The 72,089-nt window shown below is 34.3% G+C and overlaps 1 protein-coding gene and 1 long non-coding RNA gene across 2 annotated transcripts; one reads left to right on the plus strand and one right to left on the minus strand.

The window, feature by feature from the left end:
* Positions 1-7,559: 7,559 nt before the first annotated feature.
* LOC133186016 (uncharacterized) lies at positions 7,560-14,498 on the plus strand. Its single transcript, XR_009720990.1, has 4 exons — positions 7,560-7,638; positions 9,558-9,619; positions 13,572-13,706; positions 13,919-14,498. It is a non-coding gene; the product is annotated as an uncharacterized LOC133186016 (long non-coding RNA).
* Positions 14,499-42,088: 27,590 nt separating this feature from the next.
* LOC133185069 (uncharacterized protein F54H12.2-like) lies at positions 42,089-43,510 on the minus strand. Its single transcript, XM_061320128.1, has one exon. The coding sequence runs from the start codon at positions 43,508-43,510 to the stop codon at positions 42,089-42,091; it is 1,422 nt and encodes a 473-aa protein (XP_061176112.1).
* Between the last annotated feature and the right edge of the window lie 28,579 nt (positions 43,511-72,089).

Here is a 72,089-nt window from a genome sequence, read left to right on the forward strand (position 1 = left end):
AAAAGATGGATGTTTTTGTTTTGCAATACGGTGTATAAACTGCATCAATGTCATTTTTGAGAGAAAAATTACGCTGAAGATTTTTGCCATCTTCAGGATGTTTGCGAATCATGAATACTGTATTAGTGATTTTCTTTGAGGGGAAATTTACCCCGTAAAGTCTTGCTATTATCAAGATGGTTGCTTTTGCTTTCAAACACTGTATATAAACTGAATCAAGGTCATTTTTGAGAGGAAATTTACCCTGTAGAGTTCTGCGATTTTCAAAGTGAAATGTTTGCTTTTTTTTATGAGTAGTGAATACTGTATCATTGATATTCTTTGGGGGGAAATTTACCCCGTAAAATCTTGCTATCTAAAAGATGGTTGCTTTTGCTCTGAAATACTGTGTATAAACTGTATTAATGTCATTTTTGAGAGATAAATTACCCTGTAGACTGTTGCCATATTCACGATGTTTGCGAATCAAAAATACTGTATTAGTGATTTTCTTTGGGGGGAAATTTACCCCGTAAAGTCTTGCTATCATCAAGATGGCTGCTTTTTTTGCTTTCAAACACTGTATATAAATTGAATCAAGGTCATTTTTGAGAGGAAATTTACCCTGTAGAGTTCTGCGATTTTCGAAGTGTAATGTTATCTTTTATGAGAGTAGTGAATACTGTATCATTGATATTCTTTGGGGGGAAATTTACCCCGTAAATTCTTGCTATCTACAATATTGGTGTTTTTGCTTTGAAATACTGTGTATAAAATGTATTAATATATTTTTTGAGAGAAAAAGTACTCTGTAGATTGTTGCCATCTTAACGATGTTAGCAAATCATAAATACTGTTTAGTGATTTCTTTGGGGGGAAATTTACCCCGTAAAGTCTTGCTATTATCAAGATGGTTGCTTTTGCTTTCAAACACTGTATATAAACTGAATGTAATTTTTGAGAGGAAATTTACCCTGTAGAGTTCTGCGATTTTCGAAGTGTAATGTTCGCTTTATGAGAGTAGTGAATACTGTATCATTGATATTCTTTGGGGGGAAATTTACCCCGTAAAATCTTGCTATCTAGAATATTGGTGTTTTTGCTTTAAAATACTGTGTATATACTGTATTAATGTCATTTTTGAGAGATAAATTACCCTGTAGATTGTTGCCATCTTCACGATGTTTGCGAATCATAAATACTGTATTAGTGATTTTCTTTGGGGGGAAATTTACCCCGTAAAGTCTTGCTATCATGAAGATGGTTGCTTTTGCTTTGAAATACTGTAGGTAAACTGTATCAATGTCTTTTTGGGAGGAAATTTACCCTGTAGATTTTTGCTATCTTTAAGATGTGAATCAGTGATTTTCTTTTGGGGGAAATTTACCCCGTAAAATCTTGCTAAATTGTCAATATTTCCTCTATATATTTACATTTCAATTTGTTTGTGACACTAGATAGTAATTCTATTAGAAAAATGCTGATTTTTCACAATCTTATCAATAAATATCTTATAAAACTGTGTTTTTTGTTAGATTTTGTCAATACCTAAAGGCAAAATGCCTAAAACAGAAAATAAGATTTCCTGTTTTGATTTTGGAATGCGTTATACGTATTTTACATGAGGACCTATACGAAAAGAATGAAACTACTATTGAAGTGCAGAAAGATTTTGTGTTTTAATGACAAAAAATGGGATATCATGTTCTCTCAAAATGTTAAAAAGTATCCAGACAGGAACTAAATGTATATCGAATCAATGAAGCAAAGAAACTTTTCTGAACCTAATTCATACTTTAATCAATATTAATATTGACAAAATGTGTGCATTTCTTGCGTCAAACGCCTAAAATATCAAAAGGTCTTGGCTCATGAGTGAAAAAAAATTCCATATCCGACTACGTACATTGAGTTTTCCGTTTATTACATTTTATTAACATGGGTACTGTACTAATTGTGTCCATGCCAGCAAACTTTTTTTATATGCTTATGAAGCAGAATTTATTTTAAAACTTCCACATCAAAAGACAAAAAACAATTTCTCTAGCTTTTGTTCAATCAGACATTTTGATATATTGACGACATTCTATCAATTAATAAAATTCATTTTCATTCCTACGTTAGATATATCCTTAACTCGAAATAAAAGACACCAGAGAGTCTGATACATCTGCTTTATTTTTAGATTTATTTTACTACAGGAAGACATTGATGGCAAACTAACTTCATTATAAATGTCATGACTTCAATTTTTTCTCCTCATCTTCCCTTATTTATGTAGCAGTATACCATAATTACCTGCAAATTGACATTATGTCTCCCAGTTGATTCGGTACATACGAGCTTGTTCTACGTTCGAACAGTTTCTGAAACGAGAAAAGTTATTGTCAAACATGTTTTTGATACAAGGATATTAAAAAAAATATCTTTAGATTTCTCTGGTAGATGCCTTTCTTCGCAAATGCAGTCTGTCGTTGGGTAGAATGTTGAGTGACATTTTTCTTATAAATTGTTAGGCAATTCTTTCTCATTGAATCATCTACAGGTTTTTCCCGTCTTCCTGATATAAAAAGGAGCACACTGTAGGTGTAAATGGTAAACAGTGGTGCATGGCACCTGATCCAATCTCAACCGTATTTTCACTGACATATTTCTAACCAATTGTTAATTCTTTGTTTTTAAACTTAATTTGACTACGGATTATTCCGTCTACCTGATCAATATATAGGACTCAATTCCGGTGCAATCGGTTGACAGAGGATGTTTATCCTTCCTTGGCATCTGATCCCACCTCTTGAAATGCCAAAAGACCGTCTTTCCCCCCTGTTCATAGATTGTCATTGTTTTAGGTTTTTTGAGATCGATCACTTTTCGACATCTTCACCTATTTCTTTCTTATATAAGGGTCTTAAATTTCATCTTGTGTAATGAAGGTTTAACTCGTATTTAATTCATCACAATGCCAAATATTGCGCTGTATACTGTTAGAGAAATATCTTGTATTTATATCATCTCTGTTATGCAAAATTGCGATTAAAAAAACATCAAACAAACAACAAAGCAGGTGTTAAGGTTCGATCATTTACCGGATTGCATCAAACGTTTTTCCATAAATTATTGAGACAGGCCTCTGCAATTACAGGCGGGAAGAAACAAGGGCTAAATATTCAATTATCCTGTCTGAGGAAAAAAATAAGATGTGTACGTCAAGTGGATATTTCAAATAAAAGAGGTTTTCCCTAAATATGTCCGTATTTGTACTTGTGATAAAATATTGATAACAGTTTGCATGTGTTAAACAAGAGAGATGTTACGTACACCTGTTCGTGTTATCTGGATTCCTTTCTTTGTATTCTGCTTTAATCCCATATATAACTTTAAATTCTATTTTGCGAACATAAGCATATCATTCGGACATGTTTACATAGTAATATGTAGTCAGTATATTAAAGGTGCCTGGACACGATTTGAAGTTAATATTTTCTCAAATGTTCTGTATAATATAATGACCTATTAGTCGATATAACAAAGCGTAGCATAGAATATAGAGACAGCAAGACCAACTCTCCACTATTGTCCAGTGATGTGTACAGAGTTTAACAAATTGAACACACCCGGTGAAACGTAAACATTAACAATAACAGAGCTCGTGTCCTCTTTAAAAAACAGTTTACGTTTCACCGAATATGTTCAATTTGTTAAATTCTTCACACATCACTGAGCACGGACTGACAATATTGGTGAGTTGGTTTTGCTTTCTCACATTTTTACCTTGAAGGAGATGGGTGAACATGACGAGCGATAAGCCTATAGTGTGACAAACATGAAGATGAAAAATTAAATTTCAATTATATCAAAATTTTCCTTGATATTTCGTCTAACATTAAAATATACTTTATGTAAAATCTCTACAATTTGCAAAATCCCTCAAAGAGTAAAATTATTTGCCTGTGAAATATTAGACACACACCAAAGCGAGCAAAAAGAGTCATTTTCTCATACTATAACACTATTTTTCGATATGAATGGGTCTTCGCTCCACCTTTTTGAAAGTTAATCCTCAAAGTTTGCATAAAAATATACATTTTTTGGTTACCAAAAATATGGAGCAATGACCCACTATACCTTAAAAATTTACTTTTATGACAAAACATTCGTATCTTTTCGAAAAATACTTGAAGTCCATTAAGTCAAGGGTCATATCACAAACATGATTTAAATGCCACTCTTCATCAGGACTTGTGTAGTCTAGTGGTTAGCGTGCTAGTCTCGAAAGAAAATGATACTCAGGGTTTTTATTGCTAGGGTTCGAACCCCACGAATATCGCATTAATTTTTTTTAATAAAAGAATAGATTTTGCCGAGAAAATTGTCCTCAGAAAAGTTTTGTTTCTCATAATTTCTTGAATTTCAATAATGAGACGGTAATAATTGTCAAAATTCACAAACTGAACATGATTTATATATATCTGAAGCTATAGGCTTTCTGCACGCTATGTTCGCCCATCTCCTTTGCTGGATTATAGTTTTAATATTTTTCATTAATACACAACAAAATTTCTACTTTTCTTAAGTGTTCAGGATAAAGTTTACTTTGTGAAAGTGCAAGGACGTGTCAATAGAGTGCGTCCCAAAATTCGAAGTCTCAATAATTTCCAGATAAAATAAGTTTTTAAATTATATTTCTATCTATTATATTGCTATCTAGGCAAATAAAAAACGTGCTGTTGGTGCCAATGGAATTCTCACAGCGGCGCCCGACACTACATTGATAATGGAAGTGAAATGAATTTATCTATATATTAGTTTTATTTTATTTGTCAATGCATGTTGAAGTGAAACTAACATTATTTTGAAGCGCATTTAATTTACAATAACTTTTAAACTTGCACATAGCTACCAAAAATGAAGATATATTAATTTAAAAAGTACAGAGAAATTCACTTTTATATAAATACTCACTCCTGTCCTAACACGGGATTGAACTGTCAACCTGCAGTATCTGTCTCTTAGCAGGCATAAATGACCATTATTAGGATATAAACGACACATGGAACAATCTGGCCCACCTCTAATGTTTTAGTGATCCGTTCCTGCTATGTATTGCTTGAATGGAATGAGCTTGAATAATGTTCGTTATCTCCATATTTCATAAATGATAATCATTGAAAAAAAATCATTGTCATTACTTGAACGAACAATAGAAAAGAAAGAGACATATGCCAAAATCTGCATAAAATGAAAAACTATTCGAAAAGAAAAGAATCTGGCCTTTAACACAATACATCAAACAGTAATTAAATAGGCAATGTGGAAAAGATGAAGATAATGAACAGTGATCGATCTCAAAAACAATGCAGATCTGTAAACATAAAAATCCACGGACATCAGGAAATTCCAGAGATTGGATAAGGTGCCTAGGAGGAGTAAGAATCCCCTGCCGAATGGTCATACAGGCCGTAAGCCCTATATATTTATCACGTAGTCAGAATTTTCCGTAGTCAAATTTAGTATGAAAGCAAAGGCTAACATTTGGTGTGAAATATTTCTGTTAAAGAACGACCAAATGATAGGTTAGATGTGCTAACAAAGACATCATAACTACCATAGAATTTTCGAAATTCCGAATTTAAACGGGGTTGTTGAAATCCTTGTAACATCAATTTATCTGTCTAGCTGTCCTCGGTTTATAGAATTAATCGTACTCAGAGTATGATCTTGAGTATCAAATGAACACCATATGCAGCTGAAAGCGGAATATTACTACACAAATAAGGAAATTTCACAAGGAAAAGCTAACGTCATCGTGTTTGTCATACAATTTAGTTGTCAGTTGGCGCTAATATCGTCTTTATTCAGTCAAACAGAGGTGACAAACGCAGGGCTTCTTCAATTTCGAGTTCTTTGGATATATCTATCTGACATATTAATGGAAGTAACTGTTGTTAACTGTGAAACATCGTCGTGTATCTGAATATCTAGTTGAAGGCCACAGCAAATGTTTCCTTCTCCTACTGTACAAGTTTTTGAATAAATACAGCTTATAGAAATATAAAAACAAGTCGGCTAATAAAGGAACACAATTAGAGCTCTTCGGATTTCCAGTAGTTTTTGGAAGACCTGCTCTCAAAGACATACATTAATGTTGTCAATGAGGATTTCCAATCCTTTTGATATCAATTTCAGAGTACTTGCTTGTGTCTAGAAACAGAGTGATTTTAACAATGAAATTTTGTTCTGACCAACTAAAAAATGTTGAAAATTCCATGTTCCATGTCTATTGAAGAAGCAGTTGTCTATGATATCAAAAGCATAGTTTTTTTTTTAATTTCTCGTGGGGAATAGTTGTATACAGTGTAGAAAGTCATGTTTTGAAGATACTGACGTTAAAAAGATGTTTGGTTTAAAAATATTCTAAAAGACCTTTGGAGAATCTATGTTTAATTTCCATCACTTCTCGAATATGCTTTAGCAAAGAATGTCTGAAATTTCTCATTAACAACAATTAATATTTTTATGAGGCAAAAAGACAGAGCATTTGCTAAACCCAATGTATCTTTCTTTGTGAGGATGTTTATGAAATTTAAGAATGTTTGAGAATGGTTGACTGACATGTTTTTGTTTGTTTGTTTGTATGATGTTAAACGTCACCACTTGCCGGTGGAGAGCTACAAATTTTAACCTATACCCGGACCTTAGGGCCATTAAGCAGTGAGAGATCTTTTTCGTGCCAACACCTACTGCGACACGGGACCTCGGTTTATACGGTCTCATTCGAAGGACCGGTCTCCACGTCCCACAGTGGGATTCGAACCCGCGACGTAAGGATCAACTCCTTACTTCGCGACTCTAGAGCTGACGCTCTAACCACTGCGTGATGTTGAAGAATTTTATCCTTAGAAAGTGAATTGTGAGTTTAAGTTGGATTTTTCGATGTAGAATTAAAACCAAACTCTTCTAGATCGAAAACACATATATAAAAATGAGACTTAAAAACAAAGATGGTGTTGTTGCACGCAGTGTCTGCTGGAACCATGACATATAGTCTTTCTATATATATATCTTCCTATATATAATTTATTTAATAATAATTAAATATAGTCTTTCTAACGTTAACGAACAGTAAGTAATACTAACATATACAATTTTATTTAATCGAACTGGAGTTATTTCTTGATTTTTAGTTATCACGAACACTCTAAAAATATTACACTCACTTGGATCAATTTTTAGGTACGTTATGGTTCCACAAATTTGTTTAGAAAAAGTGTAAAAACTGTTCCAACACAGTTTATAAATATGCATATATATGTATATATAGATTTATATTTAATTTATACTTAATTTATATATTATAAATTAAGGTGCTATTAATTTCATTTATTGACTGGATTCGAGGGCAACATGCGTTTTGTTGGACCCAAGAACCAAACTGTTTGCCTGAGGCCGTTAGGCCAAAGGCAAACAGTTTGGTTCGAGGGGTCGACAAAACACATTTTGCCCGAAAACACAGTCAATAAATGTTTTGTTATGCCTTTTATTCATTTATTTATTTTATTATTATTTTTTGACAGATATGTATGTGGAACACCAATGCAAATGAGATTTCGCTGACCCCGCCCACTGTGTAACGTAAGCGGTCCAACATCTCATCTGCAGGTCCAGTATCTTACTCCGCGGTTAAACATCGATTTTTTTATGCCCGCTCAGTAAAACATTGAAAATGTTAGACTTTTATTAGTATTGATTTATATAGGAAAATTTTTTTAAAGGTATAACAAATATATATATATATATATATATATATATATATATATATATATATATATATATATATATATATATATATATATATATATATATATATATATATATATATATATATATATATATATACGTTTTTCAGTGAACTTGTCATTATGAACAACATTTATTCTGCATGCAAATTACATGACGCCCGTTAGGGCAGAACTAAAATTGTTCATAACACCATGTTGTTTATAACTTACATTTGCATTTTATGATATTGTCAACTAAGAATGTCAGAGGAAAGTCTGTTCCTGATAAATGCACGGCTGCTTGTCATACTGGAAAAAAAACTCATGAAAATGAAATAAGCAGACCTGATAGCAGACACTTACCTCTTGAATGTCAAAAATATGCTGAATATCGACACTATGAACTTTTTTTTGAAAAACAGGTCAAAGGCAAGATTAAATGTCACGAGGTCACTAGGTCGGTAACCATGGTAATTTACAAAAGCCATAGTGCCAAGGGAAAAACACCTATATAACCATATACATGGGCGCAGACATAGTGGACACTTAAAGTTGTGCGGAGAGAAAAAAATGCTATAGGGCCCATGAGTAGACATTATGAGAAAAGACTTGTATTTTACAAGTGAAATAAAGGTGAATCTCGAACTTTCATTGCAAGAAAGTCAATTGCCCAAAATTCAATTTATGAATCAGTGACAGGGTTTCAACATTGTATGGAAGTCTATGGGAAAACATTTGGTGGTGTTTGTCCTATAGAGTAGGTATGTATTGCATAGATAAACATTGACTACAGCCAAACAAATCATTACTTCCTATATTTTTTGCATTTGAATTATACTTCAGTTAGTTTTTACTGTCTGTATGAAAATCAGAGGGTTTGGGTAAACTGAGGCTCCCAACGGAGACTCCACATGGTGCAAAAATGTTTTGCGCCAATTAGCTATCATATTTGCAATGAATGTATATGTACATATTTTTTAATGAATATTTGTGCTGAAATTTATTAGAAAATTCATGTATAATTCAAAGAAAAATATACAAAAAATACTAAACATATATTCTAAATGTTTTATTTATCCAAATTGTTTTAGAAGAAATGTACACCAGCATAAATAGACATTAAAATGTAGCACACAGTTCCTTTAATTATTGGAACTCTTCAACTCCAGCGAAAAAGACAATAAAGTTCAAACTACTTTGCGTATGTCCTTAAATGAATGTGTTTTATGAGTGCAGACATTGATATAGATTGACTAATCATCTTTCAAAATTGTATTTATCAGAATTAATGGAACGATGACTGTTTCGTTAACTAGAAAGATTACTTTGCTTTTAAATAAGGGGCCTAATCCAACTGCAAACCAGATTTCAGTCGGAAATTCCCGAAAAATTGGCCCTGCAAATGCAAGTGATCCCAACATAATTAAAATTTTTCATATATGTAAAGTGCAAGCATTTTCCTTCTTCCTTGGTTATTTACTCTTATAAGTATATCACATACTTGGTATCATATTTTTAGATTAAACTCAAGCAGTCCAGGTGAAACATTTTTCGGATAGGAACAGGAAACGGATTACCAAAATTCTATTTCAAAGCTCAGTTTAATAAAGAGAGATGAAAAATTCTGTTTCCTTTTTATGTATTGCATTTTCTTTATGGTTGACTACAGATAGTTTTATAACGTAAGTAGAAACTTCAATTTCTTTGAAACAGGTAAATACTGTTCAGCAGAAATTGTTCTGTGTCGAAATGAAATTAATGTAGCAGTGCAGAATGTTCCAGATTTTTTTTCTTTGACAGCCTGTCGTCAAAACCCTGTTCCCAGGATAAAATATGGGATGACAAGAAAAATATTTGTAAAGGTCAGTATTTCAGTTTCATTTTTAATACTTTTACTAAAATATTATGATTTAAAAATATAGAAAATTACCTAGATACTTTACAAAAATACAAGAAGGCTGAGAATAGAGTGAATAACAGTCTGACGTTTTGTTACCTCAAGTTAAGGATTGAAGATTAACTTAATTTTTAACTTATAAAATATACATGACTACATAATACAGTAATCTCGAATGGTTTACTCATTAAAAAATCGTTAAAAGAAAATTATATTTTAAATAAGCCAAAGTTGTATTCTTTAATACTTTTATTATGCTGTTTGTATTCTGTATGTTAGTGGAGTGAAAATAAAATTTAAAAAAAAATTAATGATTACCTAAGAAAATAGATTAAATGAATTTTTAAAATATGTACTAGTATATGTAAGCATATAATTTTAATGATTGGATTTCTACATTATTTTTTTATATAAAACTACGGGTATATATTTCATTAACAAAAGTATATGGCAGAAATCTTCCTCGCTTTGAAATAGACCATTTAGAATTAGTGACTCAATAATTTAAATCTGAAAATGACAAGTCAGAATCCATGGCTTACAAGAATTTCATAGTTTTTATAATGTAATTATTTGTACCGCATCATAATTATTAACGAGGTTCGCTCCTGAGCTTTTGAGCAGATTTATATCTTAACCTATATTTCAAAAATTCTGCATAAAGTTTTAATTCTTACAATAAATTTGGATTCTACAATGCCAATTAAACAATATTAAGTTAAAACTCCATGATTAAATTCCATACCAAAGGCATTAAGCGAGGAACTATATTTTGTGGCGGAAGGTTTTTTCGAAGAAAATGATCATTATTTCTTTTTCGAAGTATTTAAAGTATGTTAAGTTTGGATTCCTATTTTTCCATGTAGCCTGCACACAGAGTTATTTTGTGCAGTGAACTGTTTTATACTGGTCCTAAATTATACATCAAATAAACTGTCATGGATTCTATCATCATATTTGATAAATATAGCAAATATATTGTGAAAAATCAAGAAAAAATAGCTCTAATTTAAGCTTAAAATTGGCACTTTTTTAGTAATATCTAAAAATTAACATCACAGACCCCCACTTTTTATTTTCTTTTCTGAATATATAAGATACTTTTAACCATTCTTCTTAAATTCAGTAAAATGTCATTACTTTCAAATTATTTTTTTGCTTGTTAAATTTTTAATGCCAGAAAAATGAAATTTTTTGAGTGCAAAAAGGTCAAGTAATTGAACATGCGGAGTAATTTGAAATTTTTTTCATTGTCACAAATTTTAATGTGTCTAATCAAGATGAAATAAGGCTGTGTTTGTTCCCATAATTATTTGAATAAAAAAATATTGGAGGAAAAACTTTATAAATTGATTTATGTGTAAGACGTATTTACAGTGCAAAAAGGTCAAACTAAATGCTCTGTAGCGCCAAAAGAAGCGCATTGACCCCCATTTTTTGTTTTGATTTTTAATTAAGCTATGTGTATAAATTCTATAAATATACTTGATAAAAAATTCTCATTACTTTTGAAGGCAGGATCCAACCTCCTTAACTAAAATTGTGGATAACAGATACACTTTTTTTTGAGTAGTGTAGTGTAAGATGTTGGGGCTATATTATGAATTCGTTGTTTTCCTGTCGTAACCGATTCCTTAGGAGTCCACAAGTTTGACATCACATTTTGCCATTTAGTACCTTCAAAGTGTACACTGTACACTGTACCACTCTATAAAATACAAAGCGTGAACATGTGTTCTAATGACTTTGATAAAAAATCATCATACTTGGTATGAGAAAAGGAAATATGAAATGGAAACACATATATATGTACTGAACAAAGGAAATTATAAACAAATTTCAAATAACCACTTTAAACTAATAGTGAACTTATTTTAATTAATTAAAAATGGATTGTATTTTACATGTAAGTTAAGTAAAAGCGGTTTGTGCTCTTATTTCCTTTGGAGCAAAATATATTACTTCCTTAGATTTTAAATTTGATGAATACCAAAGCAAAATATTTACTTTTAGAAATATTCTTTGTTTATTTTGATGGTAACATTCTTATTTATTGAAACAATAATTGTATATTGAAAAGTTTGGGCATTGAAAGAGGTTAAACGTCACTTATGTGACAAGGAGACCACTCACGTTCAGACGAATACAATGAAAATCTTAGAATACCTTCTAGAGAATAATGTGTGTAGTGGTTATCTCAATAAATCCTTTCATCGCATATTTAAACTTAAAATTCTTTTCTTTCATTCTCCTTTAATTAAGGAGCTCATTGTCCCAAATTTCAGTAAAATCTTTTCTTTTCTCAACTCTAGACTCTATTTTGAAGTTTGACATAAAAGAGCAAAACACTCTATACATAAACGATTGCTTAAAACTTTTTTGGGAAAGAGAAAGGGAGGAAATTAAAATGTATCTAGCAACAAAGCTTTATGATAAACGTGATGACTTTAACTTTTTAATCGTCAACTTCCCTTACTTGTGCAGCAATATACCCTTATCACCTGTATACGGGGTTTATATCTCTCAGTTGATTCGATACGCTAGAGCATGCTCTACGTATGAACAATTTATAAAACGAGATAAATTATTGACAAACAAGTTGATGAAACAGGAATATCAGCAGTCTCGTTTAAAGTCATCATTTCGTAAGTTCTATGGTCGATACAATGACCTTGTCAGCAAATACAATCTTTCATTAAGTCAAATGCTGTCTGAATTTTTTCATACTAATTACAGTGCAGGAAACTAATTTTGTTACAGCATCGATGCTGATTTGAATGCTTGCTTTGCTTGCTGATTTGAATGCTTCCTTTGCTTGCTGATTTAATACTAGTAATCTTTATCCTGATGCTGTTTTATAAATAGGTTAATGCTACCGGAAGCAGCATCATGCTACCGGAAGTAGATAATGAATTTCAGCATTGCCGTTTAAAGCAATAAAAGTGCCTTTCACACTTATTTGATCATAATATCTCACTATGTATCAATAATGTGAATACTTTAACCAATATTCTTTCTTTCTTTTTTAATTTTTTCCTGAATTAAAACTCATTGATTTTCTGATGCTAGTAGGATAACGCTGGTTTTATGTAGGTCAATGCCGGTTTTATCCTATGCTTGCTGATGCTGATCCTGGTAATGCTGTTTTTTAAATGCTGATCCTGATGCTAGCTCTATCCTGATGCTACTAATGCTTATGCTGATGCTGGTTTATGTTACAAAATTAGTTCCCTGCACTGTATTAGGCCACCATTTAAACACTGACTTGTCGACGAATTTTTCCGTTATTTCCCGATTATGACAAGGAGCACACGGCGGGTGTGACCGGTGAGCAGGGGATGCTCACTCCTCCATGGCACCTTATCCCACCTCTGATGTCTTAGAGGTCCGTGTTTGCTCTGCTCCTATTTTTTTAATGTTTAATGGACTTTTGAGCTTGAAGACTTTGTTATCTCCACATATTTCATTGATTCAATAAGGATACTGCATTAAAAATGTGAATTGGAAAGACAGGCAAAAATAAGAAATCCATGTTCTGAAGAACGTAGCGATTCCTAAAACCTCATACATAGGTAGTATATATATATATATATATATATATATATATATATATATATATATATATATATATATATATATATATATATATATATATATATATATATATATATATATATATATATATATATATATATATATATATAACTGTGATATAATTCATAGAGTAGGTGAAAACGGTAAAGATAATGACTAGTGATCAATCATTGAAAAAATCAAACAATACAAATCTGTGAACAGAGCACAAAACACGGAATTCGGGAATTCCAGAGGTAGGATCAGGTGCACAGGAGGAATAAGAATCCCCTGTCGACTAGTCACACCCGAAATGGTACCAATGTTTCATTTTATTTTGAAAGATTGTGTGTCCGGTTACTTTGGTGTCAATTGTTCTCGCACTTGTCGATTCCCAAGTTTTGGAGATGACTGTCAGCAAAAATGCTATTGTACCCCACAGTATTGTCATCCGTCAAAAGGATGCATATTTAACAATGGTAAGATTGTTAACTGACTATGAATGATCAATACATATTTTATTTATTCTTTAAAAAAACTTGCTGGTTTTATCATGTATCAAGAAATATAATACAGATATGTCCAAAATTATAGGCAAAGAATTTTAGATCAGTTGAAAAATAAAATTTCTTCTCAGAAAAAGAAAAAAATGCAACTCAGCAATAATTTCTTCCTCTTTCTATTTTTACAGAAAAAGAAATGGACAACAGTGTGACACATATGAATTCATCCAACATCTTTCTCGGAATCATAGTCTTTCTTTTGACATTGCTTGCCATTTTGCAAGTCCTAAACATCAGATTGAAAATACTTTGTAGACGGCCCATGCATCAAAGAGATAGTAAACCGGTTTCAATTCGATATCATAGATATGAACTACCACCGTCTATTCTTGTTGATGATTCGACGTCTTATCTAGATGATGTAAGGGTCCCGGTTTTAGAGACCAACAGAAACCATGAAATGATCACTTAGTTGGAAGACATCGATGTAATGAGTTGGGATGATGAATTTAGTAAAAAGATAGGGTTCTTGATGAGGTTAAAAATATACTGACTTTGAAAAAAAGGCACTAATTTTTTTTGTCGGAAATTATGTTTACGTAAACGGTCAGCCATACAAGAAAATCGTTATTTTTTATTTATTTTTTTTTTCTTAAACGAAAAATGATTAGAAACTACGTTGTTTATATATTATAAAAACTTCTTTATGTCATAAAAGTTACAGTCATTTATTGATTAACTTTTATAAAATAAAAACCAAACTTAAAAGTGTGCTATTTCAACTTTGTAATGTTTATGAACATTCCATTTATATGTATATTTATTTCCTAAATTATTTATTTCAGAGCAGGAGTTATCTTTCTTAATCAAAAAGTTCTCTTTCATAGTATTTAGAGTCATCTTTTGTTTGTATCTGTAGAGTTACTTTTCTTAATATATACATCACTTCCTGTTGACTCCTGTTTTACTCCTTTGTGTGACCCACACAAGGATACCCATGCCAATAGTTCATTTTTTTCTGATTTATGGTGCCTCACACTGTAATTAAACTTGTGTTATTTTTATTTATTACGTAGGTATTTATCATGGTTAAACTGTTTTTGTATGAAATGTGTGTAATTTGTATATTAGGAATATCTATTGTTATCTCTTAAAAGTATGGAACACTGTTATTGTCCTATTCTTTGAGCATAAAATAACATTATTCTGTAGAAACCCACTTGTGTCATATTTTGGATTTAATGATGAATCTTTATTTCTATTTATCTTTTGAATATTTTTATGTACAACGTATTACACAGTTTTTCCTATATCTATACTAAAATATAGATACTATTTATCAAGCAATCGATAAGTAATTTTTTTGTTTTGTTTCATGCAGTTCTTTATCATTAACACAATAAATTGATGCACTGAATATTGTGTTGTTATATTATCTGCAATATATAGGCAGAATAAAATCTTAAAATTGATCGATTGATTATTTGATTGTAGGTTGTTTGACGTTCCGTTCGAGTATTTTTCACTCACATAGAGATATCACCGAATGCCAGTGAGAGGTTCAAATTTAGACCTATATTTGGCACTAAGGGCCATTGAGCAGTGAAGGTTCTTTATCGTGCCAACGCCTACCGTGACACGGTTCCTCGGTTTGTAAGGTCTTATTCGAAAGACTCCTGACATTTTTGAAGGAACAGTCACTACAAATGTTTACGTCTTAGGTTTGACGCAGCGCAGCGAACGAGAATCGGACGCGGTCTCCCAATTTCGAAGCGAATGCCCTACAACTAGGTTACTAAGACTGGTCAAATTTTATGAGGAAGTGTGGCTGTAAAATTTGTTAGCGGTACAATATGTACCGACCTTCACTGCACATATTTTCCATCGGTACAGATTGACTCCTGTGAAATCATACTTTTTCCCTTGCAACAAAATGTTTCGTACATATCGGCATATATTGCCGTCGGAGATGCTTTGTATTGCAAAGATTTGCACATTTCATCTCCATTTACATTGCTTTTTAGAATACTTTTTTCGGATCGTAGCGAGAGAGAGAGAGAGAGAGATATTTTGATTTTAGTTCATCAGGCTATTTGTACCACTCATCCTTTTCGCAGTGTCAATTACATGAAATATAGACTTTCATCGCAGCTGCTGCATCGGAGTTTAGTTTAAAGTGACAATTGTGTTTACTGAATAGAATTGACTTGTCTTTAAATAAACATGCACATCTCATGAAAACTGAAGATATGATTTTTATGTGGCCTGCAGAGCAGAGCGGCACTAAGGGATCACTTTATCAGGCGTCTGTCTGTCTGTCTGTGTCTGTCTGTCCGTCTGTCTAACCCTATATCTCAAGAACTGTAAGAGGTATGGATTTGATATTTTGCACATATATTGCTTGACACAGTGTTTTTTGAAAATTATCATGGTTATCAAACTCTTGACCTTTGGCCTACCTTTCAAAATAGCTCATATTGCCGATATACAGCATATTTTTGATATTTAAGAGGTAAGTCTATGCTATTTAGCATGCACACTATTTGTCATAAGATAATATCAAAAATGCTAGCATTACAATCCACTTGACAGTGACCTTTGACCTAATTTGCAAAAGATACCTTGGGCAGTTTAATTAAAAATATGACTTTTGGATTTTAAAAGGCAGGGTTTAGATAATTAGCATTTTCACATGTTTATGAGCTCGTTATAGTGTACTTTGAAACCGTATGATATGCAGTTACCAAAGTAATATTTTTCAATACTATGAAAATACATCGGGATCGTATTCCACAATGGATCGCGTAGACTGAGAATTTTAGTAAAGACAGACTGAACTCTCTCTTGAATGATTGATTTATTGAAAACGTGTTTAGCTCATGAAAAGTACTTTGAAATTGTTTGATATTCAGTTACCGCACAAACTTATATTTTAATACCAAAAAAATACACCGGGATCGGTATTCAACGATGGATAGTGAAGTAAAGACAGACTGAAATCTCTTTTGGAGGATTGTTGGAAACAAGTATTAATGAAATGATAAATAGTTATTTCTATTAATTTGAATTTAATTATTCATTTGAGGGTTATGGAACCATACTCTATTTGATTGTCAGTTCTATCACAGTCACACTATCCATGGATGCCATTTTTTATATGCGGGTATATGTATGAACTATCAGTCTATCATGCTTTTAGTAAATAAAAAGCTGACCACCCTTAGATTTATTTACACCTTAAATGAAGCGACCAAGCAGGCGTTCTTGGGAACACTCTAGTTTATATTATCGTCATCATCATCCATATTTCTGGAAGCCCTAACCGTGGAGCGATATTATGATCATTGAGGGTAAGGAGAGTAGGCACATATTGTAGCCGGTGATATGTGCAATGAGGTAAGTCGCTGACAACAATATGTATAAAATAACAATTAAACCTTCAAAAGGAAGCTTTTTTTCATAAGATTTTGTTAAGAATATTAGTTCCCTTATATAAGTATTATTTTCATAGATGCTTTTTGTTTCATTTTGGGAGACACAAATAAGGAAAAGGCCTTCAGAGCAGAGAGGGCACATTCTGATAATAAAGGTGTACAATTAGTACTAAAGTTAATTCCAACATATTGTTAGAAGACATGGTCTTTAAAGATTTAATAGGTATTGTCAATAAGGAATTCCAGTATCTTTTTAATATCAACTTCAGAATATTTGTGTTTACGTTCAAAATAATTTTTAATGAAATAAAGTTGTAGATTACTAAAAGCAACATCTTCTTATTTCTTTTTAAAGAAAGAAGCGGGTATCTTTAATGTCAATTTGCCTTGTCTTTATACGTTGTGAAGTCATACGTTTTAAAGGTATTGATTTTGGCCATTTTTTTCTTATATCAATTAAAAAATTAATTTTTGATATCCGCATTTGATTAATACCACTTCCAGAAGTTTTTCCACGGTACTGCTGATGTTCTCCTTCAGTGTTTTTAATATTTCTTCAGATGTCAAGAAAGAGTCTTGGTAGAACAATACTTGTGACTCAATCCCCTGTGTATCTTTGCTTGAAAGTGTTTTTATAAAGTTTGGGAATTCAATATAGGTAGGATATTTCATTTTCGATATAATGTGAGGAATAAAACCCACTTATGAATTTTAAGATCCTCTCCCATTGAAAAAGAACATGCTTTATAAATTGGATTTTCACCGCTAATTTAAAAATTTAAAGTTTAGCAAATTGAACACTTCGGCCGATAAAACATAAACTGTTTTGTAAGCAGGTCTGTTATTGATAATGTTTGCGTTTCACATGCAGGGTGTGTTCAATTTGTTAAACTCTGCACACATCACTAAGCACAATACTGATGAGTTGGTTTTGCTTTCTCACATTTCTAATCTGAATATTCTGGATTATAGTTTTAATATTTTTCATTAATACATAACAAAATTTCTACTTTTCCTAAGTATTAAGGATAAATTTAACTTGTGAAAGCGCAAGGATGTGTCAGTCAAACGCGTCCTGGAATTTGTAGTTTCAATAATTTCCAGATAAAATAAGTTTTTTTATTATATTTCCGTGTGAAATGCTATAGCAACATATAAGTCATGATATTATACAGATAGAAAATTTGAGAATATATTAACTTCAACTCTGTGTCCAGGCACCTTTATAACAAGTTCCTCGAAAATCCAATTTCGATAAAGAGCTTCACAAACAAACAATTGTTGTTACATATTTTGTCAGATTGAACAAATAAATATTGATCATATATATTTCTTTTGTCGCTTCTAAACTACTGAAGACAGGAAGATAGATTGTATACAATTTGCCACTCAACCGTATGATGCGATATTTCAATACCAATCTTATACTCTTCTTCCATTCTGAAAAAAAGTGATATTGTTTTCTTTTTATATTCAAGATATCGTGAAGCTTAATTTTTTACAGAATTCACAATACACATGTATTAATATTGTCGCCATTGAAAAGACTGCATTCCCAGTTTTGAACCATTTAAAACGACTGATTTAAGATCTCAATGTTTATCAGTCCACCTCTGTTTGTCTGTGTTGGCTCTGCTCATAATTTGTTTTGTTTAAATGGACTTTTGAGAATGACCGCTATCCGTTATCTTTACATTTCACATATAAAGGCAAATATAGTCATTGAGAATGATACTTATTACTTTGTCATTTGAAATGCTTGAATATTCTGCTGTGTAAGTTATTTTCCAGCATTTTAGTCACATTATGATAACTGTAAAGTTAGTTATTCATAGGCATTATGATAATGCGCTCAGCTTTTTCAATTTCCACTTTGTTCAAGGCAGACGAAATACCCTCCCATTTCTCCCTTAGATATTGGTTTAAAAATATTTGGTTAAATACTGGTTTGAGAATTAATCTATGGAATAAATTTTTCTTGTAGCCTTTTTCTGCTACGAGTTTTCATTGAATTTCAGAAATTCGAGGCTCACGCACTGATGAAGAATACTATGGACTTTACTTCGTTAATGTGACGATTCTGACTGTCGAACTGCAATTTTTACAGATAATCATTTGCTGAGGGATACTGTTTTCTCCAGGTCTCCGAGCTCTGAAATGGTTTGTTGCTATGATACCCAAACTTTACAGGTGGTAAAATCGGGGCATAGGACATGAACAAGCTAGAGGTATGTTAACTGTGAATGTCATATCTGTTGCAAACTGACGTCCACAAAACATATCAGTTATGGCACAACATGCAGAAAATACCTGAAACCCTCATTTACAATACAATCGGGAACTATCAAAGGAAAATTCCATCTCATCAATGTAAGCCACTAGATATTTTTTATTATAATTCGTGAACAACTTTTATTCGCAATTCATCAGTTTGAAACCCATTGACGAACATTAATATTAGCGTCTGAGGAAACACAAATAAAATAATAAGTTTGCTAATAAAAGGAAATCGCAAAACTCGTGATTATTTCTCGCATGCGAAAAAATCGTTCTACAGTGTAGTTTACCCTAACGTTAATTTAAGTATATCAATACAACTTTTGTGTGATAGTCTGAAATTAAACCCTTTTGGAAAGAATCAATCACATAGCAGATAACCTTACATGTATAGGCCGTAGGAACAGGGTGTAAGGGGGGGGGGGCGCCCCTATAATTTTGCCTTTATATAGAATACTATAGAACGCATATCTACTATATGCTTGTGCCCCCTCAATAATAAAGTCTGATGACCTTTTTTTTTTTTTTTTGTCAAGGAATTTGGGAAATTGATAGTGTCCCGTCCTGAGAATATATGGTTGTGCCCCCCCCCCCCTCCCCCGTCAACTGAAATTGCTTCCTACTTTGTATTATTGATCATAATGAAATGGTTTTGTCACAAGGACACGGGGGTGTCAAAAATAAATGTGTGAACATTAATAGCTTATTTCCTGCTCAAAAAATTTAAAAAGTACCCTAAATGTGCATATCAAGTGGATATTATAAATAATAAGGAACTTCCATGAATATGGGTACATCTACACTTGTTCAATGAAAAGCTTTTAGGAGTTGAAAAGGAGAGATGTTTCCTAAAACTATATGTTTCATATTCTTTATCTTCTTTTTTGCAGACAGACAGACAGACAGACAGACAGATAGATAGATAGATAGATAGATAGATAGATAGATAGATAGATAGATAGATAGATAGATAGATAGATTGTTCTCAATGTCATAAGTATTGAATAAAAATAAAATAAAAATTCTTGTATTTTTATCATACAGAATACAAGAACAAAAGTTATTAATAAAATTGAGAAAACACTTTATAACAATATTAAAATTACAAATTAATTCAAAAAATCAAAAGTAAAACAACGTTTTCAGTTTTCAAAAGTCTGTGTTTGCTCTTCTCATAATTTTCACTCTTTAAATGGACTTCTAAGAATGACCCCTATCCGTTATCTTTACGTTTCATGAAATTGTTTGATTGATTTTTTTTTACTGAGCTGATATTATATAAATTGATCTATGCATAATGTATATAATAATTATCAACAGGTGTTTTCAATTACATTACAATCAGGAAGCACGGATTTTACAAGTTTGACAGATGTTCGCAGAAAAATTAAAAAAAAAAATTGATTGTGAGAGGAATGCAGTGTTACAGTATTTTTATAGGCTTTAGTTAGTAAATAACTAAAAAGAATACCAAGAACACGGCTGAATATCATTTAGTTAAAGTCAAAAAAAAAAATTTCCTGAAGGATTTTCATTGTGTTGGAATATTTCAAATATTTCGCCTCCTTCAATGAGATACGAAAAACTGTCATTTGAATATGTCCAATTTCGTTCGGATATTTTTAACATATTCCTGGTTCCTTATCATAAAGTAGTTCGCCTTTCATTATCGTGGGATTTACATAACCAATTGTTTAATTGTTTGTATTAAAAAAGGAGAGAGAACAGATATATATCATAAATTGTCAAAGATTCGTTCTGCTGTAAATTTCATTTTCTGGTGTGCAAGCATATCAATAGTTTCATATTAGTTGGTGAATTCCTTTGTTTGATGTGTTCGCATGTCAATAGTTTCATATTTGTTTGCATATGCTAACATGTAAATTCCATTTTCTGTAGGTTGAAAATCTTCTGCACAGCATTGCTTGTCATAATATATATCAGGGCTGTAAAGATTACTCGAATATTCCTTAGTAACTGATCCAATTTGCCGATTATTGCTTCTGCGCCTCCTTGAGAACCTTTTGATGGAAATATAAATAACGACGAGGAAACCGATGATAAGAAACATTGCAAACACTGAAAGCCCCATGATGACAATCTTTTTGCTTTGATTGAGGTCCTCTTTTTAAAGAAATAAGATTAATATGTGATTATTGTTGAAAGAACTCATAAAATATTGACTGACAGAACTTTTTTCATAGCTAATTTGTACATTGAGAGTTAAACATGTAAAATACATTTTATTTAAAGTGACACTGTGACGGACGAACGGGAAAATTGACAACAGTAGCATTTTTGCATGATACATGCAAATTTTGTTCAGTTCTTGAAGATATTAGGTTTCAGAAAATTACAGGTTTCAGAACCTAAAAAATCTAATTTAATGGAGAAAATTAAAAGTAAAAAAATCTTTGTGTAACCCATCGCAAAAATATTGCTTCACTTCTTCCTCTTTATTGTACGCATGCGCTGAAAAGTTGAAGAATTTACCATGGTTTCAATTTCATAGATATAAATGTCGGATGACTGAGAATTTTGATACAATCTTCAAAAAAGATGATCATAACTTATTCCTTACTTCTGCTTGCCCCAATTCAATGTTGTTTACAACTTCCACGCTAAAAATAAAGGACGCGTGACCTTGTTCACATTGACGATAAAAACAAAGCGATAGATACAACATTTGTTTTTCCGGCACTTATATTTTGCAGTTTTTTTCTTGCTTTACAGTGCAGTTGAGTTGTCAAAACTTCGCTATATTTATATTTCACAGAAATCTTTGTGATACAATTTTCTTAAAAGAAACAGATGGTTTTGACTCATTATGCAACTTTATATTCCGAAGAAGGAATGTTATATAAAAAAACTGTTATGGAGCACTAATGCTCATTGGTGTAATTACACCAAGGACTCATAAATGTTATCATTAAATGTATAAGATAAGCACTGAATATTTTTAAACATCAATGCTCTCTCTCTCTCTCTCTCTCTCTCTCTCTCTCTTACCGTTTCTGCATCCTAGAACATTATTACACGATTCCTTGTCGCAGTTACATTTCAGCATACACTGGTCACCGTAAAAAGGATAAACACAGACTGAAGAACAATTCGTGCCATTATTCCCAGACTCACATTCTATTAAAACAATAACAACAGCAATGCGGAATGATCCATCTCCAAGCCGTGCATATTTAATGGTGGATATGTTAATAATTAGATGAGACCAAACACAAGTAAAAAAGATTTTTTTTTAAAGGGAAAAAAGTATTAAACAAATAAGGAGTATTTTGTCTTCCTCGCTTACCTTTTGTACATCCGAGTATATGATTACAAAATCGTTCCTTACATTCGCAATTACTCTGACAGGAATCCCCATAACCCGGATATCGACAGGACAAGGAGCAGTTTGGACCATGATATCCTGTTTTACATCCTAAAGAAAAATAAAAAAAAATAATGATAATAATAATTTAACTTTTCTTCACACACACACCCAATCCCATCAACCCCACTACTCCTACCACAAAAACAATTTCAATGACGAGGTCAAAGGAAACAAAATATAATATTTAAATCATGTAAAATTAGGTTGCTACTCAGTCTTTTCTACACAAACACTCATGTATTATAGTGATAGAAACGTACCAAGACATTCTCTACGGTTAATATTCATGCTTCTGTTGTAAGAACACATCTTCTGACCGCCTCTAAACGTAAAAAACATTTATATGAAATATTGTTTTTTTTTCATAATGAGATTGATTAAATTCAATTATACAATGTTTTTAAAACCATTAGTTAATACTTACGTTAAGAAGCATACACACAGCAAAAACTGCACCTTATAAAAAGCTATCATTATATCAAAAATCATTAGAAACTGGTAATATTTCATATCAATCACAGTAATTGATACATATCTATTAAGCAGATCTTAAAATAAACGTTTTTTGAAACAAAGTTCTTCGTTAATTAAATTTTGAATTTCCACGGACACTCTTAAAATAATTAAGGTCACTTAAAGCAAATCGATAAGTACTTTATCATACAGTTTGTTTATATATTTTTTAAAAAATGTGTTCCTGATAGAATTTTGTTTAGATAATACTTACGTGAATATAATGATAGTTTAAGGACATTTTTATGTACACCATTTCATTATATTGTTTAAAAAAGAAAAAATATTCAACACTATAAAATACTTCAACTCAACATTATATCACATATTCGTTCTCAGAAGAGCAAAAATAATGAGATTTAATCAAATATTCACTGCAATTTAAGTTTCATATGATAGACTCGAGAAATTTTGCCCATACAGAGTTGGCCGAGAAATACCAGTGGTCGGAATTACCAGTGGTAAATACCGGTATTTCCCGTCCTGGGAAATACTACAAATTTTCTCTAATCTGGGAAATATTGGGAAATACTGGGAAATACAACATTGTTAAACTTTTTTTCTTTAATTCATTCAATTTTATACAAAATTCAGAAATAAAATAAATATAAAAACACATGATGAATATTATAAATACTGAATATGTCTCAAACTGCAATTAAACATAATTATTCAGAATCCAGGTCCCCCACCCATAAGCATTCTGAAGCTGTACACATTTAATTGGCTGTACATTGTATAGTAAAAAAACCAAACTTTACAGAAGTTTTCAAGTTCAAGTTTCTTTTCAGTTCTGTAAAATTATTAAGTTTATTAATTATAAATCCAAGAACAAAACACATTTGTTTTAATCCTTCTATAAACACTGCACTCTCTACCAGCGGCTCATACATTCACCTCTGTCTTTGACTCGCATATATTCACAATGTTAAGCACAAGAAACAGTGCGTTTGTTTTAATTCATTACAGATAATTCCCTGCGCTAATGATTGTTTTTTAAGGTAGATATTTCCTAAATAGATAGAGAACTATTAGTATAATTTGAAATAATCCTTGGAATATCATGTTTTCTACTTTATGTCAAAAATTTTGACGCGAACCCATTGCAGAGGTGTCTGAGAGAGGAACGAATGACAACTCTGCATAGGAGATTGTAAACAATGTAGTTATTATAATCAATGATTATCATGTTGTTTTAACAAATTGCTCTGGACAGTTTTTTTAAATCAGAAACAGTGATACCAGGTAGATATCTTAGCCAATTAGATGTACTACATGTCAATATACCCCCCCCCCCAAATATAATTAAAAATATGAAATATGTAACTATTTCTTATTTCCCAGTATTTCCCGGGAAATACCAGTAATTCCCGGTAATTACCAGTATTTCCCACCGTCATGGGAAATATGAGTATTTCCCGGTTTTTTGCCAATTGAAGTTTCCATTTGGAATTAGTACGACTTTGCATTTACAAGTAGTTATTTTTTCAGTAATTTAATACGACCTTTAAAACAACCCGTCGTCATAAAGCAAACGTTCCCCCATAGTAAAATATCCCTCAGGACAACAATTATAAAGTTTATTAAGTACATCTTCCACAATGAATGATTGATATTTTTTTTACATCCAATTCGAGAATTTTTCACTCATAAAGAGACCTGACCATATACCAGTGAAGGGCTTCAAATTTAGACATTTACTCGGTTCTCAGGGCCATTGAGAAGTGAGGGTTCTTTATTGTGCCAACGTCTGGTGTGACACTGGGTCTTGGTTTTTTAAGGTCTCATCCGAAAGACCTGCAACTTTCACTTCAAAGTGCCGAGCGCTTGGCGAAAGAACAGTTGCTCCTATTTTTATCGACTTAGGTCAGTCGCGGCCGAGGATCGAACCCACGACCTTCCGATCACGGAACGAGCTCTCTACTGACTGAGCTACCGTGATGGTTCTTCCATAAAGTGAAAAGTTTAATATATACTATTTCATCGGCATAGTAAAATGTCCCACCTAAGGATAAATGGTTTGGATTTATATAACTCTGAATATATTTATATAAAAGTGTTTTGTTTTATATGCACTATGCATAAATAGTAGTCAGAATATGACTATGGTGTAAAATTTAGGTATAATACATGCAACAGTCAACACGGTCCCTATTACATTGCTGACTGTTGCATATATGCGACAATCTTATAAAACTATCCGTCTCAACCCATTTTGCAAGTTAAATCTCGATGAAAGTTTTCTTGAATATCAAATATCTTGCATATCAAACAGCATTTTAAATGACTCTTAGTTATAAGTTCATGTAAGGTTATATTTATCAATCTGAACATTTGTTAGGGAATTTTTCTTAAAGATCTTTGTTGGTTACCCACGTGTGCGTTACATCGATTCTAAGTTTGAGGAAGTTTGTGGTTTAGGACAATATCCTTGTCAGTGATCTCAATCTTTTGGAGATGATATTTGTTTATTTATTCGTGTTTTGTGTTTTGAGCAAATGTATGAAACCGCGTTTACTCAAAGTGAAAAACACATAGGTATTAAAACGATTTCTGTGGCTAATCGGTAACATGTTCGCCTGATGTTCAAGTGGTCTTGGTTTTCATATATAGCTAAGAAATATATTGTAGAAATCTTTCTGTGCATTTTCTCGAAATGGTATACATGTAGACGTTTTATACAGCTCCTGTATTCTTCGTGAAAAAATACTTCTGTATTGGGTAAAGAGACAAACTTGCAGGAGGCATGATAATCTTCATCATTATGTATACGTGTTTAAAAATATTCATGGAGTTTCGTCTCTGTGATATGATTAATGATTAGATATAGATTTGGCTGTCTGAAATTAATTCTGCTTTTAACTTCACATACAATTCCCAACGTACTAATGAGGGAGCAGGAAGTTAAACAGACATGTTCAAGAACAAAAACAAAAAAATCAAGAAAAATTTTATGAATTCAAATTTTGAAAATAATTCAGTATCCAGTAAAGCCTCTCTGTTAAATGTTTGTGTTTCCTTTCATATATTTAATATTTGATTAATATTATTATCCCCATATAGTACGATTGAAATATGGAGATAACGAACAGTATTCAAGTCTAAGCCTATTTAAACAAGATAAATCAGGAGCAGAGAAAACACAGTCCCCAAAAAACAGATGAGACGGAATCAGGTGCCATTTAGAAATAAGCACCCCCTGTCGACCTGTCACACCCGCCTTGTGCTCCCTGCCATGATCGGGCAAACGGAAAAATCCTCAGACAACTCAGCGTGTAAAAAATAGCATAACAATAAGTATGAAAACCGTCAGTCAGTATTTGACTCAATGATAGGTTATATTTGAAGATAAGATCATTGTTTCGACCATAGAACTTACGAAATGATGACTTCAAACGAGACTGTTGATATCCCTGTTTCATCAACAGATTCTTAAAGAATTTCTGTTCATTCAGTATGTTCATTCGCAAACAAGACATAAAATTCTACAAATTAAGCAATTGATTTTATTAAGTGTTTAATCAACAAACGATATATGCAAACGACAACATTCACACCACATTCGTACCAAAACTAGCAATAGAATTAATGTTAATTAATAAAAATAATTAAAACAGACTAGAAAAACATCCAGAAGATCTAGCGTATATATTTCATAAGTACTTGTAACTAATATCAATAAACACAAGCCTCAATTACTTATAACTTAAAGCTTTACTGTATTTAAAGAGTTTGCTCGTTTAGCTCCTGAATACTTTATTATCACAAAAAACGTATTAATTTATAACGTTGCAATGTAAACCTAACAAAAAGTTTTACTGTATATGTCTTTTAAAGATGATTTCTTTTCAACGAAGCAAAACATTAAGTCACAATTTCACATATGATATGATGTAACAATTCTTATTTTTACTGTGTAAATTTTTTTTTTTTTTTTTTTTTTTTTTTTTTTTTTTTTTTTTTTTGGTATTGCGCCATTCCATAGAAATATGACTACAGACATTATTTGGGTGTATACGTTAATTATTAAAATGTTTACCTTATGTCTACCAAAGTTGGATATGATATGATGTTTTATACAACCTTCATAGAATACTACATACTGAAATACATACTGAAATACATATCACATGTCAAATCAGCCTATGTATTATTATGCATTTTTGACGTTGTTCCTTTTAACATCATGTAAGATTATGAGCTATCCTTCGTTCTATTCGATCATTTTCGTTCATTGACCCTCTTCATGGCTGCTGATTTGTAGAAAAACAAACAACATGTAAATAACAAAGGGTAAATATATATTATGCAGGGGATTTGATAAACCACAAAAGAATAAAATGCAGTGGTCGGAGCCGATAACTGCACTTCTTCTCTTCGTCTCTTTATAGCCCATTATCAAAAATCAAAAAAATAGGTTTCAACAATCTTCAGCGCCAAATAATGACAAGACACGCTCCTACCAAAAAGAAGTACATTTAGTTGTTGATGGTAACTTTTAATTGCTGCAGCTTACAGGAAGAAATAAGATTTTTCAGTTAAAACTGAAAAGCAGCTTTCAGTGAGTTTTCAGTAGCCATTCAGTCACTGAAATGCGGGCATATTTCAATGAGCTTTTAGTTACTGTCAGCCACGATTCAGGCCCATTTCAGTCCCAATTCAGAGAACATTTTTAGTAATCTTTCAGTTATTTATCAATCATTACGCAAGAAATTTTCATCGGCTTTTCGTCGGTATTTAAGTAACCATTACTTAAAATTTTGATAAAATTATTTACATCATTCTTTAAATATATTTCTCTTATTCGTATTGTGGTAATAATATTCAGGTAGAAATTTATCCGTTGAAATCGTAATGGTTAGATATTCAAGTATATTTAAATTGTTTTACTTAAATTTTAAACTGTGATTAAAATCCAGAAAATAATTATATGATTAAACATATACTGTATATACAAATAGTATATAGATCCCTGATGTAAAGGACTGTAAATGTGAAGTTTCATTTGAATAGATAGTACACAGATTAAAATCTATTTTCTATATGTATTTGTGTTTCTGTGCTTGTTTGATATAACTCCCCCCATCAACCAACCAGCTTTGAAAAAGATTGGCTGATAAGCGAGGGCATTGCTGAACGCCGATTGGGATATAGAGCAGAAAAGAATCAGATTATTGGAATAAGTCCTTTTAGATTTACATGTATCAGACCAAACACAAAAAAGAAAGGATAATGCTCAATAATTTTTTTTGTGGAAAAAAGATAATGATTATGATAGTAGGGAGTATTTTGTCTTGTTTTCCTACCATTAATACATCCTACTATATGATTACATAACCTTTCCTCACATCCGCATTCACTTTTGCAGCAATCACCATATCCAGGGTGTCGACAAGACAAGGAGCAACATGGACCATAAAACCCTGCCTCACATCCTAAAACAAATTTCTTAGATTCTTTTTTTTAACTTTTCTCTTACCTACCCCCAGGAAAATAAAAAAGGACTGTCATATTAGACAAAAAATATTTCAGCTAAACTTTTGCAACATGTAAATTCAGGTAAAGTTGCATATTTTTTCATTAACAAATTTGTGTTTATTTTAGTAATAAATAAATACTTATCAAAGCAATCTCTACGATTGTAATTCGTAGTTCCATTATCAGGACAAGTTTTCAGTCCGTTTCTAAACATAAGTCATTTAAATGATATATTGTTCCTAATGAAATAAGTCATTGACATTTTTAATCATTACTAAATACTTACATTAAAAAGGAACAACCAAACACCATAATCTGTATCTTATAACAACTTATCATTCTAACCGACATAAAAGCGTATCTTCAGCACTCACAGTAAATGACAACAAACTATAAAGCAATTCAAAATCTGATTTTGGATCAAATTGGATTTTTGTTTTGGTTGTTGATTGAATTCTTAGTTTTCACGTTTGAAGTCCGTTGTTTTGTTTATTTTTGAAAATGTGTCCTGCTAAAAAAATTCTAATAATATAATATTAATCAACCATAGTAAGGAGACAGTTGTTCATATATGTACAAAACTAATTATAATGTAAACCTTTTTACAATATATCCTCAAGTTACATGTAATTGTCACCAGGACACAAATAATGAAAAGAATTTAAAGATCATCTCAAAATGTGCTTGTGCATTATTTTTCAAGTTTGACATTCGGTTTTTTGAGGACCTTTAATCGTAATACTGGTATTTCAACTACATGTACAAATATATAGGAAAAAAATCAATGTTTCAATTGAATATGGAATTTATTTCACTAATGCAACAGGATTTATGTTAAAAAAAATTCATATTTTCATGAGTGCGTAGCATTCGTGAAAATATCTAAAATCCTGTGTCTGACGAGTGAAATAAATTCCTTGAAATATAACAGTATTCAAGCTCAAAAGTCCATTAAACATTACAAAATAGGTGCAGAGCAAACAGGGACCTCCAAAACATCAGAGGTGGGATCAGGTGCCATGGAAGAGTGAGCATCCCCTTCCGACTGGTCTTGCGTATCGAATCAACTGAGAGATATAAACCCTGTATGCAGGTGATGAAGGTATATTGCTGCCTAAGTAAGGGAAGTTGACGATTGAAAAGTTAAAGTCATCACCTTTATCATAAAGCTTGGTTGTTAGATTACCATTAACGTCTTTTTCAAGTAAAATATCCAAATATGAAACAGATGTGTCAGACTCTGTAGTATCTTTTATCTCAAGCTCACCGGGATATATCGTACCGACATAAGAATGGAAATAACCATTGTTAATTGACAATACGTCGTCGATATATCTAAATGTCGTGTTGAAGGCCACAGCAAGTCTTTCCACGTATAAGATTTGGGACAAATTTTGCTTCATATGAATACAAAAAAGGTCTGCTAATAACGGGCGCAATTGGTACCCATGGGCATTCCAATAGATTGTTGGAAGACCTGGTCTCCAAAAAACATGTAGATATTGTCAATCAGAAACTCAAGCATCTTTTTAATGTCAACTTCAGAGTACTTGCGTGTACACTCCGAATGTTTTTTAACAAAATAATTTTGCAAATGACCAATGACAAGGTAAGTCAATTTACGAGTTCCATTTTTATTGAAAGCGCAGCTGTGAATGATATCAAAAAGCCTGGATTTTAATTTATCGTGTTGAATGGTTGTGTATAAAGTTGAAAAGCCGTAAGTTTTTAAGCTGTTGATTTAGGTATAATCTTGTGATTTCAAATTTTCCAAAAGTTCCTTGGAATTTTTAAGCATCCACATCTGATTTACACCACTTCTCGAATACCGTATAACGGGTATTTTCTGCCGTTGTCAAATTTTTGCGGAATTTTGCGGATAGGACAAACCCGCAAAAATTACAATCGCAAAATATATTTCAATATTCGTTCAGATATTTTGTACATGCAATTTTGATAAGTGGTGCGTATGTCCGACAGGGTTCTCATTAACGCAAGAACCTGCGTACTGGACGCAGCAAAATTATTTGGAACGCAAGGTTTTTTAAAATCGATGAGTCCGCAGACTCATGAGTGGCCACATCCTCGTTAGCGAGAAAATACGGGTGTCATCGAAATTCGAAGATTTTAGATGTCAGGATTTGTCCAAAACATTGAATCAAAACCTTCCTGTAAATAATATCAACTAAATAAGTTGATACAAAAACATCTTTTCTTGTACCTATTTCGCAATTATTAGTCCAAACTCCGATGGCTGCAAACAACCCATGGTAGCTTTTCTTTTTTAAACATTTTTTTTCAATCTTGTATTTTATATTGAGACAATAATTACTGCTTGTATACACAATGTGGCTCGACTGTTCCGTGAATTTCACCTAATGCATACGACTGACAGGATTAGTTATGCCTCAATACACATGTCACCTGTGATTTTTAAGCGTCAACTTTGGGGTACTAGATTATGCAACTGTTTGTTTTAGCTTAAAATATAAACACCAAATTAATTTTGATGGCAGTATTTTAGAATATGGCTTTGATGCATTTATTATCATTTTCTATATATTTAAATATTTTAAAAGATTGCATAAAACGTCTGTTAGAATAAAGATTTGTATTGTTGTTTGGGTGGACTGACACTGCATTAATTCATTTTAATTGGAACTCGAAATTTTTTACAAAAACTAACTAAAAAATAATAGTTTAATAAAGCTTAAAAGCTTAATACCAGTTCTCATGCACATTTGATCAATATGTCTTAATGAATTTTAAAGCTTAAACATGACCGCGTTTTGATCATTCATAGAGTTTAGTGCATGATCATACCCCGTAAATAAATATTCGCGGTATAGTGCAACCGTAGAAATTCAAAACGCAGAAATTAATTTGCTACCTTTTAGGAGTTAAATCGCAAAAAATTTCTAACCGCAGAAAATACCCGTTTTACGGTATATTGTTGCACAGTACTCTTGAAGTTTCCCCTTCACTACTGTTAATATTTTAGTGAGGAGTAAAGAAAGAAGCTTGGTTGAACATTTACTGAAATCCACTATGTATCTTTGTTTGTAAGGATCTTTATGAAGTTTCGGAATCCAATATATATATGGTAATTCAAATTCATTTTGGTTGTTTGGAATATTAAAAACATATTCAAAACTGACATATGATTTGGAAGAATTTCTTCCTTAGAAAGAGAGCTATGAGTATAAGTTGGATTACTATTTGTAGAATTAAATCCAAGTTCCTCTAAAATACATTTAATATAATGAGCCTTACAAACAATTGTCATTTCAATACGCATTATCATAGGCCGTGACGTCATATTTGAGCGGTTGAGACGTCATAGCTTATCGATTGTGAGATTGAAAACACTGTAAACATGGGTTTTAACAACATATTTGGAGAAACTTTGGCAGTATTTAGTCTCTGTTAGGATGGTCTATTTACTCTCTATCTTATAACAGGTTGGGGAGTATTTTTACATCACTCAATACATGCCCACTAGTTCTCTCTGCGCTCGGACAGCCTACATCTTCCCCTAATGGCTGACCGGAAGCCACTAAAATGTGCTACCTCCTTAAAGATTAATCTATCATTATTGATCAATGTTATTTCAAAACAGTTAAATATAATCTTTGGTGATTGAAATTTCCAACTTATTTTTTCGATACGATACATTCTTGAATATCGATACGTATCGATATATCAATATATTGATACAACCCTAGCCCTAGAATCAAGCCTCCTGGTCGGCTACGTGCTGCCACAAATGCCCTCCGTATTATTAACGAGCCTACACACCAAAAGTGATAATCTTTCTGTAATAGTGGAGTTAGATTACTGTTAAAATAGTGTCGATTCATCATGTTACAGGATTAACCCCTGGTAATTACTGTCTCAATATGCCATTAACAACGCAGCACTATTAAGGCATCTTAGAAGAAATTAACGGAATATAAACGTGCATAAATACATACCTTTTTAAACTGAATTTATTTTTGTAAAGGTACTATATTATCACATGCCTTTAATATTATTTGAAATAACATTGTATACCCCGCTCTGTACTGAATTTGGTTTGGTCACGTCATTTGACAGTCACGTGATGAACGCATGTATTGTGTACTGTATGTAGGTCACAAACAAAAACCAATATCGCAAGGGCATACCTTAGTTAAAATTAAAAATTTAAGTAATAAATTGTTTCTACAAAACTTGTTTATGGTGATGCTGCTTTAAATAGAATTCGCATTTTATAAGTTTAAATTTCAAGTTACCTGGCTTTAGTCAAATTATGTGTGACCTTTAACAAGTATTTTATGTATTTATTAAGTTATGCTCTCGATTTCAGGAAAGCAGCAGCACTTCTCAAGTTAAGGAATGTGTCCGTTATGTATATTCAAATAATGGTCAAGATCTATTGAGTGTATGTCCTTGCGAAAAGGCGATTTAATGAGGCACCTCGGCGTGAAACATGCAAACCCTGTAGACAAAAACACGGTAGAATAAATTCAATACACTCTCTCGATGGTTTTTTAAAAAAACGCCACTAGACAAAGGCTTCGGATTTGTATTAATGGTCTACTAAAATCTGCAAATAATGTTCTGTTGAATAATAAAATCCATTTTTCACTGTGAAAAAAATTTCTTGATCCATCTCTCACTGCACATAAAATGCGTCAAATTTTACCATGATGACGTCATGTCGACAAGTGCCTCACGATCAGTGACTTGTTTTTATCTTGCTGTGTGGAATTTAACTAGCGACAAAAATAAATGCAGTGGTAAGTTTTGATGTAGTTCATTACTCTTATGCAGTTTGGAATCGCAAATTATTTCATTTTCTCTTATTGTGAGGAATTGATATATTTGTGTGATGTCACAGTAAACTTTACCAGTATAAATTAGACCCTGCTCCCTTTATGTAGCCATAACAGAGCTGCGAAATAATCAATTGCATATCAGTCTTAATTTTTAAACAAAATCAAATTTATACCCAAATTTAATGGTTTTCTTGACTTACAAACTAATAACGGCTTTAGAAGAGTTTAACAGGTAGACACCGGATGTATGGCTTATACACTTGAGATTTCCATCTACCTGCCTCCCTTATTATCTATGAAGAACAACTCAATTCATATGCAGCAGTGGCTGTCCCTGTTCTAAAGGAATATGTTTTAAATTCTCCCCTACCCCTGTAACTTTTAACGCTTTCTCCAGAATTGAAGTAAACTGAAATCTAGAGATAGGTTTTCCTCCAAATTGACAAAACAATGGCCCTTTGATTTTGGGTCTAACAGACAAATATTTAGACATGCACCCCACAGGACACATATTGCTATCTACCCTTTGAATTCTTATTGTCACACCTTTTCCATGTTGATCAGACAATGATCGACTAATATTCAATAGTACTGTACTCTTGTCAGGTTCAATTTTGATATCCGAAACCTGAACAGTGCTATGTACATCATTTCCTATTGACAAAGAGAATTCTCCAACCCGTAGAAAACCAAAAAAGGCTAATGCAAATGCAGCATTAAAAAAGTTTGATTCATATGTATTTTAACATACTGTGGACACAACTTGCACAATTTTTAATACAAATGTGGATGTAATGGGTAGTCTTATGTCATGAGGGCTCTTAATCCTTTTTATATCTTCAAAAAGCTTTATTACAATAAAAAAAATCTCATCCTGAAGATTCTTTAACGTACACTGAAAACTGATGGCAGAAACATATGACCCAGCTGTTGAATATGAATGGCCTGAACATGACAAGAATGCCACATACTGCACGGTATGATTTTATGATGCTGGCCAGTTTTGTTCATAATTAAAAGAGAAACGACACTTTTGATATGATTCTAATCCAGTACTGTATTTGTGGACAAAGATGCCTCCAGTAATTTTTCTATATTATTGAAACACCTGATATAATATGCTTAGTTTTAAAAATGACATTGTAATTCATTAATTATAAGTAGTATAACGGGTCTGGATGGGCGGGTCAACTGAGTGCACTTTTTGTCCCCCCAGATCCTGGATAGGCGGGTTAACTGAGTGCACTTTTTTTTTGGTCCCCTGGCCGGTTCAATCTAGTATACACCCTGGAAAAACCCAAGTAAAAAAAAAGGGGGGTACGTTTAATCTACGTTTGTGCTGAGTCAGGCCTAGGCAATACACACACAATCTTGGCATCGATTCAAGTATACCATTGTGACGTCATGTGTGTCATTCACACAGAGCAAACCTCTCTCTATTTTCTGAAAACGGAAAAAACAATAACACAGTAAAAGTGTGTAAGATGATTTATTCAAATAATGTGTACATAATATTTACTTTTTCTTCTTTAGTTTCAGGGTCTTCTCCGTCTGGGTAGTAGGAAGTTTCCTCTTGTTGTTAGCCTGCTTTTGATCCTGTTGACTGGTCTTATGTTGGGTGGTCTTGTTTTCTTGTGCCTTTTTCTCCAGTTTTTCAACTTCTTTGAGTAATTCCATACTGTCATCTGTACACTGATGGGCCCAATGTCCAAAATTTCCACACTTGTAGCATAAGTTCTGTTTTTTTCTGGGACAGTCCGGAGCCCAATGTCCTAATTCTTTACATATGAAACATGGGTCTGTCTGTTTACTTTTCTTGGCAGCTCCTGTATCTTCATTTTTCTTGGCAGCTCCTGTGTTTTCACTTTTCTCGTATCCTCTCATTTTTTCTTCCATTCTAGCGACTTTAACTTCTAATCGGGACAATTTCCCACGAATCAAACAAAATTCACTAGTGTTGTACTCTTTCAGTTGAGTCAGCATGTTGACAATGCCATCCAAAGTGGTGGTTAAGATGCCCATATCTTCCTTTGTCATGGGTTCAGGCATATTATAAAGTCCCAGATCAAATCCGATGGGATCCTGCGTGTCAGGCATTGTCGGTAGAGCATATCCTAACCCTTCATTGGTAGCTGGAATATAATTACGATTTTCCACGGAATTCATCATTGCTTGTGCCATATTTCTACGTCTGTCAAGTACCAAGTGCCCAGTAAGAATGATCCTAAATTTCCAGCTCTGGTTTATATACCCTTTTGAATTTCGTGTGCAAAAATAGGTTTGACTTACGTTTTAGACCCTCGCGCTTAGCACCCTCTCTCGTTTTACCTACGTTTTGCTGAGTCAGTACATTGCTGAGTCAGTACATTGTACGTTCTGTGTACGTCTTGTATAGATAACAGGGGTATAAATAAGAAAACATTTCTAGTCATTTCTTCACAATTGATTATCATGTCAACACATAAACACACTCACTCTTTAGTGTTGGAAGGGTATGATTTTTTAATGCGATGTATCGAGAAAAATCCAGCAGCTTTACCCCCGGAGGCGGAACCAGTGTTCCAGAGAGCGACGACCATCATAGAAAATACTCAGGACTTGTGGTTACAATGCCTGGCTTTATTACATCATCCGACACTGGGGAGACTAGCCATTATACATTTCCTTTGTCAACGGATCAAAAAGACTCTACCAGAAAAAATGTACGGGATGAAAATGAGCGACTATTTAGGAAAACCTTACAGTTTCCTATGTCATCCCGAAGGGAGCAAAGTATGTCTACTCTGGAAGGAAATAGAAGCGGTAGAGAAAATATGCATCCAATACGGGATGAAATATGTAGAAATTTCAGACATGTTAAGAAATGTGTAACTTTTGATACCAGCCTGAATGAAATTTATCATTTACCACCCGAAGATCGAAAAAGTCCATGGATGGCTATAGTAGCAGATCGATTACGATTTCGGAGGAGAATTCGACAATTTGAACAATTATTAAATAAAAAATAAAAGGATGTAAACCACAATAAGTCTTTTGTTATGATTTCTATACAAATATGACGCCATCTTGTGCCCTGGTTTAGACGCTGAGATTTTTTTTTTTTTTTTTTTTTTTTTGTTTAGTAAGAAAAAAAATCTATTCCCATTTCAATTAAAGTAGATACAAATTGATTTTAAAACTATTCCGTTTTATCTCAAAATCTTTCAGGATTCCTAAAAAAAAATCATGCTTATGTGTATAGAATGCTGTGCCTTGTATTAAGACGCTGTGTGTTTTCAATATTGTTATTTATAAAACATCTAGACCTTCCCACTGGAAATAAAGTGGATTCAAATTGTTTTTTAACTAAACTGATTTGATTTATTTAAAAATTCCAGTCAGAAAAGGTCACGATTTAAAAAAATCCTATATTCTCTATACAAGTCATTACAGTGATTTTCTACAAAAAATGGCCGACCTTCGCCTTCTTGTGTCTATGCCTAAACCGACTCTGGGTATATTTTTACGCTTGAAACCATTCCTTTGATTTAAAAACAGTATCAACACTTTTCTCTAGGTTTAATCTCATTGTATAGATTAAGTTTTCCTTGTATCACACTTTAAAAAAGGTTAAAATACTTATTTTATGTATTCAGGTGACCCGATTTTAGCCCTTCGGTTCAACATCAATGCTTCTTTTCTAGACGACAGATAAATGTCATGCATCAAAAATACTATGAAATCATGCCTGAAACTTACCTTCATCTGATGGGTAAGATGTTACCATGTATTTCTAAGCCCATAATAAGTTATTCACTCCAATGTATAGATTATGAAGCACAAAATAACACAATTTGACGTCGCCATGATTTTTTTGGCTCTCGGTTTAGGGGTGCTCTCTTTTACGCTCGTGCTGTGCGCATAAATACGGCAGGTTGCCAGAGCTCGGTGTCATTCTGTTAGTATCAGTTCTGCTGGCACCGTATCAGTATGGCTGAGGAAGACGTTCCTAACTACTTTTTGGTTGATGGCGTTGAGGTTGTAAATGTCTGGATTGTGCGGGACATCAACACCGGGACGGAGTTAGCTCGCTGGCCGATAGCTACTCTGGGCCTAGCCAGTGACCTGTTGAACGGGATGGGAAGAAGAAGACGGCGACGACAAAGACATCGTAGAAGAAGACGAAGATCGCCGTCTACCAGTGAAGATGACCAGCCAAGGAGAAGGAGGAGGACAGATTCAACACCTGCTGCTTCGTATTCGGCCCCTCTGAGTAGTCCGGAACTACTCGAGGACAACCCCAGAAGCCCGTCCCCTCCAAGAAGACCACCAACTCCTACCTGGTCACCCAGTCATCCCCCGGGAGCATCTGCTGGACAGTGGGATTCCTCCGTAGATTCGGATTGGACCCCTCCCGTTAACAACGATTGGGCTGGACAGGGGGCTTCTTCATCCGTTGATTCGGATTGGTCCCCTCCCGTCAACGATGACTGGGCACCTTCCCCGGAACTGGCTAGACCACCACCACCACCTTCCCCGGAGCTGGCTAGACCACCACCACCCCCGACCCCTGAGATGTCACCAGGTGTGAGTACTACGGGGCCTATTCCTAGATGGGGGATTCGAGTCGCAGCAGGCAGGCTGGATTCCTGTGCAGTTTGCTTGGAGGAGGATCGCATGTCCAATTACATCTGCTGTCAGTGTCGCCGTCGACCGGCTTGTCTCGAGTGTTCAGCTGTGCTGGTACAGATGAACCAATGTTGCCCTCTGTGTAGACGCAGGCTTTCGAGATATGCAGCTCGCGGGCGAGGATTGAGACCCCCTCCTCCAAGACAGCCATCTCCACCCCGACCCGAAGACCAGACTTTATGGAGCCGTTGACCGGTAACCAACGACCTCCCCTCTCAGACCGAACAGAGTTCGCCGGCAGAGGCAGAGGCAGAGGTAGAGGCAGGCCTCTCAGGGAGTAAACCCTTGATAAAAAAAATCAACCAACGGCCCTTTTAAGGGCCACTCCAATGATTCGAAAAGATACCTCTAATACATTCAAGGTTATAGAAACGTATCAACGGCCCTTTTAAGGACCACTTATTTTGAATAGATACCCATACGAAAAGATACCTAAAAACATTCAAGGTTATAGAAACGTATCAACGGCCCTTTTAAGGGCCACTTTAATGATTTGAATAGATACCTTTTTAAGAGCATTCAAGGTTATAGAAACTTATCAACACCAGGTCACTATTTTTTTTTTTTTTTTTTTTTTTTTTTTTTTTTTTTGTAAAACATGAATCTTTTCTTTTTTTAAATGAAATAACATAAACACATTTTTATTTTATTTTTTTTTATTTTATAACACAATCTTTATAACACACACACAATCAATGTTTATGAAGAATGTACACTTGTTTTTGATAAGTGTGTACAAATTGTTCAATATATTGTCTATAATGTGTCCAATTTCCTCCTGCTAAACCACATCCTATTTTATAAGGAAAGGCATAAGTCTGGTAAGGTAAAGTGCCCAATTCTTGTAAACAAGCTTGAAACCATTTTTCTCTATTTTCTGGTGTATCTTGATAATAAGGTAGGCGATTATAATGTCCTGTGCCATAATCCCATTGAGCTAACAGACAAATGACTACAGGTTTTTGTAAAGAAAACACTTGAAGGGTGCCTGGAATTCCTCTATCTTCTTCTAGGGCTAAATTTCTAGACCTTAAAGGTCTGCGGGTCGCATAGAGATTAGCTCTGGGGTATTTCATAGCTATACTTTGACTCAATCCATGAGCTTTTACAGTCAAACAATTACATTGATGTACAATAGCTTCTACAGGAAAGTGTAATAAATCTCCTGGTATCTCCTGTAAACTCATGTTTGGGAATAATTTTTTTTTTTCATTGTCACACCTTTTTATATATACAATCTGAACAAAATAAATAACAACAATAAAACTGTTAAAAAATTTTAATCTGAATTTTCCATATACTCAATCATTTCTCTCTCTTTCTTTCCAGGAAACCTCTCCAGGCACCAATTTCCCATTTCCCGAATTCATCTCTGGACTCTAATTCTTTGTTTCTCTTCTCAGGTTTCAGAATTCCATATTCTTCATAGTTGTCACCTTGCCTGTAAAACAATCTTTATAATTCTGGTGTACTGTGAGACATACAAAAATCTGCAAACCAGTGAATTCTAGCCACATTCAGTCCTCCTACAGGTTTTTTCATTTGAATGAATCCCCTGATTTGATGCACTTTTCCTGTCCAGGGATGAATTTCCTTTTCTAGGATCAGGTATTGAAATTGATCTTCACAGCTCATGAACATATCTATGTCTTCTTCTTCCCTCACATCTTGGATGACAAATGTCCAATTAGTGGCTACTCTGTAACTTCTGTATGAGTCCTTTGGGTCATGGATCTCATCATACTTCTTGTAAACATTACAAAGTTCTTCATCCTCCTCCAGAGTTTTCACTTCATCCTCCAGAGTTTTCACTTCCATTCTTCTTTGAGGACTGTAATGTTCTTCTTCCATATGCATGATCAATCTTTTTTCTAATAACTGTTGTTTCTCCTCATCTATATTCATACTCTCTATTTTTTCTAATAACTGTTGTTTCTCCTCATCTATATCCATAGTCTCTGTTTTTTTTTCCAAACTGACTTTGACTCATGGTAAGGGTCAACTGATCATGATCATCTACACACCTTGTATTTATACCCTCAGAGGTGGTGGTGTGCAAAAAATAAATGTTGGACCTACGTTTTTTTACTGAGATACTACTGTGTACGTTTTGTTTACGTTATGCTGAGTCAGACACTACACAAAACCTTATATTATGACGTCATACTGATTCACAGTCTAGGCAAAAAAAAACCTTACACACACAAAAGCTCTATGTTATTTATTCAAGTAAATCTACAATCTCTTGGAATTAATTCTTTGTTTCTCATTTCAGGTTTTAAAGTCCCATATTCTTCATAGTTGTCACCTTGCTTATAAAATGTTCTTTCTAATTCTGGTGTGCTGTGAGGCATATCAAAACAGGTTAACCCATGAATGATTTTGTACATGTTTCTCTCATGGGTCCAGTGTTTCATTTGAAGGAATCCTCTCACATGATGAAGTTTTCCTGTTTCTGGATGCATTTCTTTTTGTAAGATCAAGTATTGATAATCACTTCTAATGATTTGATCTATATCTTCCTGGTGACCTCCAGTTAAATTAAATATCCAATTAGCAGCTCTTCTAAATCTCTCCTTTTTAAATTTAGCAATATAATGATTGCCTGGATCTTCTTTATGTTGGTTCTCATAATGAGTTTTAATGTCTTTCAACAATTGAGTTCTGATTTCCATGATACATCCTTCTGTCAGACTCATGTTTGAAACAATGAAATTTTTTTGGTGACACTTCTTTTTTATATAGATAACAATTCAAAGATAATTTTAATTTTTATTCAGATTCTACAATGATTCTTTCTCTTACAATCCTGTGTCAATCTTTTTTTCTCAAAATACTTTTTTTTTGGACACAGCTTCTTTTAGGTCTTTCAGGATAATCTGTTTTTGGTAATAAATGGGTATATTCTTCTTCTTCTTCTTCTGTAGTCAAGGGTCTTTCAATGTAATCTCTCCCATCATTATCCTTTTCTGGACATAATTGATTATATTTTTCATGAGAAAGGATCTCAATAGTTCCATCCTCCTGTATTTGAATTGGTATACCTTTATCCACATCTTCCTCTCTCAGAACTCTCTTTCCAAATTGAATTTTACTCTTTTCTTGACTAGACGTGTTACCCATGATTAAGACACATCAATAACTGATATATTTTTCATTTTACACCTTGTATTTATACTTTTTTTTTCTATATTTAGTATCATGGGAAACCCATTTTTATAAAAAAAAAACAAGAATAGATTTTCAATTCTTTTAATGATAACAAGAACAACAACAATTACAATACATTTTGATAGAAACATTGACAAGTTTGTCCATGACCCGTAGGTCTTTTATGATAAGTGTCTTTAAACCATTCAGCTACATAATGATCTCTTTGTAATGCTGTACTATGGTCCAAGGGGAATAACCACTCATCTGCGGTTTTTCTCTTCTTGTGTCTTTGATGTAAATAATACACGCAATATTGTCCACATACATCTGTATTCCAAGCTTGATATCGGTACGGATTATAAATCCATTGGTTAGCATGACGATGGATAAAATCTTGAATTTCTTTTTGTAAGGGAGGAAATCCATAAGAATCAAAATATTCGATGACTGGACTGGACAAATACAAACATACCCAATGTTCTCCAGGTTTATCTTGAGGATCCGTATTCACCACAATGGCTTTTTCTTGAGGTCTTAATTGATCCGGTAATAAATCTAAAGGGTACACACCACCAAAAGAACTCTTTAATTCTCTGGATAAGACTTCTTTTAACTGTCCTGTATCCATTAATAATCAATACTGACTTCTCTCTGTTTGTTGATTTCTAACAGATTATCGAATTCTGCATAGACCACACAATTTAAGGTGTTCACCGTATTGTTCGTAAATTGGACTTCTACTCTCAGATTTCCGGTTTCTATGATGTGGAATTTATCCGATTGCGCTTCTTGATCTTTCGTGAAATCCCAGCCCCATAAAGTGTATCCGTTTTTATACTCTTCTAGGGTGATGTCCGGGGCGCAATCTTCTCCTAATTTTCCCAGTGCTTGATATAAACTCAGATAAGATCTCAGATATAAATCTTCATTGAAATTAGGTTCGAAACAACGAGTACTCATGGTCTCTCCGTTAATACTGACATCTAATTTCTTAATTCCCACGTTTTGAAAATGAAACGGATTTTTAGTTTTATCTCCGTTGAATGCCGCATTGTCCACAAAACCTAAAATGATGCGTTTAGGCATCTGGCCTTGAAACAGATGATCCGTGATTTTAGATTGAGTTCCTGTGAGTATGGTAAAGGTTTTCACTTCGACTCTTCTCAATGGATATTTAGCTCTGTGAGTGTTCAAACTTTGATTAATACCATTCATCATGACGGCTGTGGGTTTGACTTTTCTCACCCACAAGATCATGCTCAATATTTTGACTTTTCCCGTACTTCCATCTTTGATCATCATATAGAACTGAGGTTTAGCTCGATTAAATCTCAAACGGATATCTACTCCATTCGGTAGAAATCGGTCTTGTTGAAATAAATCCAGATGTAAACGATCATACAAGGTTATTTTCTTACTATCTTTAATAGCCTGGTGACGTTTTCTAAATCCTTCGTTTTTAGAATTGGCCGGTAACTCTGGGAGGATAGGTTGGTTAATGGTCACAGTATCGGGACCACCATTTCCACTTGGGGTTACATCAAATGTCTTATTTTGAGCCACTCCAAGGTCTGCTACCCCTACTTCGTCCATGTGTCCTGCTGTATCTTTTTCCCACAGACTACAAGCTCTCATCTGGGTCATTAAAGTTCTGGGTTTGTAAGAAAGTAATTTCTCCAGATAAGCTTTGTAAGGATAAGTATCGGTGCCAGGAGTCACTATTTTTCCATTGACACTGAGATCGATTTCCGTAAACAAAGAATGGAAGATATTATTCACCGGGGCGCAAGTACTACCAGCTCCAGTCAGATTAGTCCCATCCTCTTTGGTAAATTTACATACTATTTGAACATACGTTTGAGATAAATCCAGATATTGATCTCCTTGTCCATTAATTTCAAATTCAATAGGAGCCGTATCCGAATCTAAAGTACTGGAAATAGGGTAATATTCTTCCCATTTGGAGTCTTCTAAAGCAATATTAGTCGGGGGGACTTGGAACAATTCTAAATTGTTCATCCCACACGCACAGGAATCTGGTTGCAACATGATGTCTGTCTACTAGGATGGATTTTTCACAAATGAAGGTCCATCTCACTCGACTCCTCTATTTATAGTGTGTCAATCAAAGATATCTAAACCCCATTTTCTCTTCTTAGGACCTCCTCGAGCTAACACAGGTGTCTTTTTTCTTCTTTTCTTACCTAGATTCAATCTCAGGGCTTGTACTCCGTGTGTTTTAACAGCATCTTTTGAAGATCTCTTATTTTCTAACACATCTAACCCCGTTCTAGCAGCAGCAGTCAAGGCATGTTTAGCTCCCGTTTTCAATAAATTTCTCAAAACTCCTCTCCCTCTCTGCCGTCTTCTTTTTCTTCTCCCTTTACCTTTTTGACTTTTCTTATTCATCTTTTTAAAAGCTAAACTTCCTCCTCTATTGAGAGCAAATAAGCCTGTATTTTTAACAGCATTGAGTCCATGAGTTAAAAGAGCATTTTTGATATTTTTCCTTTTTTTAATCACATCTGCTCCTACTTTAGCTCCGGCAATCAAGGCTTGATTACGACCCATTTTGACTAGATCTTTAAGAAATCCTCGACCTCTTTGTCGCCGCCGGCCTGAGCCTAATTGGACAGCTTCTTTTAAAGTCATCCCTATAGGTAAGTTCGGTACCATTCCCGAAAGAAAGTCTATAAAATTTCCTCCTCTTTGAGATTTTTTATAACTCGGGGATATTATAGGTAAGTTCGGTATCATTCCCGACAGGAATTCTATGTAATTTCCTCCTCTTTGAGATTTAATTCGATCCACAAACCTACCAAATTTCTTTAAATTGAATGGATTAAACCAGGGTGGTTGTCCGGTAGAATCAAAGGGGAGGGCTCCCACCAATCCAGAGAGAATTCCACCTACAACACCGTGTCCTTTTTGACGTAATAAACCTCTATGATAGACAAATTGTCCGTGTCCTCTTTGTCTTAATAATCCGGGATGATACTGCATGTTTCATGACTCGTGTCAGACTGACCTAAATGCACTCCAGGGACTCCTTTTATACCTCCCTGTCTTAAGGTTGAATACAATACAGATAGCATATCAGACAAGTGATCACTCCCAATAAGATGTAACAAAAAAGATGTACACTCATCTCAGTACACTTTTCTGAAATGAAGTTTCACGACTGATTTTCCATTTAAAAAAGGCATGGGAGTCCCTAAAGGAGTCATGATATGAATCTCAATGCTATCGAAATGTTTTTTACTCAGTTTCAAATATTCCGCTCTAATGGGTTCCCATCTAGCTTGTTTTTTATCTTCCAGATTGAGTGTACAAGGAACCACTCTTAATAATTTCAAGGCATTGGATCCTACCGTCTGGGGTTCAACCAAGTCACAATACACGTACATGGATTTCAGATTTTCATATAAATCTACGGTATTGTTGCCCATGTAACTCACGTTGATCCATTTGGTCATGTTTTTTGTATCGTTCTGAGGCATCACCTTCTTACTTTCTATTCCTAACTTATAAGCTAAATCTATGGGGAAACGAATGCATAAGGGATATTTTCTAAGTTCTCTCCCCGTAAAGTGATACATCACTTTATCATATTTGTCATGATAGGATAATTTCATCTCACTCTCTTTTTTAGAATCAACAGAATCACCTAAAAACTTCCATAATTTTTTCAAAGTTATTTCCAGTCCAAGACTGATTTCACTTGTTAAAGCCATGGAATGAATGTAAGGCCCCGGTCTAAAGTGAATTCGCTTAATTTCCATCTTTTAGTCTTTCCAATCTTTGCTTATGAGATCACCAAATTCAGTATGGTCCCAATCTAACAGTACAGGACATTGGCTTAATGGCATCGCCTTTTTGGTTTTCATTTTAAATCTGTCCCATTTAAACACATTAGGTTCTTGGACTTTTCGATTATAAAACTGAGGAAGCAGGATGTCAAAATAAGCTTCCTCTTCTGTGATGTTTTTCAATGCAATGGGATACATCAATTCTGTTAAATCCACTTCCCATTGTCCATCTGTTAAATCTACTGTTTGTGGTAATAAGGTTTTAAATTGAGCCGTCGTATTACTCGGAAAAGATTGCATGGACCCATCACTGGGTAAAGTCATGTAAAAACTACTGCTCTCGGCCATGTTCAGTGAGATACTGAGACAAAATAACTTAGGACCCTTCTATTTATAACAATTTTTTTTGTTTGTTTTTAAAATTTTAGTTGGACATATTATTACACTTCTTCTTCTTCTTCTTCTTCTTCTTCGGATCTGTAAGGAATCACGGTCTCAAAACATTGGCCCTCTTCGTTTTCCAAGCTATCTTTAATCTGGGAAAAAGGAATACGACAATACAGGTACTCTGTAGGACAGTAATAGCTAGGAATTCTCAGTCCATCTTTTTGCTGGTTCCAGAACAAATCACGAAGACAATGTTCTATATTCCAACACCATTCACCTTCAGCCAGAACCACACGAGTCTGGAATTTACAACGACCTAGGATCAACCATTTGTACTGCTGATAATGATGGTATATTTTTACCCTCACCTTAGATCCTTTAGGATGCAAGAATTTCTGTCTTTTTTCCAACCACACATCTTGAGTCGATGTTCCTGGATGATTTTCAAAATAATCTAGGATGGCTCCTATTTTAGTTTTCATCCAGGGTCCCTGCATGTAAATACATCCAAATAAACTCTCACAATACCAACGATACTGCATTTTTTTTTTTTTTTTTTTTTGGCGTCTGACTTTGAGACTTGACTTTTTCAGAATGAATAATTTTTTTAGTCATACCTCTTTATATATAACCTTATCTTATCTATTTTTAGTATCTCAAAAAAACCCAACAACATTTATTTTTTATGATTTATTTCCTTCATATCTACATAAGGGACAAAGTCTGTAGCAAGTCTTGACAAAGTTCTCAACACATTTCCCACAGCAAGGATACTGTCGACATTGTTGACACTTCCATCTCCCCTCCGTATTTTCCTCCCAACAGGTCAGGCATTTCTTTAAAGCTCTCTTTCTCGTTACTTTGACCCATAAGGGCACCATATTCTCTACCCCGTACTTCCATGTGAAATATTTCACACACCAGTTACATCCACAGGTCTCCATAGAAGGGGGATCATCCACAAACCAGTGTGGAAAAGGCATTTCACAATGCTCGCAAATTCGATAAGTTCTGTGATGCCATCCGGGATAATCATACACCGTAAATGTACGCCATTGGTTTATTTTCCTATCACAGTAATGACAGTAATACTTTTCTACGTCAATCAAATAAATTAGTCTCCACGAAAAAATCATGATTGAGCGCAGTGTACTCAAAGCTAAGCTTTATATACCTTTTTATTTATAGGGGGTGGTGTGCAAAAAAAATGTGTTAGACCTACGTTTTTATTGAGATACTACTGTGGACGTTTTATTTACGTTATGCTGAGTCAGGCATAAGCAATACACACAAAATCTTGGCAGAGATTCAAATCACAGCTCGGTATGCATTGTGACGTCATGTGTCACAAAAAATGTTATAGTTGAAGAGAGAGAGAAAAAAAAATAAGACATTTTTTTTTCTAGGTTTTTAATTCATAATAACATTAAAGTAACAAACATGGAATACTTTGACATAGTTCTTTTTGAATAGGAAAAGTTCTCCTCATGTACAAATATTCTGTTTCACAAGCACAGTCCATGATGTCGTATCCTTCTTTGAGCACTTTATTTACATAATCTTTGATACAATCTCGGATTTCTTCCATCCATTTCCCTTGAATCCAAGTCCTTGCTGGTCCCTCTGGTTTGTGAGCGAAAACATATTTTACTTTCCATTTGAATTCCTGATACTGGGGTCGCCATGGTCCTAATAATACTATTATAAGTTGTCCACATTCATGGTCCGGTAATTTGATTCTCTTATACAGGTACACATCATTGACTCCTGTTTCTCCCGGATTCTTATCCATGAAATCTTGGATACATTCATCTTTATTTTTCATCCATTCTCCTTTTTTAGTGGAACCTGTATGCTCTTGCATTTTCCAACGATACTCTGAGCTTAAAAAATCCATGTTGCTCTATCCTCAGTCAGATCAGAAATGAATCTTTTTTTTTTGTTTCCCCATTTTATATATACTCTGTGATGTATCTATTTTTTTTTTTTAGACATTACCCCTGTGCATTCGTGGTCTTCTTAGGGGTATGATGCATCATCGTAGGACTAGGCACGATATAACCCACTGAAGAACTGACACATACCATCCAATATTCTCGATTAGGATCATGTAAAGCTAACATGACCACACTGGTAATGATAAGAGAGACACAGATAAATAATTGGGCGAAATAAACGATTTCTTCGCGAGGAATATTCTCTCCACAAAATTTCCAATGAGGCGTTATTTGATGAGATCCGTTTGGGGAATCCATGAATCAAAACTAGGGGGATATCCTTTCCACCGAACTTTGACTTCTTGAATGATTTTTTTCCTGTCGCGTCGCTTTTTATACCCCAAGATTTCCTCCACTTCGTACACGTCGTCTTTTTTAATGATCTTTTGTAATTCTTTTTTGTAAAAAGTCCCTTCTAATTCCTCTCCGTTATAATCTTGCACTCTATACACGTAAGGATACCTTCCAGGAACTCTTTTAGAAATGGTAAACAGTTCTGTGGTCCAGTTAGGTAAATATCCTTTTTCAAATGTGCGTTTGGCTTTACTGATGCGGACCTGATCTCCTTCTTTAAACTGAGGTTTAAGAAACTGTTTTGGATTCGATGTCCCATATAAAGTTTTCCAGACTTTTAACACATTAGAAGCATTCACTTGAACTGGGGCTCTTTTGATACTCCTATGATAGGTATGATTGTAAGCATACACTAAATCCGGTAAAACTTCTAAATACCGTCTGGTTTTATGACGAGTGAAATAACGCCACATGCGTGCTTTGAGTGTACGCTGAAATCGTTCCACGATACTAGCTTTAGTGTCCGTATTACGAGTAGTAAAAAAATGAATGGATTTAAAAGCTTGTAAGAATTCTCGATTGGTAAATTCTTTTCCTTGATCTGATTGAATGCGGACGGGACGTCGACCGTCTTGTTGAAAAAATCTCTTGTAATCCTCGAATCATTTCTTTTCCTGTTTTCTGTTTTAAAGGCACTACCCAGGCATATTTAGATAAGACGTCAATGGCACATAATAAAAACGTATATCCATCATTATGTTTCTTTAAACTGGACACATCTGCTAAATCTAATTGCCATTGTTCATCTATATCGGTCACTCTAGTCTGTTGTCTCCGGAATTTTCTTTGAATGGGTTTATGTAAAGTATAAGTATCTTGCTCTTTTAACCATTCTCGAATCTTTTTCAGGGAAATTCCTAAAGGTTTGACCTGACGATACAAAGCTTGTATTCCTCCGTACCCTCTTTTAGGATCATAATAAATCTCTTTTAAAATATCTTCTACTTGTTTCTTTTTCATATTTTAGGCAATGAAAGCCAATTTTCATCGATTTGTCCTAATTTCTTTTCTTCTTCGAGTTTGGCTTTTAATTCCTTTTTAGCTCTAAAGGGACTATATTTGGATCCTACTCTTGTCCCTACAGGGGTTGAAATGGGTTTTTTAATGACGGTTCCTCGATCTTCTAGGGGTCTACTCACTGGAGTGTCAAAAAAGGAAGAAAATCCACTATCGTCTATTTCGTGACTTTTAGGAGTACTGATTTTTCCAGGTCTCTGCATGGCTTTTATAAGGTTTCCATTGCTCACGTATTCTAGAGGAGTACGCGTTTCTTTTAAAGCTTGAGCAAATTGTTCTAATCCTGTAGGAACCGGATGAGTTTTACGAGAATAAGATCTCATACTATCAGCCATTAAATCCACAATGTTAGAATCGGGAATTTTTTGACCTCGATAACTAATTTCACCTTCTTTATTCCAAGTTAATACTTTAGGGTTTTTCTTTAAATGATTTAATAATAATCCAGCTTTTCTCTTCATGTTTTTATTCACTGTTTCAAGAATTTCATCGTCAATTTCAGCTGCTGGTAATGCTGCTGCTGGGGCTGGAGCTGCTGCTGGGGCTGCTGGAGCTGCTGCTGCTGCCGGAATTTTCAGTTTAGAAATAGGTTCCTGTCTAGCTTGTTGTAAATAATTCCTATATCGATGAAGTTCCTGGCCATATAAAGCGACTTTTTCTTCTGGGGTTAAATCTTCACGTCTTGTAATCTCGTCCAATTCCTGACCTAAACTGATGGTGGATTGAAATTCCGGAGGTTTGGGTAATTTGAGCTTGAGATCATTTAATAAGACTTCGGGAACTAACACCATTTTACGACTCATATTTTTTTCTTCTTCTTCTTGAGGACTTTATAGACGGATTGACCGGCATCCAACAATAAAGGTGCTGCTGAGATTAATAAGGGTAAAATGTTTCCTCCTTTTTGTTGAAGTAATGAAGCTCGTCGTTTCTGGACAGATTGAGGTTTGACCAGTCTCCTGAAGATGTGTTTCTTAGGAGCTAGTTTTCGTTTATGAGCCGAACTGAGAGGTAACACTCCTTTTAAAAGGTTATACACGATCTCGCAGATTTTGAGAATACAATCTCCAGAACAATGTTTTAAAATACCCGTCTTTAATGGAGAGGAATAGTGAGGGTCCGATAACACTCTTAAAAGAGGCCAATGAGGTTTTAATCGTGTAGAACAGCATCTTTTCTTCTTCTTCTTCTTAGCCATCCTGGGGTTAAAATGAGGACATGTCCCAGGTTTCTCCCCTTTTTATACTCTCAAGGAGGAGCATACATGTCGTGTTTGGCCTTCTCGTGTTTGTCTCTATTTTTCTGGGTGACGTAGAATTTAGAACAATATCGGCATTTATATCTCATTCCTTTAGGAAGTTGAGGTGTAGAAGCTGTCAGAGGTTGAAAGCGTGCTATTTTAGGAGTGTGAATGGGTACTTTAATTCTAGGAGTGTGAATGGGTACTTTAATTCTAGGAGAGGGAATTCCCACATTGACTTGAGGAAACATTTCTAAATCGGGAGCTCTTTGACTGCCTATGGGTCCCATAGGACGATCCAATCTCATTTCAGCTTGTTTTTTTAATAATTCCCCAATAGTTTTTTGTCTTTGTTCTTTATAATACTGGTTGATTTCGTTTTTTAAACTTTCAGGCATGGCTTTTCGTTGAGCTGGAGTTTTGGGAGTCGTTTTTTTCTTTCTACCACCTTTTCTTTGAGCAGCAGGTTTTCTCTTTTGAGGTTTTCTCTTAGGAGGTTTTCTCTTCTTTCTGGTCTTTTGAGCTGCTCCTCCTACTCGGACCATCCAATCTGGAAATACTCTTTGTTTCTTATTATTGACTCGCACTACCACACTTTTTAAACGACGCACACGTCGTTTCTTAGGTGCATTCCATTTAAATAAATGACGAATGATGACTCCGCCTAGAAATCCGGCTCCTCCGGGTTTTAAAATGGCATTTTTTCTGTCTTGATCACTCGCCGACTTATCGGCTATGATACTTAAATCTTGACGATGATTATTAATAAACTTTTGAGTCTGTTTATTGATAGGTAAGACCCCACGTATCAAATTTCGAGCTCCCATAGCAAACCAATTCAATAAGGCTTTGCGCCCTAATTCGATTAAATGGGCTCGCTTGGCAGGATCTCGCTCCCGCTGTAAACGTCGTAACGTTTTCACTAATTTACTCTTGGCTGAGAGAGGTCGACCCATGACGACTGTATAATGATAAATGACAAGTTTAATGTTGGTACATTTTTATTTATACTCTTGTGGCATGTGTATAGTTAACAATTCAAACAATCGACTTCTCAATCTGTATTCGTCTGGGGTCTGTGGATTCAAGTCAACCAGGAGATACCCGTGAGGAACACTGGTGGCTTCTTGATAAGCTGACATCAAATGAGGTAAGGCTAACTGTCGACTCAAGACACTGAATTGAGATTTGTCTCTGGGATTTTTAAACAACACTAAATAATGAGCATTCAAACTAATAGTGCGATGCTGTGGTGCCCGATCAAATAAATTCTGAGTGATGTAAATCACACTGGTATTCCGATGATGCGCTTTACGGGTAAACCAATCCACGATGGATTCGATGGCTTTTCCTCCCATCATGTCGTCAAAAATGAGTAAGTGAGGAATACTTAAATTGGCCACTAATTTCTCATCGTCTTCGGGAATATTTCGAATGAAGGAGACCTGATCTGTTAAAGAAGTATAAGCAGGTTGCCATTTTCGATAACACCAGACAATTTTTTGTGGCATGGGGGTAATCCAATGTAAATTCTCCACTTATTTCTTAACAAATTCCGTTTTCCCCGATTTAGAAGGTCCTGCTACCACCATGGTAAATTCGTGTTTTAATTGAAAAGACGGGAGTGTCTCGTCAGGTTGCATGATGATAAATGAAGAGAAAAATAGGGTTTCAATCCTTTTTATTTAACACAGAAATATACGTTGAGTTCTCTTCACATCGGCTCGACAGATGGGGCAATACCGGAAGGTGGGAGCACATAATGAACAGCAACATACGTGTCCACAAGGGAGTAAAGCCATTTGTAATTCTCCCTCTAAACAAATGTGACATTTTCCTGTGGCCTGAATCTCTGTAGAGGTTTGCTCTAGTAGAGGTTTAATTTCAGGTGAAAGTTTGTATCCCACCCGGAATAAATGCTTAATGAATACATTCATCACCCACTCACGTCCTTTATAGGTATTGATGTAAGGACAATTAGGGTTCCAATAAGCATGTTCTACATAAGGATCGTCTGTAGGTTCCCAGTTGGTAAAACCCATACCACAATGAAAACAGATGGTCTTATCACTCACTCCCCTGTAATAAAATCCGGCTTTGGCTAGGTTGGGTAATAATCCTTTTAAAGACTCGGGCCATCCCTCTTTAAAGGTAGCTTCTCTCTTTAAGAGCAGAGCATAGTTAGGGTAAACAGGAAGCCCCTCTGGCTCCCTAGAATGATCAGCCATGACTGAAGTGTTAAAATATTTTTGCCCCCTTTTTATAACCCCCTTCATTTTTTAGGGGTTTTCCCCACATAAAATAATAACACATTTTGAAATACAGTTTTTTAATAACCATAAGGTAAAGTATTATAATCATTCATTAATTGTCTCTTATCATAGACAATTCTATATTGTTTTTCTAAAGGTACTGTCTTGACTTCATGTTGACGAGTCCTCTGTATTTTGTACGGATAACAGACTTGGATTTCATCCATTTCTTTCTTGAGCATTTTTTCTAATGTCTCTGGTGATACGATATTGGAAGCCCGATAATTAAGAGTCAATCCTTTGACTTTACACACGGAATTTCCATTGGCTGTGAGGTAAGCATAATTTTTAGGACCTCCTGACATGAATTTGATAATGTGGTCCCCGTCTAATTCGTCGGTCCATTCTCCTAAACTGTGGCCAAGGGTAGGATTAAATTGTCCCTCCTTATGTTGGTATATGATACTGTCCGTATCGAAATAAAGGACCCGATCTCCTAAAGGTTGTAAAGTCTCGTAGAGGTGTAATCGGGCATGAGCGGTAGTGAAACAGGCCAGTACCACGTTTCCGAAGGGACACTCTTCTACGAATTCCTGTTTCTCTTGATAATTTACCAGCATCATGTCCGATTCGGGCTGCTCTTTATTTTCTAAGAGTTCTATCCCTTTGATGTCAATGGTCGAATCTTGTAAGAGTTGCTGTAATTCCTCTTCTTCGGTCAAGTATCGAGTTTTAGGTAATAACAGGCGTTGAGCGAATTTTCCCCACAAGCAATTTAAAAAGAGTTTGGCTATCGTTCTTCGCACCGGATTTTTTTCTATACTTAATAGGTCCATTCTAATCCCTTCTCTGTCTATTACTTTACGAATGTAATCTAGTTTTTGTTCCTCCGTCTGACAATCAGGTGGGAATCCAGACGCTTCCTGTTTGATCTTTAAGAAGGTATGGATGTAAGATCTGAATAAATCTTGACTGCTTTCTGGAAAATGCCAAACCTCGTAAATCCGCTCTAAAGTATATCCCATGTCTAAGGCTTTATGTAATTCTGTAGTCACCCAAGTACCTGTAAGACTGCGTTCCTGGTCTGTGTGTTGACATCGATGTTTAGAAGTAGAGTCCTGTCGTTCCGCACAGGTTCGACATAATGGAAATAATAACTTGCCTCCTGTGCGATAAGGTAAAACGGGGTGATAAAGGCCTCGGGGTGGTAAGACCCGACAGTGAATGAGGCCGAAATAAGATCTCACGTCCTGGAATTGGTCTGTTTTGATCTGAGGATGGCCCAAAGGAAAAAGTCTGTGTTTTAATACGTAAGGGTATAAGGAACAGACGTCCACGTATCTCATGTCCCCCTCCTCACAATACAAGCGTGTAGCATTGGTCCGGCCTCCGTACAGGGCTTCTAGGGGGTTCAAAGGATCTGGAATGTCCAGGTCTCGTACATAATTCTGTAATGTCACCTCTCTTTGTACTTGATGATCGAAATCGTGTTCCCAGATACTACGTACGGAATACCCCATTTCCTCTAAGACCGTATTCCTCCTTAAAGTTTCCTCGTGTAATTCCTGGTAAGTAAATTGTGTCCGGTGAGGATGAGTTTCGGTCTGTAGATTCGGATAGCAAGTAGGGCATCCGTGCCAATAGCATCCGTAAAATTCGTAGATGGTACGAGTAGCTTCCTGGTATCCATCTACGGTATAACTTCCGATCTTGACTTCTCCTCCGTTTCTAGCATGTCGTATGTGAGATCCGTTCTGGTGACTCATCCAGCTTAACCAACGACAGGCTTTGGCGGAATATTGACGCGCAGGCTGATACCCCATGTTGGGAATGATGGCAATGGTATCTTCGGGCATGAATCCTCGACGGTAAGCTAAATTGGCCGCACTGGCAAAAGTGATGGATTCCTGGAAGGGGTCTACATGGACCAAGCTCTTGAGAGTGGCTCGAAACTGAGCACAGCATCGTCGTAAAATATCGACGTCTGAAATACAATAGTCTAAAAATTCCTTCTGGAAATCAAACACTTTTCCGGCTTGTTGTTCGTACCATTGGTAAAAAGCCTGTCGTCCACTTATAGACATGTCGTCCGGATTGTAGAATGCTGCCGGTGGATAAGGCCCCACATAATTCTGGTTCTGTTCTGTATTAAAAAAGTGAGGGAAATACCCTTTTTTCAGTTCGGTGAATCCGAAAGCAGAGGGCATTTTACACAGAGCAAAAGGTAAAAAATTATACGAGTCGATGAATTTCAATCCGCAGATTTGCATGGATAAGATTTTACTTCCGTTCATGATGACTGTAGGCTTCATGCAGGCGGAATGCACCAGGTAATTTAAAATGAACTGTCCGTCATATCCTTTGAAATTGTGGGCAATGATGATAGCCTCGTCGTGTAATAAGGCGGAATTCTTATTGCCTGTGTCGGGTTGTAATAACCAGTCCATGAAGTGTTTTAAGGTATCTGGCCCTTTAAACACGTGTTGACGGGGTCCCATGTGTCGACAGTGAGGACAGGGATCTTCTATGGGTAAGTGCCCGCAATGTTGACATACGCGGTGTGCCACACATAAATTAGGGACGTGGATGCCCTTTTCCTGTGTACATTCGAAATCGAAATAAATATAAAACTGTAATGTCTCTTTGCCTTTCTTTTTCTTTTTCTCAGGCTTCAGTTGAACGTAGCACTGATGATCCGTGTCTACAGTTTTCTTACAAATCTTACATTGTTTCTGTCCTCCGCAATGATGATGAGGGAGTAACATTTTAGGCATCCATTTCTCACAATGCTCGCATCGTCCCATTAAACTGCATACCGTTGTGACCGTATTCTTACTGTGAGGTCGTAAATGGTTTTCGTAGCAAGTTCTGCTCTGAAAAAATCCCTGGCATTGATGACATTGAATGTGGCTCCCGTCTGGAGGGCAGGGCGTGTCTGTTAAACAAAAGGAACATCGGTAAGGACACTTGGTACGATGGTCTGTAATGTTCCTGTAGCCCACATCGCAATGATCACAGTAATATGGGTTGCCGGTCACACCTGGCATAGACAAAATAGCATCGTAATGATGGTGGTCTAACAGAATATTTAAACAAGTTCCATCTCCGCCGCCTTTGTACAGGGGCTCCAAACTGAGTTTAGAGGAGGTGGACTTGAACTGAAATATTTTCAGTCGATAGCGAGGGGCTAACACCTGTTGTAATTTCCCCCATTCTTCGGGTCCACAAGGCTGATGAATATCACACCCGGCTTGTTCCATGAGAGCTATAGCTTCATTTTTCTGGTCATTAGCTCTTACATCACCCTTCCGCATGCGTAGCCATTGTTTTTCCCATTCAACTAAACTCTCTGGATTTTCCGGTTTTTGACTGTGTAACCGGGTGACTACAATGGCTCGAGCTAAACAAAATTTATCCCAAGGATTGTCGATCTGAACGATGCATCGTTTATTCTTTTTAAAACTCTCCTTATTGACCATCAGGTGTTTGGAATTCTGTCCACCACTGCCTTCTGGATATTTGACATGAAACATGTCGAATTCCATAGACCCGTCTCCCAGTTTAAAATCTTTCTTAGATTGTTGCATGGCTTCTATTTTGTCTAAAATGACGTCCTCGTTTAAATGTTTACATTGCGTAAACTCGTACCAAATGTCGGAATCCAGAGAAGGGTGGTGAATGTTCAGGCGTACATAATCGTTAGGGTTACACTGCATGTGATATTTGACATTCTGTAGCATGTCTCTAAATAATCGCCGAACAAAGCCTCTGTTTTCCTCCTCTGGAAATTCTTTAAAATTCACACTGTAGACATCTTCTTTAGCTTTAAATTTTCTGGAATGCTTAGCTTTATTGAGTCTCACTTGGTAATACTGGGAAATGGCCTTTGGCTTCTGGGGTGGTGAATGAGGTGGTGACGAAGACGGAGAAGGTAGTTCTTCTTCTTCAGGTACATTCCGTAAACGTTGTAAGTGTTGAGCTCGGTTGGCTTTGGCTCTCTTTAATCTTTCCATTAATCTCGCATTTTTTTTCCTGAGAACTAATTCTCTGGTTCTCTGTCGAGAAATAATTCTTTCTAATTCTTTCTCCCGTTTTTTCCATCTCATAAGTTGTTGTGCATGTAACAATTGTTTCAAGGCACTATCAAAATTCATCTTGATAGATCTGACAACAAAATGAGCTGAAAGTCGGAGAAAAGCTGTATTTATAGAGTGTATGACGTCACAATGCATAGGTAGCTCGATGATCCAAGACTAAGTATTGAGACGTACACAGTACGTACAAAAGGGTATATAAAGCAGAGCTGGAAATTTTAGGATCAGTCTTAGTGGGCACTTGGTACTAGACAGACGTAGAAATATGGCAGAGGAAAAGTCCATGAATTTACCTGCAACCTTACCAGAGACACAGGATAGTATTGAAGGAAATGAAAGAAGTTTGATATGTGATATCTTAGATCAAATGACCAATGTAATGGAGATACTTCAACAGACTATTTGTGAGTTTAAAGAAGACATGATTACTGAAATTCGTGTGTTTAGAGGAGTGATAATGAATGAGATTGGAAATCTAGAAAAGAAAATAGAGACAAGTCAACAGGATCAAAAGCAGGCTAACAACAAGAGGAAACTTCCTACTACCCAGACGGAGAAGACCCTGAAACTAAAGAAGAAAAAGTAAATATTATGTACATTACTTGAATAAATCATCTTACACACTTTTACTGTGTTATTGTTTTTTCCGTTTTCAGAAAATAGAGAGAGGTTTGCTCTGTGTGAATGACACACATGACGTCACAATGGTATACTTGAATCGATGCCAAGATTGTGTATTGCCTAGGCCTGACTCAGCACAAAAAGTAGATTAAACGTACCCCCCTTTTTTTTACTTGGGTTTTTCCAGGGTGTATACTAGATTGAACCGGCCAGGGGACCAAAAAAAAGTGCACTCAGTTGACCCGCCTATCCAGGATCTGGGGGGACAAAAGTGCACTCAGTTGACCCGGCCATCCAGACCCGTTATACTACTATTATAACACAAAATTTCTTACTAAATCTATTGTCCTTTTTGATTTGGGGATTGCTTGTTAATAACACTAACCAGTGCAATGGTATTGTGAAACAAAATTTTCTTGTTTTAAAGGCGATTTCCCTCGATTTCTATAGATAATACATGTCCTTATTCTAAAAAAGTTATATATCTCATTATATCTTGGTCTTTCTAATGCTCAGGCCATGCTAAAAAAAGTCCAATTACCTTTAAAGTATGCACCACATCCAAAATTAATAGCATCTGCACTGTCAGTAAAAAATTCTAAGACATTGGAATTTGTCCACTAAGACTCGGGAAAATATGATACACCATTAAATTTTTGTAAGAATTTTAACCACATCTCCAGGTCGTTTTTCATGCCTCTTGAAATTCTAATAAAGTTATGAGGTTTGGAAGCACCACTCATTGCATCATAAAATCTCCTATTAAATGCCCTGTTTGACCTAATTGCCTTACCAAAAACATTAAGCATCAATACTAAAGACTGTAACTCTCGAAGGGTAACCTTCTTTTTTTTTTTGTAACATGTCCTTAACCATATCTGTCAACAAAATAACTTTTGGTTGTGGTACTCTTATGACCATTTTAATAGTGTCAATTTCTAATCCTAAATATGTTCTTCTTTTAGTAGGGCCTGCAGTTTTATGCTCAGCTATTGGTACACCAATATCAGTCGTAAGACTTTTGAAATTTTCCATAAGCTGACACACTCTGACGTTCTTCCTTTTCCAGCAAAAATGAAGTCATCTATGTGGTGATCTAAAGTATCTAAACCAGTTTGAAACTTTGGTAACCAATAAAGGAATGTCGCAAATGTCTCCCATATCTTACAGCTTATTACACAGCCCATTGGTAACAAATAAAAAAAGGATATATTGATATTAATCTAAAAGCACTCTTAACATCAACTTTCGCTAAAACATCGCCCTTTCCCTAACACAGAAATCATGTCTACCACCTTGTCAAATGACAAATAATTTACTGTACATATCTCTGGATCAATGACATCTTTTATGCTATTTGATTCGGGATATGACAAATGAGTATTCATCCTTCAACCTCTATCAGATTTTGGAATAATACGAACTGGTGACATCAGAAGACTTGAAAGAGGAAGTTGACTAAATGGTCCTAATAGCGACCTAACTCTATTTCCTTTTGTATTTCTTCCATCAACTCGACATGATTATGCTGTGCTGATAGCAAGTTTTTAGAGGACACATGAACCCTTGGTCCCGAGTACTGGAGTTTAAAGCTATACAAGTTTGGCTTTCCAGAAAGCCTGAAATGTCATCTCTTTGGCTTCATTAATAGACAGTGGAATGTAACATTTTTTTCCTCAGCGATTACAAGCAGAACTTTTTTCCAAAAAAGGGGGGTAGTCAGAAAAAAAAATTACAACTTACCTGGATAATCTTACACTAGGAAAAAAAGGAGTGTTCACAATCGAAATTCTTATTTCGTGGATAAGGAGGGAAGATATAAACTTTTTGATTTTCTCGAAAAACACATGGGGGGGGGGGTATGAATATGCTGCAACAAAAAAATGTGGGGAAGGGAGAGGCAAGCTGCCTTTCAGTGAACATTTGCAACAGTACTTTCAAATATTTTTTTTTGTCTATGTGTTTAAAAAATGTAACCACTAAGCAGTACTCGTAAAATTTGTAAACAATTGTTATACAAGAAGATGGGTAAAACCTTAGCGTTCTTATTGACTTTACATCACAGCAGCTTACTCGGACAACAGCCAAGAAGTTTAAAGCGCTAACCTGAATTAGTCCGGTGTAATATGATGAGACCCCCCCCCCGAGACTTCCCCCCGGAAATCTGGCTATATATAGTAAGACTCCCCGCTGGGGGGGGGGGGAGAATTACTATATAGTTAGCCTTCCCCCTTAAACGACCATATAGTGAGGTTTCCCCCTTCCGTGTTCAGTTGTATTTTATTTACATCGACGGTGTATATATATTTGCATTTTGATAATGATCTTATAAAATAGATACATGTATGAATAAATATAGAAGTGCGCATTAAAAATTATTGGAATTTGCTTATGTTAAAATTCATGGAGAATGTAATAAATACATGCAATATAGTAAAGAAAGATGTATACTAGTAACAAAAACGTATATTTTTCATTCAGTTATCTCACATCAATATACATGTACATGTCATCCCAAAATTATTTTTGGATAACAAACTGTTAAAAGGCTATGAAGATGTTTTAATTATTAATTAACGGAGAACTTTTATTCATATACTGAAAAATATTGTTTTACAATGAAATAAAATATTCCGGAAACTACATTTGAGGGGAAGTCTCACTATGAAAGGGGGGGAGAGACAGGCTATATAGTGAGACCTCCCCGGGAGAAGTCTCATCTATTGCCAGTCGATCTTCCGAGGGGAAGCTTCACTATATAGCCAGTCTTCCCGGGGGATATCTCACTATATAGCCAGCCTTCCGGGGGAAGTCTCACTATGGGAGAAGTCTCACTATACGTCACCGGCCCTCAGTTGATTTCGAAAGATTTTCCACTTTTAAATATTTGGTTTATCCAAAGAAATAACCCTCACATGCATTTAAATATAGGTCAGTAATAAAATTTAAACGTTGTAAGCTAAAATTATGCATTTACAAATTATCTTAAAGAGTAACAATTTACCAACCCTGATATTTAGGCTGTTAAAGGAAACAATCATTTCATATAATAATATTTCAAGAATAAGAGAAGTGATTTGATAGCTTTTTGCCATTAACCAATAATGCAATTTAAAGTTACACAGAGAAAACGATTGCAGGTGCTTTAATTATATATTCTCAAAATACGGGTAAAGAAATTCCGTTTTATACAGAGGTAACAATATTGTATTTCTGACATTTATTTTTTATAGAACAAAAAACAAAGAAGAGTGCAGACATGCTTAAAAACTCACGATGATTATAATCTTTCTTCCAATGCCTGTAGTTTTAACATTTACTATTTGTTTTAAAAAAAATATTTTAAAAATGGCATCAAGTTATTGAATGACTATATTAAAGATACACATAAAGGTAAAATTTTCGACATCAATTCACATCAGTCGTATTTAAACTTTTAATGCGAGTATCTATACTTTGATTTTGGTTTTCTGTAAATTCTTGGATCCACGCCTTGGCTGATCTAATCGATGCCTTGATACACACGCGCTGGCCATCATTTACGTAACAGCCTAGATAACTGCATGTTATTTGAAGACCCGCCACTTTGTTTTTCTGTAAATAATTTGATCCACGCCTTGGCCGTTCTAATCGATGCCATGTTTAGTGCATTCCAATACACACGCGCTGGCCATGATTAGATAACTGCATGTATTTTGAAGACCCACCACTATCCAAGCGATTCTGTCTCAGTGACTCTCTATGATTAATGTGTAATTTTCCTTTTTTAAGATGGCCTGTTTGACAGATCGCCCATTTCTTGTCATTTAGCAGTTTTGTTTACATCTCTATATTTAGAAATCGTGTCATTTGCCAGACCACCAGCTTGTCAATGGCAGCTTACACTGGGGCTCCATGTCCGGGTAACAAACTTAATGTGTCATCTCTCGAGAGAGATGACAATAATACGAAAGCCCAGAAGGCTCATTCGAGATTCGAGTTTCGAAATACGAGATTCGAAATTCGAGATTCGAAATTCGAGTTTCGAGATTCAAGATCCAAACTAACCAATCAAAAGGCGGTTTAAGATTCAATTACTCCCCTTTTCTAAGTTTTGACCTCTAGAAATCGTTGAATATATTCAAACCGAAGAGGTCATTTGATTATATTACAATGCAAGAAAGAGTGTTATATATATATCAGAATGAAATTAGAAAAATATTGGGTTTTTGGTCTGCAAAATATGCTTAAATTTATATTATAACCTCTTAAATATTATGATAGATTTATATCAAGAATATCTATATCGGATTATCTACTTTGTTTACAGGTTTGATGTCATAATAATAAATATTGTTAATCGGATTCAAAGAGCAAAGGGGGGGGGGCGTATTGTAGACGATGAGAATTATTAGTGTGCAGTTAAACAAGTGACTAGCGATTAATAATAATTAGCAATACGGGTTTCAAAGGGGATATAGTTTGTGACAAGGTATTAGAAAGTGACCAGTGACCAAGTTTGTGAAACCAAGAGACAATCCCTTAAGTACGGATGGCTGAAATATACATGCTTAATAAAATCACTGTAAAGCCCCCCCCCCCCCCCAAAAAAAAAAGGAACAGGGGGTTATCACGGTTATTAGACGTTATTTTTGAAAGGACACAAATATAAAGGTGCTATGTTTTCTGTAGTATATTATATCGGTAAAAAATATAAGGGGAATGTAGGGGGGGGGGGGGTAGAGACACGTGCCCAGGGTCCTATGGCTATATGTTTTTTTTTATTTTATTACAACGGTAGACAAATGTTCAGTTATCAATATTCAGTGTCAATCTTGCGATGCATGGGCAAAATAATTATATATTCGATAATTATTTATAAGGAAACCGCTCGTAGTTTCAATACATGATGTAATGGCCATAGAGAAAAAAGGTATAAAAGTATTTAATAATAATAAGATATTAATTACTTTAACAAAACAATGGACCCTCTATACACATTTAGGACTTTGAAAAAATCGTATAGCCTAATGGAGTATGTATTAAAATGTCTTAGTTCATGTATGCCTTTTTAGTGTACACAGGAAATCTTGAAAGGCATCGTAGCAGTGATAAAGAAAAATCGCGTTCGCTTTCCCAGTGGTGTATAGGCCTATTCCATATAGGCAAAAAGGCTGTAGCCTACACATCATTTTTTTTTATGTAAAAAAATGTTTATTTTTACATGTATTTGGTTGAAAAATGGGGGAAAGTTGATCATAAATCTCATTTATTTACCAGTTAATAGAATATTTTTTCATCAAATGCAGTAAATGTATTTTTAGAAATCCACACTTTAATGTCTATCCAATTTTTACAGTATACAAAACTTTTGCTTTTTATAGCTGGTTAAATCTAAAATTGAAATGTTACCTTGAAGTCGATATCAGACTATTAAAAATGACAGCAACAGGAGTCTACGATTAGGACAGGGAATAGAAATTAGGAAATATGTTTGGGTTAGTAGGAATTCAAACATAAAATACTTTAAAAATTATATTTAGATTATTCAGTAAAGAAGTTGAGGGAGTTTAAAATTTCTCAATTTTATTAAGAGTGGTTATGAAGATTTTAATTTCTGTATCATAAAAATAAGTTTAAATGATTTATAATTATATTCACTGGAAAAATGACAATGATAGATATATCTCCAAGGTCGCAGAAAGTGGTCCTCCGACCCCCGACCCCTCTATTGAGGGGTGGCGACTCCCTCCTTGCCTATCCGGAATTCGGAAATGGATAGGATCCGGTTCACAATTAAAAGGTGAAGGTCAACAGGCTGAAATGTTGCACATGTAGGAAATCCACATGCCTCACTTTCATTGACAATAATAAAAACAGCTGACATGTTTGTGATACTTTTTGGGTATAGAATAAAAGTCTGATGTCTAAAGTTTACAATGATATGCATCAAGGTGCATTTCAAGCATAAATTATGCATAGAAATGTGTATTGAAATGGGAGGTAATTTGGTTTGTTTACACTTTTTAAGCCGACCGAGAGCTATTCTGAGGACATGACGTCAGAAGCTTATTAATAACCAGGCACTACCACTTTGAACACCCCTATTTTTGGATATGAATATTTATCTGACACATTGCTCTATTATTTTAGAAATAAAGCTTTTTAATTAAAAAAAAGTTACAAACAAAATAACACACATGTTTTCACTATATAAGTCTATTTGTAAGCTAATTTTGGTCCGGGTCAAATGATGCGCTTTAAATTAGGTGAAATCTGTGACTTCGCATTAGCCTACAATGTAGCAGAAGGGAATACACACCACTGTTTCCCAATAGGAGAAATACATAAAAATTAAGTTTTCAATTACTTATCTTGGTCTAAGGCTTTGAATACTTGAATTGATTAAAAATGATATATACAATACAGACTGGAATTTTATTCCATATCAAATAGTAGATCAGTCTAACCGCACAAATGCACCCTTAAATGTAATGAAATATATCCTTAATTAAATTACTGTTTAGTGTAAAGACGATCCTTAGTATTCCATATCAATAATGATTTTCTTCCTCATCAATGTGCTTATTAAATAATTTATCGACATACTAATTTCGCATTTCAACGATAAGACCATATAATATTCTATATATGTATCTATTGTTTTGTTTAATGAGGAAAATAAGATTTTATATATATATTTTCAAAACGTTACGCAAAATTCATTTTTATTTTCTTTTGATACATATAACATTTTTTCTTGCATTATTATTTAAGCAAATGACTCATTTGTTATAAATATATTCAGTGATTTCTTGTTAGTAAAAACATAATAAAGGGGAGTAATCAAATATTGAATCCGCCTTTTGATTGGTTAGTTTGGATCTTGAATCTCGAAACTCGAATTTCGAATCTCGAATTTCGAATCTCGTATTTCGAAACTCGAATCTCGAATGAGCCTTCTGGGCTTTCGTAATATATGGCGTATCTGAGCTAAAAAATAAAAATATAAGATTGAGTGTAGATAAACATGATATATTTTATGTACGTTCAAATTAAAGTTTTCACCGATTTTGAACTTGAATAACCTCATTATTCCATAGTTATATTGACTTTAAACTGTGTTTGTTATTTAAATTCGGAGTGGATAAATAAATCGATTATTGTTTTAAATTTCTAATATCTTTGAAATGTGAATGATTTAAATTGTGTAATTTACAGGAAAGTCCTATCTTTAATTAAAGTAATAAAACAAATACATGTAGAAAGATCTTTTTAATTTTAGTTAGTCTGAACTTATAAAAAAATACGCCATATATGACTTTAAAACCATGTAAAAATCCTTCCTTTAAATATTTGGCTGTACTTTTATCTGGATATTCGTTTAAATATTTCGATAGTACCGTATAAACAGAAATTTTAGCGAGGATTTAAATTCTGGCATTTTTAGCTAGGGTGTTGAGATCGCTAAAATTAAGTGTCGCTAACAATTTATTCCGCATTACAGGTAACCGTTATCTTTCTTTGAACCATAAAATCGCTAAAATTACTTCTCGCTAAAATTAAATACTGATTTAATCGCTAAAAATTCCACTTATACGGTATTTAATAGGGATTTTTCCCAGGGCCCATTTTCTCTGTGGTCTATATTGTTGTGGACCTATAGTACTACTTGCACCTGGGGCTCGAAAAGGGTATTCTAGGGGAAGAAAAGTGACCTCTATGCTGGTTATAACCAGGATACGATTCCCCCTTTAATGACTGAAATTGAGCTTCATTTACTTGTTTCAAAGGACATGATGAGACTGGGAGGCCATTGTTACATTTTATGCACATATGCAGATACCCACATGCCTGTTTGTTACAGAAACCCCTGTAGTTAAAGTTAAAACTTTTGTTGTGCGATACTTGACCGAGGTGAGGATTGTGATGAGACAGCCTGTGGCGATGAGGAATGCATGAACAAAGCCAAAGTTCAGGATCTATACCTGCCCAGGAAATTGATGGGTTAACACTTCGTCTTAATCTGAACTGTTCATCATACTTTTTCATCCAATACCCATCCCTCTTGAAGCCCCTAACCTAATGCCGTGCATGAATTTAAAAAGACCCTGCACTTCATCGTCATGGGGTGAAGCATAGATGCTACTATAAATTTAAAAAAAATGAGTCCATTTTTCAATTGTGTTAATATTAATTTTAGCTTTTGAACTTGAACTCTTTAGTATCAAGCTCTCAGTTTTCATTGAAGAAAATTTTCTTCTCAGATGCATCAGTAATAGATATAATATCTATTACAATAAACTTATATATTAACATATTTGGAATTGACAATTTTATCTTTGATGTTCTTAGAAACATTGGTCGACAACAAACTGTTGACAGAATCAATCATGTACGGTGCTTCATAATCCAGCACCATATTGTCACTTAGACTACCTGATGTTTCTGGGGTAGTTAGTTATTGCTGCTGACATTTTGTTGCAGTACTTTGTGGTTCTGTAGCTGCCTTGGGCCTCTGGTCCTCTCCTTATTAGCTGCAGCAGGGACTCTGCGCTTGAAACTATTATCCAAAGATGATAACAGTGTTTGAAATTTTGTATAAAATTACAATATCAAATTACGATTAACAATTTTTCCAATCAGTTGTATTTCTATCAGTTTAGGTTCTTGATGTATATGTGCCTGTTCTCAGGTTCAGCAACCAGATTAAAAAGGGATCCCGAACCCGATGTTAATTTTGAAATCTCTGAACATCATTCATCAAACCCGACTTCTTTTCTCATAAAATAAATGCATCTATTTTTTATTATTGAATAGATGCTAGTATTTCATATTAAAATTGATTGTTGGGAATAAACCTCACTTAAGAATTTGAAAGGGAACATGGAGTATAAATTGGATTATCACCTGTAATGTAATTTAAAACAAATTCTTCAAACATGCAATTTTGATAAAGAGCCCCACAAACAAAGATTTTGTTGCTACATGCTTTTTCATCTGGAACAAGTAAGAATTGATCATGTTATTTATTTAATTGGAGCTCCTAAAATGCTGTAGAAAGGAGGATAAATTGTATACATTTGCCACTCAACCGTCTAATATTAGATTTCAATATCCATCTTATACTCTTCTTCCATTCTGAAAAAATGGCATGGTCTCTTTTCATATTCAACCCATCTTGAGGCATAGTTTTCGACAGAATTTATAATATTTTTAAAATTTAGTCGCCATTTTAAAGACTGGATTCCATTTGAACCATTTAAAATGAGTGATTATCACTGCCTATTAGTACACCTCTGTTTTCTGAGGTCTGTGTTGGTTCTGTTTATAATTTCTATTGTTTAAATTGGACTTTTGAGAATGATTACTGTTCGTTATCTTCATATTAAACCTAAAGACAAATACGGCTTAAAACCTTTCCTGCCACGAGTTTTCATTCAATTTCAGAAATCGTCCAGGCTTATGCACTGATTAGGAATACTGTGGATTTTACTTTCTGAATGTACCGATTTTGGCTGCCGAAGAACTTGTGCAATTTTAACAGATAATCATTTGCTGAGGGCTACTGTTGTCTCCAGATCTTCAAGCTCTGATTCGGTTTCTGCTATGCTGCCAAAAGCTTACAAGTGGTAAGATCGGCGCTAAAGGACATGGACATTCGAGTAGCATATTAAGTATCAATGTTGATTTAAAAAAAAAACCATTGAAGTTCCACCAATATGAGTTGATTAATTTTTCAAATTTTATGAAGTCTGAGATTTCTAGTATGAGTAAAAATTCAATTAAGCTGGAAGCTGTGATTAACATCCTTAACAAGTACTCGCAGCTAATTTGACAAAGGAAAATCGAAATAACCATATTCAACATCACGTGTAATGTCGTGTCAAAAAGGACCGTAGTTTAGTTTAAAGGAGAAGAAGATGAACACATAGGAGGATTTTTCTTCAGATGATATCTGAGCACTGTATTTTTCTTTAATTTGTAAATAGATATATTAATTGTATTGTAGATGCAGAAAAGAATTATCATGACACTAACATCCACATTAGACCCCCAAGAATGAGTGGAATATTTCTCATCATTTGTGTTTATATCATCACATCTGTCGCAAAAGTTTTAAACAAAACACATCAGTTATGGCACAACATGCAGAAAACACTTAAAATCCTCATTTATAACACAATTGGGAACAGTCAAGAAATGATTTCACTGTCACAGACAATAGAAGGTATAAGCTAGCACATTCATAAAAATATAACGGACAATTTGTTTAAAAAATTATTATCAGCATCAGTTTCCCATTCTATAACATCAATGTAAGTCTCTAGATTCTTTTTTAATTTTGATTTGCGAAAACTTTTAATCGCGATTCTTCAGTTTAAAATCCATCCAAGACCACTAATTTTCGCGACTGAGGAAACACACAAAAATACTTTGTTCACCAATAAAAGAAAATCGCGAAACTCGAAGTTAAGTACATTAATACAACTTTTGCGTGACAGTCTGAAATTAAACCTCTTGGAAAGGATTAATCACAGATAATAGCAGATAACCTTACATGTATGATGTACTATTAATAATAATGACAGGGTTTTGTCATAAGGAAAAGTGGAGGGGGAGTCAAAAACAAATCTTGATGTGTGATTATTAATAGCTTATTTCCTGCTCATAAATTTAAAAAACACCTAATGTACAGTGTGCACATCAAGTGGATATTACAAATAATAAGGAACTTCCCTGGATATGGGTACATCATCATTTGCTTATAACCTGTGAGACAATGAAATTTTTTTTTTGAGGAGTTGGAAAAAGCTTCGCGGATTATAAAGCGTAAACTGACCCAAACCAGGTTATACTCGAATAATTTGGCCAAGAATTAGAGTCATTCCTAAAATAATTTTAACCAATTGCAATTAAATTGAACAGTGGGCGGAGCGTTCAGAAAATCTCGGGTCTGTGACGTAATGTTAATAGCAATATAACTATGACGTCAAAACATATCGACATGCGATGTCAAAATCACACTTGAATTCTAGCTGTAATTCTTCGAAATGTCAGTGAAATTATTCTTTTAAATAATTTTATTGTCCTTGGTAACAATGCACCAGTTATCTTATAATCTTCTGAACCACATGCATTTGTGATTATTTAAATGCATCTATATTGTCTTTAAAAATGTCGGAATATCCGGTTTGATAAATGAATATTTTTAATCACATGCATTTGTGATTATTTAAATGCCTCTTTATTATATCAAAAATTGGCTGAGTCTCTAGTTCAATAAATATCCCATATTCTCAAAAATTGCATATACAAGTATACATTGAAATCCTTGTAATTTTATCATAATATAGAATACAAGAAAAAATTGTCCAAAAACTTTTTAATGAATTTTACAAACATTATATACATTATTAAAATACAGATTTAATTAAAGAGGTCTAATGTAAAACAACATTTTCTGTTTTCAGACGTCGCTGTTGGTTCTTCTCATAATACACATTGTTTGAATGGACTTTTGAAAATGACCAATATCCGTTATCTTTACATTTAATTAAATCGTTTGCTGTTTCATTTTTATTTTTTATTTTTATTATTATTTATTGACTGAGCTGATATTATTATATTTATTGATCTATGCATAATGTATATAACAAGTATCAACAGGTGTTTTCAATTGCAATTCAATCAGGAAGCACTGATTTTACAATTTTAACAGATGTTCGCAGAAAAAATCCTTTTTTGGTTGTGAGAGGAATTCAGTATTATAATATTTTTATAGATTTTAGATAGTAAATAACTAAAAGGAATTCAAAGAACGCGGTTTAATATCCTTTATCTAAAATCGAAATAGTTTTTTTAAACGATTTTCATTGTTTTGGAATATTTTAAATATTTCTCTTCCTCAATGACAAAAGAAAATGAAAATATCTAATCTCGTCCGGACATGTTTAACATATTCCTGATCCCTTACTATAAAGTAGTTCACCTTTCACATCGTAGGATATACTTGACCAATCGTTTAATTGTTTATGTTAAAAAAGAGAGGGAGAAGATATATATATATTATAAATCATCAACGATTCGTTCTCCTGTAAATTCTGTTTTCTGATGTGCAGACATATCAATAGTTTCATATTAGTTGTCGAATTCCTTTGTTTGATGTGGTCGTAAATCAATAGTTTCATATTTATTTGCATATGCTAACATGTAAACTCCATTATCTGTAAGTTGAAAATCCTGTGCACAGCATTGCTTGTCATAATATATGTCGGGGCTGTAAAGATTACTCGAATATTCCTGAGTAACTGATCCAATTTGCTGACTATTTCTTCTGCGCCTCCTTGAGAACTTTTTGATGAAAATATGAATAACGACGAAGAAACCGATGATAAGAAACACTGCACATATTGAAAACCCCACGATGACAATTTTCGTGCTTTGATGAAGACCTTCTTTTTAAAAAAATAAGATTCAGTAGTCATGATTGTAGAAAGTACTTATAAACTATGATTGGAAACAATTTTACAACTAATTTGTAACCTCAGAAATTAACAGGTAAAATACAGTTTATTTGATATTCTCGAGAAGAAATGTTATAAAAAGAATTGCTTTTGCGCATGGTTACCATTGTTCAGTATACAGCATCTACACCAAACACTCATAAACGATGTTATTAAATTTATAAATCTCTCTCTCTCTCTCTCTCTCTCTCTCTCTCTCTCTTACCGTTTCTGCATCCTAGAACGTTATTACACAATTCCTTGTCGCAGTTACATTTCTGCATACACTGATCACCGTAAAAAGGATAAACACAGACTGAAGAACAATTCGTTCCTGTGTGTCTAGATTCACAATCTATTGAGAACGATAACAATACTGAATAATCGATCTCCAAAACTAGCATGTCATTAACGGTAAAATATTTCTAGTATTAAATTCATGAGACCAAACATAAAAAAAGAAAAAGTAATGCTCAGTCAGTTTTCGAAAGAAAAGAAAATTATTAAGCAAGTATGGAGTATTTTGTCTACCTTTCCTACGATTAATACATCCTACTTTATGATCACAAAATCTTTTTTCACATTCGCATTCACTCTGGCAGCAATCACCGTAACCAGGGTATCGGCAGGGTAAATTACAACATGGACCATATAACCCTGTCTCACATCCTATAACAAATTTCCTAGATTCAATTTTTCTTTTAAATTTCCTCAGCAAAATAAACAAAATGACTGTCATATGAGACAAAAAAATATTCCAGCTAAAATTTTGCAACATGTAAATTCAGGTAAAGTTGCAATTGTTACTTTCACAATTTTTTTTATATTTACTTCAGCAATAAAAAATACTTACCAAAGCAATTTCCACGGTTGTCATTCGTAGTTCCATTATTAGGACACATATTCATACCGTTTCTAAACCAAGAAATTTTAAATGATATATTTTTCCTAATGAAATTGGTTAAATTGGTTATTCCTTGACGACATTTATTAATCATTACTAAATACTTACATTAAAAAGAAACAACCACACACCAATATCTGTATCTTATAAAAAAACTATCACTCTAACGGTCATAATTAGAAACATATCCATCATATTGCAGCAAGCACAGTAAATGATAAACAACTATAAAGCAATTCAGAGAATAATCGCAGTTTGAATTAAATTTGAGTTCTTTGTTGATTATATTTTCAGTTTTCAACGCTCTCAACAGATATTACGCTCACTTGAAGCAATTGTGAAGTGCTTTATCATTTTTTTATTTTTGAAAATGTATCCTGCTAAAATTTTGCATACATAATATAATACTTTCGTGTAATTAGCCATGGCCATTTGACATTCGTCTTTACATGAACAGCACTTTTATGTAAAACCTTTTACATTTTACAACATATCATGTCAAATAACTTGTCATCAGAGCACATATAAGGAAAATAAATCGAGGATCGCCTCAAAAAGTGCATTACTATTCAAGTTTTACTTTACTCGGTTTCTCGAGAACTTTTAACCCTAAATATTTCAATTACAAATACAGATTAGTGTTAGTAATCATTGAGAAATTAGTATTAATGTGCATATTGTTAAAACTAATCGTCGTTTTCGGTATTCTCTTACTACTATAGTATTTTTAGACATATTGTCCACAGGCATCGTATTGTTTAAAAAAATTACCTTAAAGAAGTTCCATATACCTTTATATTTCATCCATGCGTATTTTATCATATAAACAACTTCTATCATATTCCCACCTCCCAAAAACTCACTCTCCCCGAAATATAAAATATTATCTTATAAAAGAATTATGTATGCCTGCTTACGTATTTACTTAAATGAAGACCCATCACTTCCCATTGGAAATGCATACTTTCATTATATTGTTCCTTTGTCCAGCTATTGATTACAATTACAGTCAGTGTCAACTGTTGTCCACAACTTTTGACCGCTTACAAGATGGCAATTAGGTCGATAGCGCCCATATTTCAAACTTTCTTTCCGTGAGGGGGGGGGGGGGGGCTACACATAAAAGATTCAGAAGTGATCATTGATCAAAAATGAAAATGAATAAGTTTTCTTTGTTTGTCACATTTAAGAATTTATTTGCGCCACAGAGATATGCCCTTATAAATGGAATGTATGGAGATAACGAACAGTATTCAAGTTAACAATGCAAATTTTGGAGTAGAACAAACACGGACCTTTAAAATATCAGAGGCAAGTTCAGGTGCCATGGAGGAGTGAGCATCCCCGCCGACCGGTCACACCCGCCGTGTGCTCCTTGTCATGATCGGGTAATAACGGACAAAAATTCGTCGAAAATTCAGTGTGTAAATAATGGCCTAACAATTAGTATGAAAAACGTCAGTCAGCA

This window comes from Saccostrea echinata, unplaced genomic scaffold (genome assembly GCF_033153115.1).
Source record: "Saccostrea echinata isolate AGI-Se365-2 ecotype Australia unplaced genomic scaffold, CSIRO_AGI_Sech_v1 ptg000012l, whole genome shotgun sequence".
In the NCBI taxonomy this organism is placed as follows: Eukaryota; Metazoa; Mollusca; class Bivalvia; order Ostreida; family Ostreidae; genus Saccostrea; species Saccostrea echinata.

What these genes read in the sequence shown, in the direction of transcription:
- LOC133185069 (XM_061320128.1), bottom strand. Translation starts at nt 43,510, where the DNA reads ATGTTGCAACCAGATTCCTGTGCGTGTGGGATGAACAATTTAGAATTG.